The sequence below is a fragment of the Oncorhynchus nerka genome, unplaced genomic scaffold (genome assembly GCF_034236695.1).
Source record: "Oncorhynchus nerka isolate Pitt River unplaced genomic scaffold, Oner_Uvic_2.0 unplaced_scaffold_1121, whole genome shotgun sequence".
NCBI classification, from domain to species: Eukaryota; Metazoa; Chordata; class Actinopteri; order Salmoniformes; family Salmonidae; genus Oncorhynchus; species Oncorhynchus nerka.
Genome location: NW_027040202.1, coordinates 79,365 through 151,453, shown reverse-complemented (window position 1 = coordinate 151,453; position 72,089 = coordinate 79,365). Strand labels below are relative to the sequence as shown.

General features: G+C 41.5%; 1 pseudogene; it reads right to left on the bottom strand.

The window, feature by feature from the left end:
* Positions 1-14,165: 14,165 nt before the first annotated feature.
* Positions 14,166-42,917, bottom strand: LOC135570077 (NACHT, LRR and PYD domains-containing protein 12-like; annotated as a pseudogene).
* Between the last annotated feature and the right edge of the window lie 29,172 nt (positions 42,918-72,089).

The following is a 72,089-nucleotide window of genomic DNA, read 5'->3' as shown; positions in this document are numbered from 1 at the left end:
GAATGATTCCAGACACTGCCATCCTCCTCTCCCCGATGGGAAAAGTAGGGAGTGACTGGCACACAGACACAGTGGAGCCAAGAGATAATTGGTTTCCCATTAATCATCTCTTCACATGGTTTAAAATATATGTTTACACACGATGACACCTTGACCTCTCCCCTCTCTGCGGCCCAAGCAACTTTGTCCTGACAGAGAACAGATAACTGCCAATGGCCACCACTATAGTACAACAAAATACATTCTGATGAGAAGTAATTCATAAGCATATCATGAAAAAAAAACATCCTATCTATGTTACCCAACTAATTCTGATTAATCCCCAACAAGAGTAGAGCAGAGAGAGCAGAGCGAGAGATACCAGAGAGAGCAGAGAGAGGGCACAGAGAGAGCAGAGAGAGAGAGCAGAGAGAGGGCAGAGAGAGTAAGGACAGCAGAGCGAGAGAGCAGAGGCAGAGAGCTGAGAGTGCAGAGAGAGTTAGAGAGCAGAGAGATCAGAGAGAGCGAGCAGAAAGAGCAGAGAGAGAGTAGAGAGAGTAGAGAAAGAGCAGAGAGAGCAGAGAAAGAGCAGAGAGCGATACCAGAGAGAGCAGATAGAGCAGGGAAAGCAGAGAGCAGAGAGAGAAAAGCAGAGAGCAGAGAGATACCAGAGAGAGCAGAGAGAGCTTGGAAAGCAGGAAGAGAGAGAGAGAGTAGAGAGAGAAGAGAGAGCAGAGAGAGAGCAGAGAGACAGATACCAGAGAGAGCAGAGAGCAAGGAAAGCAGAGAGCAAAGAGAGCAGAGAGAGATACCAGAGAGAGCAGGGAAAGCATAGAGAGCAGAGAGAGCAGAGATAGAGATGCCAGAGAGAGCAGAGAGAGAGCAGAGAGAGAGCAGAGAGAGAGAGCAGAGCAGTGAGAGCAGAGAGAGCAGAGAGAGAGATACCAGAGAGAGCAGAGAGAGCAGGGAAAGCAGAGAGTAAAGAGATCAGAGAGAGATACCAGATTGAGCAGGGAAAGCAGAGAGAGAGCAGAGAGAGTGATACCAGAGAGAGCAGATAGAGCAGGGAAAGCAGATAGAGAAGAGCAGAGAGCAGAGAGATACCAGAGAGAGCAGAGAGAGCTTGGAAAGCAGGAAGAGAGCAGAGAGAGAGAGTAGAGAGAGAAGAGAGAGCAGAGAGAGAGCAGAGAGACAGATACCAGAGAGAGCAGAGAGCAAGGAAAGCAGAGAGCAAAGAGAGCAGAGAGAGATACCAGAGAGAGCAGGGAAAGCATAGAGAGCAGAGAGAGCAGAGATAGAGATGCCAGAGAGAGCAGAGAGAGAGCAGAGAGAGAGCAGAGAGAGAGAGCAGAGCAGTGAGAGCAGAGAGAGCAGAGAGAGAGATACCAGAGAGAGCAGGGAAAGCAGAGAGTAAAGAGATCAGAGAGAGAGATACCAGATTGAGCAGGGAAAGCAGAGAGAGAGCAGAGAGAGCGATACCAGAGAGAGCAGATAGAGCAGGGAAAGCAGAGAGCAGAGAGAGAAGAGCAGAGAGCAGAGAGATACCAGAGAGAGCAGAGAGAGCTTGGAAAGCAGAAAGAGAGCAGAGAGAGAGAGTAGAGAGAGAAGAGAGAGAAGAGAGAGCAGAGAGACAGATACCAGAGAGAGCAGAGAGCAGGGAAAGCAGAGAGCAAAGAGAGCAGAGAGAGATACCAGAGAGAACAGGGAAAGCATAGAGAGCAGAGAGAGCAGAGATAGAGATGCCAGAGAGAGCAGAGAGAGAGCAGAGAGAGAGAGCAGAGCAGTGAGAGCAGAGAGCAGAGAAAGAGATACCAGAGAGAGCAGGGAAAGCAGAGAGAGAGCAGAGAGAGAGAGCAGAGCAGTGAGAGCAGAGAAAGAGATACCAGAGAGAGCAGGGAAAGCAGAGAGAGAGCAGAGAGAGCAGAAATAGAGATGCCAGAGAGAGCAGGGAAAGCAGAGAGAGTGAGAAAAGCCGAGAGAGCAGAGAAAGCAGAGAGAGAGATACCAGAGAGAGCAGAGAGCAGGGAAAGCAGAGAGAGCAGAGAGAGCGAGAGACAGCAGAGAGAGAGCAGAGACTGCAGAGAGAGAGAGAGAGAAAGAGCAGAGAGAGAGACCGCAGAGAGAGAGAGAGAGCAGAGAGAGCTGAGAGTGCAGAGAGAGAGCAGAGAGCAGAGAGAGCAGAGACAGCAGAGAGAGAGCAGAGACAGCAGAGAGAGAGAGCAGAGACATCAGAGAGAGAGAGCAGAGACATCAGAGAGAGAGAGCAGAGAGAGAGTAGAGAGAGCTGAGTGAAAGCAGAGACAGTAGAGAGCAGAGAGAGAGCAGAGTGAGCGGAGTGAGAGCAGAGACGGTAGAGAGCAGAGAGAGAACAGAGAGCAGAGAGAGCGAGCAGAGATAGTAGAGAGAGAGAAGAAAGCAGAGAGAGGGAGCAGTGAGAGAGAGAGAGCAGCGAGAGAAGAGAGCAGAGAGATACCAGAGAGAGCAGAGAGAGCAGGGAAAGCAGAGAGTAAAGAGATCAGAGACAGATACCAGATTGAGCAGGGAAAGCAGAGAGAGAGCAGAGAGAGCGATACCAGAGAGAGCAGATAGAGCAGGGAAAGCAGAGAGCAGAGAGAGAAGAGCAGAGAGCAGAGAGATACCAGAGAGAGCTTGGAAAGCAGAAAGAGAGCAGAGAGAGAGAGTAGAGAGAGAAGAGAGAGCAGAGAGAGCAGAGAGACAGATACCAGAGAGAGCAGAGAGCAGGGAAAGCAGAGAGCAAAGAGAGCAGAGAGAGATACCAGAGAGAACAGGGAAAGCATAGAGAGCAGAGAGAGCAGAGATAGAGATGCCAGAGAGAGCAGAGAGAGAGCAGAGAGAGAGAGCAGAGCAGTGAGAGCAGAGAGCAGAGAAAGAGATACCAGAGAGAGCAGGGAAAGCAGAGAGAGTGAGAAAAGCAGAGAGAGCAGAGAAAGCAGAGAGAGAGATACGAGAGAGAGTGTGTTGAATCTCCCTCTCTGTTGATGACGTCACAGGGTTCCTCTGGTCTGGAGAGATTCTACCGGGGCCCTGCATCACAACACTATGTTGCTATAGTGACCCTGCATTACACCACTCTGTTGCTATAGTGACCCTGCATTACACCACTCTGTTGCTATAGTAGCCCTGCATTACACCACTCTGTTGCTATAGTGACCCTGCATCACAACACTGTTGCTATAGTGACCCTTCATCTGTAACAACCTTCTTTGGGAGAAAGAGAGGACCAAAGCGCAGCGTGGTAAGTGTTCATGATGAAACTTTAATAGAACAAACTGAACACTGAAATACAGAACAATAAACTGAACACTGAACACTGAAATACAGAACAATAAACTGAACACTGGAATACAGAACAATAAACTGAACACTGAAATACAGAACAATAAACTGAACACTGAAATACAGAACAATAAACTGAACACTGAACACTGAAATACAGAACAATAAACTGAACACTGGAATACAGAACAATAAACTGAACACTGAACACTGAAATACAGAACAATAAACTGAACACTGAACACTGAAATACAGAACAATAAACTGAACACTGAACACTAAAATACAGAACAATAAACTGAACACTGAACTACAAAACAATAAACTGAACGAACGAAAACTGAAACAGTTCCATGTGGAACACAGACACAGTCCTATCTGGTACAGTAAACACACAGACACCTCCTCCTCCAACCACCCACAAAACCCAACAGAAAACAGGCTACCTAAATATGGTTCCAAATCAGAGACAATGACTAACACTGCCTCTGATTGACAACCATATCAGGCCAAATGAAAAACCCAACATAGAAACACAAAACATAGATAACCCACCCAACTCACGCCCTGACCATACTTAAACAAAGAAAAATACAAAATAACTAAGGTCAGAACGTGACATCATCACAATGTCGCTATAGTGATCCTGCATTACAACACTCTGTTGCTATAGTGATCCTGCATTACAACACTCTGTTGCTATAGTGATCCTGCATTACAACACTCTGTTGCTATAGTGATCCTGCATTACAACACTCTGTTGCTATAGTGATCCTGCATTACAACACTCTGTTGCTATAGTGACCCTGCATCACAACACTCTGTTGCTATAGTAACCCTGCATCACAACACTCTGTTGTACTAATTGTACAATTTGTTTAATTCTATTCCACATATTTAATTGTTTTGTATTTCATTTCATATTTGTTTCATGTTTCAACCAGTCGCAGGTTAACATCAACCTGACAGAGGAAACGTAAAATCAATAAACAAACTGTTTTCACAATTAACAGCCTTTTCTTGTTTCAAGTATGTTTTATTATGAAAAGTACAATATATCCTTGTATACTTGTACAACTATGGAGAGAATCGATAACGCGTAAGCCAAATATAATTGTATAATTTGTTTTTCAACATAAAAGACGTACAACAAATGATCACATTGTTATCTTAACGGTGTTATTGTTTAAATTGTTTACATTTAAGAGTTTAAATGTTTAAACCGAGGATCCATCTAAAACAGTATAAAACAAGATGATAAACAGAGGATCCATCTAAAACAGTATAAAACAAGATGATAAACAGAGGATCCATCTAAAACAGTATAAAACAAGATGATAAACAGAGGATCCATCTAAAACAGTATAAAACAAGATGATAAACAGAGGATCCATCTAAAACAGTATAAAACAAGATGATAAACAGAGGATCCATCTAAAACAGTATAAAACCAGTGCAGTATGTTCTGAGAATGTGTCAAAGGAATTTTACAATTCCTACATGTGTTCATTAACCAATTCAATTAAAATCACTCTGTCTGTTGTTAAGAATTTTTAAGATCGTTATTTGCATAAAATAGACAGAGACCAGTCTACCAAAATGAGCCAATAGTATTTATTCTCGAGAGCACTGCTCATAGAACCCTGTACAACAGTATATATATCAAATATGACGTCATAGGTTATAAAATGTATCTCCTCCTCTCGACCAGGACAAAGCAGGTTCAAAAGTTAATTCCAACCCACTAACGCACATACCTGACACACTATACCTGGATTAACTCCTGAAGTCTCACCATAGTTTATTACCACTTAGCAGACAGTTCCAGATACGGAAGACCTGGAGAGGGTCTCGCTGTCTTATGTAATCACCACAGAGTTATAGCTGAGTCGGTTCAAACATAGGTTAATGATCCTCTTTGCTTACTTTAGACCCACACACATTCCTCCTTCCACAAAGGTTATCATTTCCAATTACCCCTTATCCCTGCTACATAACCTCTTTCTTATGAACTAACATTATTATTAATCAGATATTGTAAAACAGGGTAGAGTTGAATTATTATTATATTATTATATGATATGAATGGCCAGAGCCGCTATTCAGCCAGGATCCGCCAGAGCCGCCATTCAGCCAGGATCTGCCAGAGTCGCCAGTCTGCAAGGATCCGCCAGAGCCGCCATTCAGCCAGGATCCGCTAGAGCCGCCATTCAGCCAGGATCCGCCAGAGCCGCCATTCAGCCAGGATCCGCCAGAGCTGCCATTCAGCCAGGATCCGCCAGAGCCGCCATTCAGCCAGGATCCGCCATTCAGCCAGGATCCGCCATTCAGCCAGGATCCGCCATACAGCCAGGATCCGCCAGAGCCGCCATTCAGCCAGGATCCGCCAGAGCCGCCATTCAGCCAGGATCCACCAGAGCCGCCATTCAGCCAGGATCCGCCATTCAGCCAGGAGCCGCCATTCAGCCAGGATCCGCCAGAGCCGCCATTCAGCCAGGATCCGCCAGAGCCGCCATACAGCCAGGATCCGCCATTCAGCCAGGAGCCGCCAGAGCCGCCATTCAGCCAGGATCCGCCATACAGCCAGGATCCACCAGAGCCGCCATTCAGCCAGGATCCGCCAGAGCCGCCATTCAGCCAGGATCCGCCAGAGCCGCCATTCAGCCAGGATCCGCCAGAGCCGCAATTCAGCCAGGATCCGCCAGAGCCGCCATTCAGCCAGGATCCACCAGAGCCTCCATTCAGCCAGGATCCGCCAGAGCTGCCATTCAGCCAGGATCCGCCAGAGCCGCCATACAGCCAGGATCCGCCATTCAGCCAGGAGCCGCCATTCAGCCAGGATCCGCCAGAGCCGCCATTCAGCCAAGATCAGCCAGAGCCGCCATTCAGCCAAGATCCGCCATTCAGCCAGGAGCCGCCATTCAGCCATGATCCGCCAGAGCCGCCATTCAGCCAGGATCAGCCAGAGCCGCCATTCAGCCAGGATCCGCCAGAGCCGCCATTCAGCCAGGATCCGCCATACAGCCAGGATCCGCCAGAGCTGCCATTCAGCCAGGATCCGCCAGAGCCGCCATTCAGCCAGGATCCGCCAGAGCCGCAATTCAGCCAGGATCCGCCAGAGCCGCCATTCAGCCAGGATCCACCAGAGCCGCCATTCAGCCAGGATCCGCCAGAGCTGCCATTCAGCCAGGATCCGCCAGAGCCGCCATTCAGCCAGGATCCGCCATACAGCCAGGATCCGCCAGAGCTGCCATTCAGCCAGGATCCGCCAGAGCCGCCATTCAGCCAGGATCCGCCAGAGCCGCAATTCAGCCAGGATCCGCCAGAGCCGCCATTCAGCCAGGATCCACCAGAGCCGCCATTCAGCCAGGATCCGCCAGAGCTGCCATTCAGCCAGGATCCGCCAGAGCCGCAATACAGCCAGGATCCGCCAGAGCCGCCATTCAGCCAGGATCCGCCCAGTGGGGCCATTTAGCAGGGTCGCCGTGTTTAGGAGGTGGACAATGAGGTGGACAAAGACTGCGATGGAGTGGGGTCCACGTCCAGAGCCACCACCGTGGACAGATGCCCAGACCCTCCCCTATAGGTTTAGCTTGTGCGGTCGGAGTCCGCACCTTGGGGAGGGGGGGGGAGCTGTCACGTTCTGACCATAGTTATTTTGTGCTTTCCTTGTTTTAGTATTGGTCAGGACGTGAGCTGGGTGGGCATTCTATGTTATGGTTCTCAATCAGAGGCAGGTGTTAGTCATTGTCTCTGATTGGGAACCATATTTAGGTAGCCTGTTTTGTGTTGGGTTTTGTGGGTGGTTGTTTCCTGTCTTTGTGTTTGCTGCACCAGATAGGACTGTTTCGGTTTTGCCACGTTTATTGTTTTGCAGTTTGTTCATGTTAAGTGTCTCTTATTAAAGAACCATGAACTTCAACCACGCTGTGTTTTGGTCCGCCTCTCCTTCACAGGAAGAAAGCCGTTACACCCGAACCTTAACCATTCATTATGAGGCCCTAAACGTAATGTTTAAACTCTATCCCAAACCTTAACCATTCATAATGAGGCCCTAACCTTAATGTTTAAACTCTATCCCAAACCTTAACCATTCATAATGAGGCCCTAAACGTAATGTTTAAACTCTATCCCAAACCTTAACCATTCATAATGAGGCCCTAATCTTAATGTTTAAACTCTATCCCAAACCTTAACCCTTCATAATGAGGCCCTAATCTTAATGTTTAAACTCTATCCCAAACCTTAACCATTCATAATGAGGCCCTAAACTTAATGTTTAAACTCTATCCCAAACCTGAACCATGCATAATGAGGCCCAACACATTGTGTTAACACATCCGTGACCAACTACAGTGGGGCAAAAAAGTATTTAGTCAGCCACCAATTGTGCAAGTTCTCCCTCTTAAAAAGATGAGAAAGGCCTGTAATTTTCATCATAGGTACACTTCAACTATGACAGACAAAATGAGAAGAAAAAAATCCAGAAAATCACATTTTTAATTCATTTATTTGCAAATTATGGTGGAAAATAAGTATTTGGTTAATAACAAACGTTTACACAGGAACTCATATCTCTCAGAGAGTCACTATTCCACTGAGACCTAATTGAAACACAAAGCAGAAAATGGAATCAGAGCTGTGTGTGTGTCATTCTTATTGAAAGTCCTGTTAACTCTCTCACAAAAACACACGCTTGCACGCACACACACACACACACCACACACACCCCTCTAGCTCAATCTAGCCATCTCTGGCCACGGTCAGCATCTAGTTAATGAGAAGGGGACTAAAATCAATATACACACCTTGGGAGGAATTCCTGATTACCTGTCTGTCTGTCTGTCTGTCTATGTGTGTGTGTGTGTCCTTTATCTTCCTCAGTGGGGAAAGAGAGAAATGAAGAAGTACATTTAAAGACGAACGTCGTCCTGAATAATTTCTGCTGACTAATCTCTCTCTCTCTCTCTCTCTCTCTGCTCTCCCTCCACAGCAGCTCATATCTCTCAGAGAGTCACTGATGTCACCCAGCCCATCAGGGCTCAAAGGCCCCCAATTACCAAACATAAAGCAAATTCCACACATCTACCCTCCCTCTCTCTCTCTTTCCCTCTGTTCTGAGTCTCTCCATTCCCTCTCTCTCTTTCCCTCTGTTCTGACTCTCTCCCTCCCTCCCTCTCTCTCCTCCCTCTCTCGCTCTTCCCTCTGTTCTGACTCTCGACCCTCCCTCTCTCTCTCTCTCTTTCCCTCTGTTCTGACTCTCTACCCTCCCTCTCTCTCTCCTTCCCTCTGTTCTGACTCTCTACCCTCCCTCTCTCTCTCTCTTTCCATCTGTTCTGACTCTCTACCCTCCCTCTCTCTCTCTTTCCCTCTGTTCTGACTCTCTACCCTCCATCTCTCTCTTTCCCTCTGTTCTGACTCTCTACCCTCGCTCTCTCTCTCTCTTTCCCTCTGATCTGACTCTCTCCCCTCCCTCTCTCTCTCGTTCCCTCTGTTCTGACTCTCTACCCTCCCTCTCTCTCTCTTTCCCTCTGTTCTGACTCTCTACCCTCCCTCTCACTCTCTTTCCCTCTGTTCTGACACTATCCCCTCCCTCTCTCTCTCTCTCTTTCCCTCTGTTCTGACTCTCTACCCTCCCTCTCTCTCTCTCTCTTTCCCTCTGTTCTGACTCTCTCCCATCCCTCTCTCTCTCTTTCCCTCTGTTCTGACACTCTCCCCTCCCTCTCTCTCTCTCTTTCCCTCTGTTTTGACTCTCTCCCCTCCCTCTCTCTCTCGCTTTCCCTCTGTTCTGACTCTCTCTTTCCCTCTGTTCTGACTCTCAACCCTCCCTCTCTCTCTCTCTTTCCCTCTGTTCTGACACTCTACCCTCCCTCTCTCTCTCTCTCTTTCCCTCTGTTCTGACTCTCTCCCCTCCCTCCCTCTCTCTCTCTTTCCCTCTGTTCTGACTCTCTCCCCTCCCTCTCTCTCTTTCCATCTGTTCATACTCTCTACCATCACTCTGTTATGACTCATTACCCTCCCTCTCTCTCTTTCAATCTGTTCTGACTCTCTACCCTCCCTCTGTTCTGACTCTCTACCCTCCCTCTCTCTCTCTTTCCCTCTGTTCTGACTCTCTACCCTCCATCTCTCTCTTCCCTCTGTTCTGACTCTCTCCCCTCCATCTCTCTCTTCCCTCTGTTCTGACTCTCTCCCCTCCACCTCCATCTGACTCTCTTCCTCTCTGTTCTGACTCTCTCCCCTCCATCTCTCTCTTTCCTTCTGTTCTGACTCTCTACCCTCCCTCTGTTCTGACTCTCTACCCTCCCTCTCTCTCTCTTTCCCTCTGTTCTGACTCTCATCTCTCTCTCTCTCTCTTTCCCTCTGTTCTGACTCTCTACCCTCCATCTCTCTCTTCCCTCTGTTCTGACTCTCTACCCTCCATCTCTCTCTTTCCCTCTGTTCTGACTCTCTACCCTCCATCTCTCTCTTCCCTCTGTTCTGACTCTCTCCCCTCCATCTCTCTCTTTCCCTCTGTTCTGACTCTCTACACTCCCTCTCTCTCTCTCTTCCCTCTGTTCTGACTCTCTACCCTCCCTCTCTCTCTCTTTCCCTCTGTTCTGACTCTCTACTCTCCCTCTCTCTATCTTCCCTCTGTTCTGACTCTCTACCCTCCCTCTCTCTCTCTTTCCCTCTGTTCTGACTCTCTACCCTCCATCTCTCTCTTCCCTATGTTCTGACTCTCTCCCCTCCATCTCTCTCTTTCCCTCTGTTCTGACTCTCTACCCTCCATCTCTCTCTTCCCTCTGTTCTGACTCTCTCCCCTCCATCTCTCTCTTTCCCTCTGTTCTGACTCTCTACCCTCCATCTCTCTCTTCCCTCTGTTCTGACTCTCTCCCCTCCATCTCTCTCTTTCCCTCTGTTCTGACTCTCTACTCTCTCTCTCTCTCTCTTTCCCTCTGTTCTGACTCTCTACTCTCCCTCTCTCTCTGTGATATCTACGTTTTTTTAAATAAAAATGTTCACACATAAAGTGAACCGTTTTTGCTTTGTAATTCTGCGTTATTGTGTGTAGATTGATGAGGGGAAAAACACATTTAATTCATTTTAGAATAAGGCTGTAACGTGACAAAATGTGTAAAAAGTCAAGGGGTCTGAATACTTTCTGAATGTTACTGAATACTTTCTGAATGTTACTGTATATCAGTATATTAGTCTCTCTCTCTCTCTCTGCAGTGATGTTGTTTTCATCACTTCTAGTTTAACACTGCCATCAAGTGGTGATTGTCCAAACTGCACCACTGTTAAGAGAGAGAAAGTGAGAGATAGAGAGAGAAGAAAGTGTGGGAGAGAGAGAGAGCAGAGAGTGGGAGAGAGAGAGCAGAGAGAGAGATTAGAGTGTGTGGGAGAGAGAGAGAGCAGAGAGTGTGGGAGAGAGAGCAGAGAGTGTGGGAGAGAGAGAGCAGAGTGTGTGGGAGAGAGAGCAGAGTGTGTGGGAGAGAGAGCAGAGAGAGAGCAGAGTGTGTGGGAGAGAGAGCAGAGTGTGTGGGAGAGAGAGCAGAGAGAGAGCAGAGTGTGTGGGAGAGAGAGCAGAGTGTGTGGGAGAGAGAGAGCAGAGTGTGTGGGAGAGAGAGCAGAGAGAGAGCAGAGTGTGTGGGAGAGAGAGCAGAGAGAGAGCAGAGTGTGTGGGAGAGAGAGAGAGAGAGAGAGCAGAGTGTGTGGGAGAGAGAGCAGAGAGAGCAGAGTGTGTGGGAGAGAGAGCAGAGAGAGCAGAGTGTGTGGGAGAGAGAGCAGAATGTGGGAGAGAGAGAGAGCAGAATGTGGGAGAGAGAGAGAGCAGAGAGAGAGCAGAGTGTGTGGGAGAGAGAGAGCAGAGTGTGAGAGAGAGAGAGAGAGAGAGAGCAGAGAAAAGAGAGAGAGCAGAGAACAGAGAGAGCAGAGAAAAGAGAGCAGGCTGAGCGAGCTGATAGAGCAGAGCGAGGAGAAGAGAGCAGAGAGTGAGATCAGAGAGAGCGAGCAGAAAGAGAGAGAGCAGAGAACAGAGAGAGCAGAGAACAGAGCAGAAAGAGAGAGCAGAGAGAACTATGTTGCTATAGTGACCCTGCATTACAACACTCTGTTGCTATAGTAACCCTGCATCACAACACTCTGTTGCTATAGTGACCCTGCATCACAACACTCTGTTGCTATAGTGACCCTGCATCACAACACTCTGTTGCTATAGTGACCCTGCATTACAACACTCTGTTGCTATAGTGACCCTGCATCACAACACTCTGTTGCTATAGTGACCCTGCATTACAACACTCTGTTGCTATAGTAACCCTGCATTACATCACTCTGTTGTACAATTTGTTTAATTCTATTCCACATATTTAATTGTTTTGTATTTCATTTCATATTTGTTTCATGTTTCAACCAGTCGCAGGTTAACATCAACCTGACAGAGGAAACGTAAAATCAATAAACAAACTGTTTTCACAATTAACAAGCCTTTTCTTGTTTCAAGTATGTTTTATTATGAAAAGTACAATATATCCTTGTATACTTGTACAACTATGGAGCGTATGTCCATATATAATTATACAATTTGTTATTCAACATAAAAGACAACACATGATTACATTGGTATTTTAACAGTGTTGTTGTCAGAGGTCCTCACAACTATAGAAAGACGCGCATGTGTGTGTGTGTGTGTGTGTCCAGAATGTGTGTGTGTGTCCAGAGTGTGTGTGTGTCCAGTGTGTGTGTGTGTGTCCAGAGTGTGTGTGTGTGTCCAGAGTGTGTGTGTGTGTCCAGAGTGTGTGTGTGTGTGCAGTGTGTGTGTGTGTCCAGTGTGTGTGTGTGTCTAGAGTGTGTGTGTGTGTCCAGAGTGTGTGTGTGTCCAGAGTGTGTGTCCAAAGTGTGTGTGTCCAGAGTGTGTGTGTGTGTCCAGAGTGTGTGTGTGTGTGTGTGTCCAGAGTGTGTGTGTGTGTCCAGAGTGTGTGTGTGTCCAGTGTGTGTGTGTGTCCAGAGTGTGTGTGTGTGTGTGTGTGTGTGTGTCGAGTGTGTGTGTGTCCAGAATGTGTGTGTCCAGTGTGTGTGTGTGTCCATAGTGTGTGTGTCCAGTGTGTTGAGTGTGTGTGTGTCCAGAATGTGTGTGTGTCCAGTGTGTGTGTGTGTCCAGTGTGTGTGTGTGTGTGTGTGTCCAGTGTGTGTGTGTGTGTGTCCAGTGTGTGTGTGTGTGTGTGTCCAGAGTGTGTGTGTGTCCAGTGTGTCGAGTGTGTGTGTGTCCAGAATGTGTGTGTGTCCAGTGTGTGTGTGTGTCCAGTGTGTGTGTGTGTCCAGTGTGAGTGTGTGTGTCCAGTGTGTGTGTGTGTGTGTGTCCAGTGTGTGTGTGTGTGTGTCCAGAGTGTGTGTGTGTGTCCAGTGTGTGTGTGTCCAGTGTGTGTGTGTGTCCAGAGTGTGTGTGTGTGTCCAGTGTGTGTGTGTGTGTCCTGTGTGTGTGTGTGTCCTGTGTGTGTGTGTGTCCTGTGTGTGTGTGTGTGTCCTGTGTGTGTGTGTGTGTCCTGTGTGTGTGTGTGTCCAGAGTGTGTGTGTGTGTCCTGTGTATGTGTGTGTCCAGTGTGTGTGTGTGTCCTGTGTGTGTGTGTGTCCTGTGTGTGTGTGTGTCCTGTGTGTGTGTGTGTCCAGAGTGTGTGTGTGTCCAGTGTGTATGTGTGTGTCCTGTGTGTGTGTTTGTCCAGTGTGTGTGTCCAGAGTGTGTGTGTGTCCAGAATGTGTGTGTGTGTGTGTCCAGAATGTGTGTGTGTGTGTGTCCAGAGTGTGTGTGTGTCCAGAGTGTGTGTGTCCAGTGTGTGTGTGTGTCCAGAGTGTGTGTGTGTGTGTAGAATGTGTGTGTCCTGAGTGTGTGTGTACAGTGTGTGTGTGTGTGTCCAGAGTGTGTGTGTCCAGTGTGTGTGTGTGTGTATTTGTCCAGTGTGTGTGAGTGTGTGTGTTTGTCCAGTGTGTGTGTGTCCCCAGTGTGTGTATTTGTCCAGTGTGTGTGTGTGTGTCCAGAGTGTGTGTGTCCCCAGTGTGTGTATTTGTCCAGTGTGTGTTTGTCCAGTGTGTGTGTGTCCTGTGTGTGTGTGTCCTGTGTGTGTGTTTGTGTGTGTGTGTGTATTTGTCCAGTGTGTGTGAGTGTGTGTGTTTGTCCAGTGTGTGTGAGTGTGTGTGTTTGTCCAGTGTGTGTGTGTGTCCAGAGTGTGTGTGTCCCTAGTGTGTGTGTGTGTCCAGTGTGTGTGTGTGTGTCCAGTGTGTGTGTGTGTCCAGAGTGTGTGTGTGTCCTGTGCTTGTGTGTCATGTGTGTGTGTGTGTGTGTGTATTTGTCCAGTGTGTGTGTGTGTGTCCAGAGTATGTGTGTGTCCAGTGTGTGTGTGTGTGTCCAGTGTGTGTGTGTGTGTGTGTCCTGTCTGTGTGTGTGTGTCCTGTCTGTGTGTGTGTGTCCTGTCTGTGTGTGTGTGTCCAGAGTGTGTGTGTGTGTCCAGAGTGTGTGTGTGTGTCCAGAGTGTGTGTGTGTGTCCAGAGTGTGTGTGTGTCCAGAGTGTGTGTGTCCAGAGTGTGTGTGTCCAGTGTGTGTGTGTGTGTTCAGAGTGTGTGTGTGCGTCCAGAGTGTGTGTGTGTGTGTCCAGAGTGTGTGTGTGTGTGTCCAGTGTGTGTGTGTGTGTGTGTGTGTGTGTCCAGTGTGTGTGTGTGTCCAGTGTGTGTGTGTGTGTCCAGTGTGTGTGTGTGTGTCCAGAGTGTGTGTGTGTCCAGTCCAGTGTGTGTGTGTGTGTGTGTGTGTCCAGTGTGTGTGTGTGTCCAGTGTGTGTGTGTGTCCAATGTGTGTGTGTGTCCAGTGTGTGTGTGTGTCCAGTGTGTGTGTGTGTGTGTCCAGTGTGTGTGTGTGACCATTGTGTGTGTGTCCAGAGTGTGTGTGTGTCCAGTGTGTGTGTGTGTCCAGTGTGTGTGTGTGTCCAGTGTGTGTGTGTGTCCTGTGTGTGTGTGTGTCCTGTGTGTGTGTGTCCTGTGTGTGTGTGTCCTGTGTGTGTGTGTGTGTGTGTGTGTCCTGTGTGTGTGTGTCAGGTTATTATTTCAGGGACACTGAGTCGCCAAAATAATAAACCCTAAACCCTGGATAGAGGGGCTCAGTGAATGTGGAGGTGAATGTGATCAGGTGGGTCAGTGTGTCAGAGGAGGCTCTATAGAAGGACAGAGTGCCGGCTGGCCAGTCCAGATACACTCCTACTCTGTGGGAGCTGGAGGAGGGGACGTCTATGGTAGTGGGATTATTATTGTGATGGCAGAGTAACTGTTGTCAGAGCAGAACAGACTCCAGGACTTGTCATTGTGTCCAAGACAACAGTCATCACCCCTTCCTCTCCTGCTGATTCCTTTATATGTCACTCCTATAACAGCCCCCATCTCCCACTCCACTCTACCTCCCAGTAACAGCGCCCAGTCAGACCCTCTCTACACAGCACCTGTCCCCAGTCCTCAAATCTCTCTGGGTGATCAGGATACGGCTGCTCCTCTGTCCTCCATGTCACCTTTCTGTTCTCCTCAGACAGAGAGAGGTGTCTGTTTACTGTGTTTGGGTCCAGTGTGAGATCACAGACATCTGATGGATGAAACCAGACACAATATTAGAAATCATCATCATTCACATTAGAATGTTAACTCACTTTTCACTAATTCATTTAATGTAGATGTTTCTAGGTATCAAAAGGAGAAGTTAAGGTAACTTGAGACTTGTTGAATGATCATATGTTATACTGTATGGTAATATAAAACACACTTATTCACACACACACACACACACACACACACACACACACACACACACACACACACACACACACACACACACACACAAACACAAAGCAACTCTTTGTAAACTTTGGTGTCCCTGATTTCTGCTTCTGTAGAACTACAGCTGATATTTAATATGACCAAGTCAGTAATGATGGTGGTCTTTGACTTTGACTTAACTTGAATTAAGACTTATTCTTAGTCATATTCTTCACAGCAGTCAACACTCACATTTTCTAAGTCCAGGTTTCATTCTGTTCTCTCCACCATGTTCCACACTGTAGCGGTAAGCAGAAGAACAGACAGTCATTGAGGGATACACCTGAACTCTCTCACACACACACACACACACACACACACACACACACACACACACACACACACACAGCATATAACTTGTCCAAGTGGTGGTCAGAATGTTTGTCTTAACCAGCCTGATAAGTCCAACATGTCTGATATGAACATTGACATAAACCCTCTACATACTTGAGTTTCTCCAGTCTGCAGTGTGGATCCTCCAGTCCAGCAGAGAGCAGTCTGACTCCTGAGTCTCCTGGGTGATTGTAGCTCAGGTCCAGCTCTCTCAGGTGTGAGGGGTTTGACCTCAGAGCTGAGACCAGAGAAGCACAGCCTTCCTCTGTGACTAGACAGCCTGACAGCCTGCAAAGAGTCAAATCATATTAAAATCACACTGATATTCTTTGGTGGTGAAAATAGTGGCAGTATATTGTTTTCAACATATTCAGATATATCAGTGTCCTGAAACCTGATATATCTATTCATAAAATAGTGTATCATCATAAAAAATAACAAATGATCAAAGTATTGCCTGCAGATAGAAACATTATAGTACAAATATTATAGTTGACTGACCAGACCAGTTTAAAAATCAGTATCAGTCAGAAGACAGACAGTGAGGTATCAGATTTAGATTGTATTGAGTATACAGTCCACACCATATCTATTTAGACAGTGAGGTATCAGATTTAGATTGTATTGAGTATACAGTCCACACCATATCTATTTAGACAGTGAGGTATCAGATTTAGATTGTATTGAGTATACAGTCCACACCATATCTATTTAGACAGTGAGGTATCAGATTTAGATTGTATTGAGTATACAGTCCACACCATATCTATTTAGACAGTGAGGTATCAGTTTAGATGTGATTTTTAGATTGTATTGAGTATACAGTCCACACCATATCTATTTAGACAGTGAGGTATCAGATTTAGATTGTATTGAGTATACAGTCCACACCATATCTATTTAGACAGTGAGGTATCAGTTTAGATTGTATTGAATCAGATTTAGGAATCATTTAGTTGTATTGAGATACAGTCCACAATATATATTATACTGACCTCAAACACATATGGTGTGGACTATGTGTGTCTGGTAAACACATGTGGATCTGGTGAACAGTTATCACTTGTTGACCAACTACAGGAATACTGACCTCAGAGTCTCCAGTTTACAGTGGGGATTCCCCAGTCCAGCAGAGAGCAGCTTCACTCCTGAATCCTTCAGGTCATTGTTACTCAGATCCAGCTCTCTCAGGTGTGAGGGGTTTGAAATGAGAACTGAGGCCAACACTTTACAGGATGTGTCTGTGAGTTTACAGACAGTGAGTCTGAAACACAGAAGAAATACAATGACAGACAGGTTATATTAAAATATTTCACTTAGCTTTCCTGCTTACACTGTAACCTGTGCACAAATAATGTGTTGGGGTTGACCAGACAGCCTGCACCAATAACAGAGGTACTGTAAATAAATGTGTCTCTATACTCCAGCATTTTGGATTTCAGATCAAATGTTTCATATGAGGTGACAGTATATAATGTCACCTTTTATTTGAGGATATTTTAATACATTTCTGTTTCAACGTTTAGAAAAATTAAATTAATTTAATGTATCTAGTCCCCCCTTTTGAAGAAGTCATAACTATTCTGACACTTAAAGTGATTAGACAAAAGTTTATCTGGTCCCATATTCCTCGAACACAATGAGACATCAAGCCTGTGACGCCTTGACTGAGAAAGATCATGAATGAATCATGAATAATAATGAGTGAGAAAGTTAAAGAGGCTACAACAAAACATGCTAACCTCTCACCATTACCAATAACAGAGGCTACAACAAAACATGCTAACCTCTCACCATTACCAATAACAGAGGCTACAACAAAACATGCTAACCTCTCACCATTACCAATAACAGAGGATACAACAAAACATGCTAACCTCTCACCATTACCAATAATAGAGGCTACAACAAAACATACTAACCTCTCACCATTACCAATAACAGAGGCTACAACAAAACATGCTAACCTCTCACCATTACCAATAACAGAGGCTACAACAAAACATACTAACCTCTCACCATTACCAATAACAGAGGCTACAACAAAACATACTAACCTCTCACCATTACCAATAACAGAGACTACAACAAAACATACTAACCTCTCACCATTACCAATAACAGAGGCTACAACAAAACATGCTAACCTCTCACCATTAACAGAGGCTACAACAAAACATACTAACCTCTCACCATTACCAATAACAGAGACTACAACAAAACATGCTAACCTCTCACCATTACCAATAACAGAGGCTACAACAAAACATACTAACCTCTCACCATTACCAATAACAGAGGCTACAACAAAACATACTAACCTCTCACCATTACCAATAACAGAGGCTATAACAAAACATGCTAACCTCTCACCATTACCAATAACAGAGGTCTGATCTTTGTACCTCAGTAACTTTCTCATTCATCATTATTCTCTATTCATTCATGATTATTCATCATCATAGTAACATCCACATGAATGTAGAAGTGTTCAGAAACATCTTCTATTCTTACTCACAATACAAGTGAAGTGACTCCAAAATGACAGGACATTATTCACCATTCAGTTTCTATTAGGAAAAACATCCAGAACACAACCAAGACAAACTGCTAATTAATTCAACAAGTTAGTAGAATCACAAGCTTGATGTAATCACTGCAGGCATGGAATATGGGACCAAATACTAAACGTATGACTACTTTAATACACTATAAGTGAATATAACCGAATAATTACGACTTTTCAAATGGGAGAACTACATACATAAAGTGCTTTCATATCTGATAATACTGACCTCAGAGTCTCCAGTTTACAGTGGGGATTCCCCAGTCCAGCAGAGAGCAGCTTCACTCCTGAATCCTTCAGGTCATTGTTACTCAGATCCAGCTCTCTCAGGTGTGAGGGGTTTGAACTGAGAGCTGAGGCCAACACTTCACAGGATGTGTCTGTGAGTTTACAGCCAGTGAGTCTGCCAACACAGAAGAAATACAATGACAGACAGGATGTATTAAAATATTTCGCTTAGCTTTCTCTGCTTACACTGTAACCTGTGCACAAATAACGTGTTGGGTTTAGCCTCAGACCAGAGAGGCACAGCCTAGAAATGACACATTTTCCAAGTATTGCTTGTAGATAGAAAGATGCATATTAACAAATATGTGAGTAGACTGACCAGACCAGTTTAAAAATCAGTATCAGTCAGAAGACAGACAGTGAGGTATCAGGTTTAGATTGTATTGAGTATACAGTCCACACCATATCTATTTAGACAGTGAGGTATCAGATTTAGATTGTATTGAGTATACAGTCCACACCATATCTATTTAGACAGTGAGGTATCAGATTTAGATTGTATTGAGTATACAGTCCACACCATATCTATTTAGACAGTGAGGTATCAGATTTAGATTTTATTGAGTAAACAGTCCACACCATATCTATTTTGACAGTGAAGCTAACATTTTAAATGTGTCTCTATACTCCAACATTTTGGATTTGAGATCAAATGTTTCATATGAGGTAACAGTTTATAATGTCACCTTTTATTTGAGGGTATTTTAAGACATATCTGTTTCACTATTAAAAATGAAAACACTTTATGTTTCCAGTCTCCCCATTTGAAGAAGTCTTAAGTATTCTGAACAATTCACTCATAGTGTATTAAAATAGTCAAAAATGTAGTTTTTTGTCGTAAACTCGTTGGTTGCATTTGCAGTTTGTTTTGGTTGTGTTTTTGGTTGTGTTTTGCCCAATAATAAAATGGTGGATGATGAGTGGAGTAACTTTTCTGTCTAAGAGAGTAGATAACATGTTTCTAAACAATAATACATTAATCCTGATGATGTCATGATTAAGAAAAATCATGAAAGAATCATGAATAATAATGAGTGAGAAAGTTACAGAGGCTACAACAAAACATGCTAACCTCTCACCATTACCAATAACAGAGGCTCCAACAAAACATGCTAACCTCTCACCATTACCAATAACAGAGGATACAACAAAACATGCTAACCTCTCACCATTACCAATAACAGAGGCTACAACAAAACATGCTAACCTCTCACCATTACCAATAACAGAGGCTACAACAAAACATGCTAACCTCTCACCATTACCAATAACAGAGACTACAACAAAACATGCTAACCTCTCACCATTACCAATAACAGAGGCTACAACAAAACATACTAACCTCTCACCATTACCAATAACAGAGACTACAACAAAACATGCTAACCTCTCACCATTACCAATAACAGAGACTACAACAAAACATGCTAACCTCTCACCATTACCAATAACAGAGACTACAACAAAACATACTAACCTCTCACCATTACCAATAACAGAGACTACAACAAAACATGCTAACCTCTCACCATTACCAATAACAGAGGCTACAACAAAACATGCTAACCTCAAATAAAAGGTGACATTCTGTACTGTCTCCTAATATGAAACATTATATCTCTTTTTTTTGTTCATAATCATGGTAGCATCCACATGAATGTAGAAGTGTTCAGAAACATCTTCTATTCTTACTGACAATACAAGTGAAGTGACTCCAAAATGACAGGACATTATTCACCATTCAGTTTCTATTAGGAAAAACATCCCAAACACAACCAAGACAAACTGCAAATTAATTCAACAAGTTAGTAGAATCACAAGCTTGATGTAATCACTGCAGGCATGGAATATGGGACCAAATACTAAACGTATGACTACTTTAATACACTATAAGTGAATATAACCGAATAATTACGACTTTTTCAAATGGGAGAACTACATACATAAAGTGCTTTCATATCTGATAATACTGACCTCAGAGTCTCCAGTTTACAGTGGGGATTCCCCAGTCCAGCAGAGAGCAGCTTCACTCCTGAATCCTTCAGGTCATTGTTACTCAGGTCCAGCTCTCTCAGGTGTGAGGGGTTTGACTCCAGAGCTGAGACCAGAGAAGCACAGCCTTCCTCTGTGACTAGACAGCCTGACAGCCTGACAAAGAGATCATCATGACTTCACAAACACACTGTTAATTTAACACCAGTAGTGTAGAAGGACAATGGCAGATGCATTTGGTTTATTTTCCCAAACAACATATAGATTCATCTTCTTTCTCCTAGAATTGTATGGTCATAATGTTCTACTAATGTGAAAATCAATGAATTTATTCAATATGTTTTTCAAAATAATATATTATACATATTATAATAAATATTTTATAATGAATATAATATAATATTATTATAGACATATTATTATACATATTTTTCTCTAAACTGAATATTTCTTCCTGATGATTAGTTCTTAAATGTCATTTTATTTACTCACAGAACAGCTCTGGAGGCTTTGACCACTGGCAGCAGCCTCAGAAGACCTTCCTCTGATCTGGAGTATTTCTTCAGGTCAAACACATCCAGCTCCTTTTCTGAAGTCAGCAACACAAAGACCAGAGCTGACCACTGTGCAGGTGACAGTTTGGCTTCGGAGACACTTCCTGAACTCAGGTAGCTTTGGATCTCCTCCACTAGAGAATGGTCATTCAGTTCATTCAGACAGTGGAACAGATTGATGCTCCTCTCTGGAGAGGGATTTTTCCTGATCTTCTCCTTGATGTACTCGACTGTTTCTTCATGGCTCTGTGAGCTGCTTCTTGTCTTTGTCAGTAGACCTCGTAAGTGCTTCTGATTGGACTCCAGTGAGAGGCCCAGAAGGAAGCGGAGGAAAAGGTCCAGGTTTCCCGTCTCACTTTGTAAGGCTTTATCCACAGCACTCTTGTAGAAAGAAACTTCAGGCTCGTCGTTTGTTTGCGGTTTGTCAATTAGATTCTCATTGTTGTTGATGAATGAGAGAAACACATATACAGCAGCCAGAAACTCCTGAATGCTCAGATGCACGAAGCAGTACACCTTGTCCTGGTACAGCACACATTCCTCTTTAAAGAGCTGTGTGCACAATCCTGAGTACACTGAGGCTTCATTGACATTAATGCCAGCCTCTGTCAGGTCTTCTTCATAGAAAATCAGATTGCCCTTCACAAGCTGTTGAAAAGCCAGTTTTCCCAGTGACAGAATGCTCTCTTTATGCCAGTGTGGATCTGTCTCTTCTTTCCCAAGATACTTTTCATTCTTCTGTTTGGTATGAAACTCCACAAGGTGTGTGTACATCTCAGTCAGAGTCTTGGGCATCTCTTCTCTCTTATTTTCCAGCATGTGTTCAAGGACTGTTGCAGAAATCCAACAGAAGACTGGAATGTGGCACATGATGTGGAGGCTCCTTGATGTCTTTATGTGTGAGATGATTCTGCTGGCCAGGTCCTCATCACTGAATCTGTTCCTGAAGTACTCCTCCTTCTGTGGGTCATTGAACCCTCGTACCTCTGTCACCTGGTCAACACACCATGAAGGGATCTTATTGGCTGCTGCAGGTCGGGTAGTTATCCAGAGGAGAGCAGAGGGAAGCAGATTTCCCCTGATGAGATTTGTCAGCAGAACATCCACTGAGGTTGACTCTGTGACGTCCCAACAGATCTTGTTCTTCTGGAAGTCTAGGGGCAGTCGGCACTCATCCAGACCATCAAAGATGAACAGAACTTTGTACTTGTCGTAGTTTGAGATTCTTGATTGTTTGGTTTCCATTGAGAAGTGATTAAGAAGTTCAATGAAAGTGTGTTTGTCCCCTTTCATCAAATTCAGCTCCCGAAAAGGAAATGAAAATACAAATTGGACATCCTGATTTGCTTTTCCTTCAGCCCAGTCCAGAATGAACTTCTGCACAGAGACTGTTTTTCCAATGCCAGCGACTCCCTTTGTCAGCACAGTTCTGATAAGTTTGTCTTGTCCAGTTAAGGGTTTGAAGATGTCGTTACATTTGATTGGAGTCTCTGGTCTTGCTTGTTTCCTGGTTGTTGTCTCAATCTGTCTCAGCTCATGTTCATTATTGACCTCTCCTGTTCCACCCTCTGTGATGTAGAGCTCTGTGTAGATCTTATTGAGGAGTGTTGGGTTTCCTTGTTTAGCGATCCCCTCAAATACACATTGAAACTTCTTCTTTAGATTAGATTTGAGTTCACGTTGGCAAATCACAGCAAGCTCATCTGAATGAAGAAATAACACAGAGGATATTAATATTACATCTGTTTTAATGTCTACAGTATTGTAGGACTGTTATAAAGTTTTAAATTCTAATAATGTATTCTCTTAACTGACTGTATAAATGTGTAAATGTTTTCATAATGCATTACAGACTGGTGTGACTGATTATATTATTATTGGTATTATTGATGGTATTATTAATGTTCTCTCTCTAAATGAATCACCACAACACATCCCTGCTGCTACTTGATGAGGTCACTAGGTGTTGTGTTAAGGCTGCTACAATATCATGGAGTTACACAGCTACTTTAGCTGTACTTTAGCTACAGCTTTTAAATGTTATAAAACACCATTCAACATGAGGCAGACAGATCTTACATTTCTCCAGTGTGTCAGCAAGCTCCTTCTGGTTCATTTTCCTCAGGATGTGCAGTGTGATCTTCAGAGCCCCCTCTCTGGCACTGCTCTCCTGCTGCTCACCTTCAGCATCCACCACTTCCTTATCCTGCTTCTGACTCTCAAAGCCTTCTGGGAGTTCTGGACTAAGAATCCTCTTCAACATCTTCAGCTCGTTCTTCACAAATGTCATAATTTTATCTTCAAGCATCTGAAAAAAATAAAGTAAATAAGTTAAGCAAGATAATAAATGCTTTCTCATTAACACATTAAAGAATGATTGACAGATCAACTTTACTTGAGGTAAACAAAAACAAATGTACATAACAGGACCACATACACTGAATATGGAGGCCAGGTCTGTTTGGTGACTCTGGGAAGACTGACCACTGAGAATCTCTGACTCTGATCTCTCCTGTTGGTTTCTGTGGACAAAACATGAGATTACATCTCCTCATCCAGGGAGTACACACACACACACACACACAAACACACGCACACACACACACACAACGTTGTGAATGTTTGTTTGTTTTAGGACTTGTTTTAGGACTAAAAGGCAAATGGACAAAATGATTAGCCTATTGATTATGAAAACAACAACAATAAATGGGAAAATGGGAGAGGAGAAATGACTAGAGACAGTGTTGTTTAACTCACTGACCAGGACCCATGAGTTCTTCTTACCTTTGTTCAGTAGAAAAGTCTCCCTCTCTAAACTGTAACGGAGGACCATAGACCAGTCACTCTTCATGGACACACAGCTGGGAACAGGGGAGGCTGGTCTCTCCTGCTTGATTGGACTTCAACACAACAGAGACAAACATTACATATCTCATCTACTCTGAGCTCAGATGGGGAAACATAAGAAGAGTTTCACAAATAGAACTGACTTCCAGACGTTAGTTAATGGCGCGAGCAGTGTGTCATTTTTAATAACGAAATTCATTTAACGACGCGAGCGTTGTAGTCAGTCTGTCAGCCCCGCTAAAAGGCTGGTGTCGTTACTCTGCCTTCTCCGGGGGATGTTGAGGTAAATTTACTAACCGGGAGGGTTTGAATGATGTGATTTATTGGAGGGCTGGAATGATGGGCTGCTCTTGAGGTTATTTACTCACAATATCAATATTAAAAGATCGGTTTTTGGACAAGAGGGTTAAACACTAAAGGTTACCGTTCATCTAGTGAAGAGAGGAGAACCAGACAGAGGTAGCCAGCATCCGTCAACGAGAAGGGAGAAGCCTTGGTCCTTGGATTTAACAGGTGGAAGAAACAACCGGGAGCTTCATCTAGTCCAAAGAAATGCAGACAGCCGGTGATGATGTAGTGGTAGCTATGGTAACCGGATGCTGCTGGTAGAGGGAGAAGCTTACCGATTGTAACTAGCTAGGAAGAAACTAGGATGCTGCATGGTAGAGTAGAAATGCAGACTTACGGTGAGCTGTAGTGGTAGCTATGGTAACTAGGATGCTGCTGGTTGAGTAGCTAGCTAACTTACCGAGCTGTACCGACTAGCTAGGATAACTAGGATGCTGCTGGTTAGTTAGCAGGTCGTTTGTCTGTCCCTCGTCTCGATGATGAATCCGGTGAAACACAAATTGAAACAAGGATACAGAGTGAAAAGGATCTGGCTACACTCATACTGTCCCTGACCGTAAAGAAAAAAGCAAATTGAACAATAAACTTCGGTGTCTCAACACTGTAACAAACTCCGTCGTTATTCCCCAAGATCACCTCAGTCCACTCTGCGCGTAACCAGACAATATCCTTGTCGCCACACCGAACGTGGACGCGGACGGTTCTGTACGGGGACGCGCGCAGTGCAACACAATCAACTAAACCCAGTCTTTACAGTGGGTTACATTAGTAATATGAATTATTTATTATTATGTTTAACAAACATTCTATGTTTTTTTATAACAATATGTTGAGATCTGGGTCCATATCCACAAAGTGTCTCAGAGGAGAAAATTGGTCGTATAAGTGCTGAGAATAAAGACATTTTACACTTATGGGTATAAATTAAAGCTATTTATGAAGTCTCTAGTCCCACCTAGTTGGCAGAAATTTATGACACCTCGTGAGCTGTCCTAAGTAGTTAAGAGTTAACAGCAGGTGTCCTAAGTAGTTAAGAGTTAACAGCAGGTGTCCTAAGTAGTTAAGAGTTAACAGCAGGTGTCCTAAGTAGTTATGAGTTAACAGCAGGTGTCCTAAGTAGTTAAGAGTTAACAGCAGGTGTCCTAAGTAGTTAAGAGTTAACAGCAGGTGTCCTAAGTAGTTAAGAGTTAACAGCAGGTGTCCTAAGTAGTTAAGAGTTAACAGCAGGTGTCTTGATAATACTATAGAATAATGCAGTGAGTCAGTGGTTTCTGCACAACATGTAATTGTTTTGGAGCAGATAAAAATCATGTTTTGATATTTGATATGATCAATACATTAATAATATATGTCTTGTGCTTTTGGCAATGATTTATGTGTAATAATTATGAATAACAAGTGATACCATGTATGCATAGCATTTTGTCTTCATTTTGGCAGATTAACTCAGGCTTATTCCCCAAGATTAACTCAGGTTTTCACCCAGTGGTTAAGGAGTTGGACTTGTGGCCTAAAGGTGGCTGGTTTGTATGTGTAAAATGTGCTATTTGCTAACTGCTAGGGTTGTGTGATGTCATATATTGACGGGCTGGAAGACGCACTCTGTCTTTTCTATTCTGAGGTTGTTTATAAACAATATCAGATATTAAGCAGATTTTTATAATGAATGTATACTAAGGTTGAGGTTTTGACTAGTGATTATTTACCTGGGATTCAATACCTGCTATAGTCACTTTTTTTTCTCTCCCAAAAGCAACACTGCCCTAATAGGAGATATACAGCTAACTAAAGTCATGAGAGATCATTTTAGAAAATCATGGGACATATAGTCTGTGGTTGCTGCTATTTTATGTCAATCATATTGCTGCTTGTAGCCTATAAGTGATGCTTCATGGTCCATCATATTGCTGCTTGTAGCCTATAAGTGATGCTTCGTGGTCATATGCTGCTTGTAGACTATAAGTGATGCTTCGTGGTCATATGCTGCCATCTATTGGACATGTTGCAATTAAAAGTTATTTATTTACAGACATTGGTGGGGCAGCTGAGAAATAAAGTGTATTTTTCTGGTTAATTCCTTAGATCAGTCTCTAACCTGCCCCATCTTTCACACGCCAATTGCTAGACTTTCACATAGAGGTTACTTGGTCACCCAGTTCAAACCACATTTGAAAAATAAAACACGTGGCTTGTTGATCAAGTGTTCTGCCTTGCAATAATAAATATAATAAAATAACAAAACAAAAACAGCAAAATGCTGAGACAGGTTTTGATTAACAAAATAATCAGTGCTATTTAGTACTATAATGGTATTTACTAACATAATATTATTACTAAAACAGTTTCTAAAATAATTTGGGTTACGGTTAATGTCCATTTTTCTAACTCAGTGAAACTGTGCAGCTTTCACTCAATCGGATGTCTACGAACGAACATTTCGATGCATATCAAATTACCCAGCAGCCATTTAGAAACAAGTCATCAAAAAAATGATGTTTCTTAATTTAAAACATTTCTTCTGGCTGTTTACCTTATCTTGAAAAAGAGGACAGGGACATTCGTTTTAGTTAGGTGGTATACGTTTTTCTGAAAATAAATATGGTTAACCATGACCAGAAACGATTTAAGGTTTAGCACTGTGGGTCACCACAACGTGTATCCATGCGAACAGTGATCACACTCACCAAGTAGCTGTAACCCTGTTGATAATAAGTAACCTGACATCAGCGTTCAATCTTAATTCCGGCAGGTGTCATTGATACAATAGTGAAGCCTCCATTGTGACGCAGAACAATGAGCTGGGAATAGAACGTTCAGAAGGTGAGTTGATTCCACGGAGCTCAATAGAACTAATAGGAGCTGGCAGGAAGAAGAATGACCTAAAATAAGACCTGTTTTGTAGCGATTACTATATAACATAACATAATATTGTTGATGGTGCACCGAAAATAATATTCAAAAGTTTGGTCCTTGGACACATAAGGGTTAAACACTAAAGTTTACCGTCCATCAGGTGAAGAGAGGAGGGGTTAAACACTAAAGTTACCGTCCATCTAGTGAAGAGAGGAGGGGTTAAACACTAAAGTTACCGTCCATCTAGTGAAGAGAGGAGGGGTTAAACACTAAAGTTACTGTCCATCTAGTGAAGAGAGGAGGGGTTAAACACTAAAGTTACCGTCCATCTAGTGAAGAGAGGAGGGGTTAAACACTAAAGTTACCGTCCATCTAGTGAAGAGAGGAGGGGTTAAACACTAAAGTTACCGTCCATCTAGTGAAGAGAGGAGGGGTTAAGAACGGAGCAGAAGAGACATGTTTGTTGTTTGCTGTAACTAATGGTCAACGTTGTATTGTATTGTATTGTATTGTAATGTATTGTATTGTATTGTATTGTATTGTATTGTATTGTATTGTATTGTAATGTATTGTATTGTATTGTAATGTAATGTATTGTATTGTATTGTATTGTATGTAATGTATTGTATTGTATTGTATTGTAATGTATGTAATGTATTGTAATGTAATGTAATGTATTGTAATGTATTGTATTGTATTGTATTGTATTGTATTGTATTGTATTGTATTGTATTGTAATGTATTGTATTGTATTGTAATTGTAATGTATTGTATTGTATTGTATTGTATTGTATTGTATTGTATTGTATTGTATTGTATTGTATTGTATTGTATTGTATTGTAATGTATTGTAATGTATTGTATTGTATTGTATTGTATTGTAATGTATGTATTGTAATGCCAGAGTTGACGTGGACCATCGTTCAAACAAAGAGATGCCTCCCTGACCACCAGTGTGTTTGGATATAATGAAGATCAATTCAGTGAAGAAGAACCTCTAGAGTTCTGACCAATATATATTCTATATATACTGTATACTCAGACACTTCCTAACCTCCTATAAAGGGTTCTATATATATTCTATATATACTGTATACTCAGACACTTCCTAACCTCCTATAAAGGGTTCTATATATATTCTATATATACTGTATACTCAGACACTTCCTTACCTCCTATAAAGGGTTCTATATATATTATATATATACTATATACTCAGACACTTCCTAACCTCCTATAAAGGGTTCTATATATATTCTATATATACTGTATACTCAGACACTTCCTAACCTCCTATAAAGGGTTCTATATATATTCTATATATACTGTATACTCAGACACTTTGTCACCTCCTTAGTATTTTGTATATATATTCTATTATACTTATTTGTCAGACACTTTGTCACGCCTTGGTCTTAGTATTTTGTGTTTTCTTTATTTATTTGGTCAGGCCAGGGTGTGACATGGGTTTATTTTGTGGTGTGTTTTTGTATTGGGGTTTTAGTAGGTATCGGGATTGTGGCTGAGTAGGGTTGTCTAGGAAAGTCTATGGTTGCCTGAGGAGGTTCTTAATCAGAGGCAGGTGATTATCGTTGTCTCTGATTGGGAACCATATTTAGGCAGCCATATTCTTTGAGTGTTTTGTGGGTCATTGTTCCTGTCTTTGTGTTTGCATCAGATAGGGCTGTTTCGGTTTTCACATTTCATTATTTTCTATTTTCTTCATGTATAGTTTTTTCCTTCATTAAAATATCATGAATCATCATCACGCTGCATTTTGGTCCGACTCTCCTTCACCACAAGAGAACCGTTACACACTTCCTAACCTCCTATAAAGGGTTCTATATATATTCTATATATACTGTATACTCTGACACTTCCTAACCTCCTATAAAGGGTTCTATATATATTATATATATACTGTATACTCTGACACTTCCTAACCTCCTATAAAGGGTTCTATATATATTATATATATATTGTATACTCAGACAGGCTAACCTCCTATAAAGGGTTCTATATATATTCTATATATACTGTATACTCAGACACTTCCTAATCTCCTATAAAGGGTTCTATATATATTCTATATATACTGTATACTCAGACACTTCCTAACCTCCTATAAAGGGTTCTATATATATTCTATATATACTGTATACTCAGACACTTCCTAACCTCCTATAAAGGGTTCTATATATATTCTATATATACTGTATACTCAGACACTTCCTAACCTCCTATAAAGGGTTCTATATAGAACTTCAGTGGTTCTGTATATTGTAGGAAGATAGAACCCTTTCTGGTTTCAACAGGAGTGAAGAGTGTGTTGATATAACGGATATATTGTCAGAATTCAGCTTGTAACAACGATCAGAATAAACACTATAAAGTTTTGCTGCCAACATATTAGATAATAATTAAGAGGCTCAATGATTGTGTCATGCTAACATTTTATAGAGGTGTGTGTGTGTGTGTGTGTGTGTGTGTGTGTGTGTGTGTGTGTGTGTGTGTGTGTGTATATGTGTATGTATGTGTGTGTGTGTGTGTGTGTGTGTGTGTGCTGGTGAGACAACCACATATCACAGTCTAATATACAGGATACAAACATTCCATTCCAGCTATATAGCGTTTTGAAAAACAAAAATTCATACACAAAAATCCATGAATTAAAATCTTAGAACAACAATATTTTACAGACAAGGTTCCCCTGAGCAATACTGTCTGATAAATAACAAATGTGAAAAAATGGTGGAAACACGTTTTAGAAACAAACAACATTGTAATCTCACCTCTTAGCTTTGGTGTCATGTTCCCCAGAGAGTCTCGTTTTAGAGAACTGACCCAACTAAACAGAGATCCAGCATGTTGGTTGTGGTTAACACAGTGACAACTAAACAGAGATCCAGCATGTTGGTTGTGGTTAACACAGTGTCAACTAAACAGAGATCCAACATGTTGGTTGTGGTTAACACAGTGACAACTAAACAGAGATCCAACATGTTGGTTGTGGTTAACACAGTGACAACTAACCAGAGATCCAACATGTTGGTTCTGGTTAACACAATGACAACTAAACAGAGATCCAACATGTTGGTTGTGGTTAACACAGTGACAACTAAACAGAGATCCAACATCTGGTTTGAATGACAACTAAACAGACCAACATCTATGTTTGAATGTCACACCCAGACTATACAGACTATCTATGTTTGAAAGAGTACATCAGACCATACGACACCCAGACTATACTCTATGTTTGAAAGAGTACATCAGACCATACGACACCCAGACTATACTCTATGTTTGAAAGAGAACATCAGACCATATGACACCCAGGCTATACTCTTCCATGGAGGGGCTCAGCCCTGTTATGTTAGTGATAAGGTCCTTCCATGGAGGGGCTCAGCCCTGTTATGTTTGTGATAAGGTCCTTCCATGGAGGCCCTGTTATGTTAGTGATAAGGTCCTTCCATGGAGGGGCTCAGCCCTGTTATGTTAGTGATAGGGTCCTTCCATGGAGGGGCTCAGCCCTGTTATGTTAGTGATAGGGTCATTCCATGGAGGCCCTGTTATGTTTGTGATAAGGTCCTTCCATGGAGGGGCTCAGCCCTGTTATGTTTGTGATAAGGTCCTTCCATGGAGGGGCTCAGCCCTGTTATGTTAGTGATAGGGTCCTTCCATGGAGGGGCTCAGCCCTGTTATGTTTGTGATAGGGTCCTTCCATGGAGGGGCTCAGCCCTGTTATGTTTGTGATAAGGTCCTTCCATGGAGGGGCTCAGCCCTGTTATGTTAGTGATAGGGTCCTTCCATGGAGGGGCTCAGCCCTGTTATGTTTGTGATAGGGTCCTTCCATGGAGGGGCTCAGCCCTGTTATGTTTGTGATAAGGTCCTTCCATGGAGGGGCTCAGCCCTGTTATGTTAGTGATAGGGTCCTTCCATGGAGGGGCTCAGCCCTGTTATGTTAGTGATAAGGTCCTTCCATGGAGGGACTCAGCCCTGTTATGTTAGTGATAAGGTCCTTCCATGGAGGGGCTCAGCCCTGTTATGTTAGTGATAAGGTCCTTCCATGGAGGGGCTCAGCCCTGTTATGTTAGTGATAAGGTCCTTCCATGGAGGGGCTCAGCCCTGTTATGTTAGTGATAAGGTCCTTCCATGGAGGGGCTCAGCCCTGTTATGTTAGTGATAAGGTCCTTTCCATGGAGGGGCTCAGCCCTGTTATGTTAGTGATGGGGTCCTTCCATGGAGGGCCTGTTATGTTAGTGATAAGGTCCTTCCATGGAGGGGCTCAGCCCTGTTATGTTAGTGATAAGGTCTTTCCATGGAGGGGCTCAGCCCTGTTATGTTAGTGATGGGGTCCTTCCATGGAGGGCCTGTTATGTTAGTGATAAGGTCCTTCCATGGAGGGGCTCAGCCCTGTTATGTTTGTGATAAGGTCCTTCCATGGAGGGGCTCAGCCCTGTTATGTTAGTGATAGGGTCCTTCCATGGAGGGGCTCAGCCCTGTTATGTTTGTGATAGGGTCCTTCCATGGAGGGGCTCAGCCCTGTTATGTTTGTGATAAGGTCCTTCCATGGAGGGGCTCAGCCCTGTTATGTTAGTGATAGGGTCCTTCCATGGAGGGGCTCAGCCCTGTTATGTTTGTGATAGGGTCCTTCCATGGAGGGGCTCAGCCCTGTTATGTTTGTGATAAGGTCCTTCCATGGAGGGGCTCAGCCCTGTTATGTTAGTGATAGGGTCCTTCCATGGAGGGGCTCAGCCCTGTTATGTTAGTGATAAGGTCCTTCCATGGAGGGACTCAGCCCTGTTATGTTAGTGATAAGGTCCTTCCATGGAGGGGCTCAGCCCTGTTATGTTAGTGATAAGGTCCTTCCATGGAGGGGCTCAGCCCTGTTATGTTAGTGATAAGGTCCTTCCATGGAGGGGCTCAGCCCTGTTATGTTAGTGATAAGGTCCTACCATGGAGGGGCTCAGCCCTGTTATGTTAGTGATAAGGTCTTTCCATGGAGGGGCTCAGCCCTGTTATGTTAGTGATGGGGTCCTTCCATGGAGGGCCTGTTATGTTAGTGATAAGGTCCTTCCATGGAGGGGCTCAGCCCTGTTATGTTTGTGATAAGGTCCTTCCATGGAGGGGCTCAGCCCTGTTATGTTTGTGATAAGGTCCTTCCATGGAGGGGCTCAGCCCTGTTATGTTAGTGATAAGGTCCTTCCATGGAGGGGCTCAGCCCTGTTATGTTAGTGATAAGGTCCTTCCATGGAGGGGCTCAGTTTTGCTACTTTGTATTAAATTGTATATTGAATTCACAAGTTATTTTAAGAGTGTTATATTTCTGAGTCGATTCTCCACGACAATACACAGAAGATCTCAGATAAACATAGAATCACATGGTTTATCAGTCTCTCTGTGACCACAGATGAATTCAGAACAAAGTTGACAATGTCTTTGCAATTGACAGAAACAAGCAGCATAAAAGGATGCTTCACAACGGAAACTGCATTAAAATATAAACAGCTATAGTCCAATTTCAATCAAATTGAAAAACATTTTATGTTCAATATATTGACTTATATTTTGCTACTTGTAGACTACTGTCTATAATTTGTCTCAATATATTTCATGATGTGAAGCCTTCCATGAACACAATTATGTGCCAAATCTGGTGTGCATTTTTATTGGATAAACATTAGAATAGGCTGAGTAGATATTTGCAGCAATAGGTGATAGTGTTTCTCGAGGAGCTGATCCATCATCAGTATTGTGCAATAATGATAATGGTGAGGAAATATTTGAATTGAGAAACTGATCCGAGAGCAGTGTTCCCTTTCTTTCCATCATATCAGTATCGATACATGCTCAACCAGACGTGAAACCTTGTCGTGCTGCTGATCCCTTTCTACTGGTCTGCCTGAGGCAATGGAACCCTGACCTGTTCACCGGACATGCTATCTTGTCCCGAACATGCTGTTTTGTCTCTCTCTCTTTCTCTCTCTCTCTCTCTCTCACTCTCTCTTACACTCTCTCTCTCTCTCTCTCTCTCTCACTCTCTCTCTCTCTCTCTCTCTCCCTCACTCTCTCTCTCTCTCTCACTCTCTCTCACTCTCTCTTACACTCTCTCTCTCATTCTCTCTCACACTCTTGCACTCTCTCACTCTCTCTCTCACGCTCTCTCACTTTCTCTCTCTCACACTCTCTCACTCACACCTGCTGTCTCGACCTCTGAATTCTCGGCTATGAAAAGCAACCTGACATTTACTCCTGAGTTGCTGACCTGTTGACCGTCTATAACCACTGTGATTATAATTTGTCCCTGCTGGTCATCTATGAACATCTTGAAGAACGATCTGGCCTTAATGGCCATGTACTCTCATTATCTCCCCCCAGCACAGGCAGAAGAGGACTGGCCACCCCTCAGAGCCTGTTTCTTCTGGTCTACCCAGTACAGCCAGTAGAGGACTGGTCACCCCTCAGAGCCTGGTTCCACTCTACCCAGTACAGCCAGAAGAGGACTGGCCACCCTCAGAGCCTGGTTCCTCTCTACTCTGTACAGCCAGAAGAGGACTGGCCACCCCTCGTAGCCTGGTTCCTCTCTACCCAGCACAGCCAGAAGAGGACTAGCCACCCCTCAGAGCCTGGTTCCTCTCTACTCAGTACAGCCAGAAGAGGACTGGCCACCCCTCATAGCCTGGTTCCTCTCTACCCAGTACAGCCAGAAGAGGACTGGCCACCCCTAGGAGCCTGGTTCCTTTCAAGGTTTCTTCCTAGGTTCCTGCCTTTCTAGGGAGTTTTTCCTAGCCGTGCTTCAACATCTGAACACACAGTGAGGGAGGGAATGTTGTGTTTGTTTAATATTGTTTTAGGGCTATGGAAATGGACAAAAGGATTAGCCTATGGATTATGAAAACAACAACAATAAATGGGAAAATGGGAGAAGAGAAATGACTAGAGACAGTGTTGTTTAACTCACTGACCAGGACCCATGAGTTCTTCTTACCTTTGTTCAGTAGAAAAGTCTCCCTTTCTAAAGTATAGAGGTTGACTCATAGACCCGTCACTCTTCATGGACACACAGCTGGGAACAGGGGAGGCTGGTCTCTCCTGCTTGATTGGTCTTCAACACAACAGAGACAAACATTACATCTCTCATCTACTCTGAGCTCAGATGGGGAAACAGAAGAAGAGTTTCATTCCAAAACACTATATATCACTTTTTAGAAAAGTTTGTAAATTAGCTTTTATTTCTGAAAGACAATTTGAAAGAGATTGGTGTGTTTTTTCACTATCTAATCATAGCATGGGGTTGTTCAATGACAGACAAGTATTTGATTAAAATATATCACTTCATGGTTTCATTTCAGAGAAACAATCACGTTTTTTTTTGCAAAATGCTATATATCTGCTTCACTCTCAGAGGAATCAGTAGTACTGCTGGTTTTATACAGTAATAATATATATCTGCCTCACTCTCAGAGAAATCAGTAGTAATAATATATATCTGCTAGGTTTTATTTTACAGAGAAATCAGTAATAATATATATCTGCCTCACTCTCAGAGAAATCATAGTACAGGTTTTAACAGTAATAATATATATCTGTCTGCAGAGAAATCAGTAGTACTGCTAGGTTTTACACAGTAATAATATATATCTGCCTCACTCTCAGAGAAATCAGTAGTACTGCTAGGTTTTATACCAGTACTGAGTCAATGTGCAGGGTACCAGGTAGTTGAGGTAATAATGAGACTATAAGGAGTACCAGTACTGAGTCAATGTGCAGGGTACCAGGTAGTTGAGGTAATAATGAGACTATAAGGAGAACCAGTACTGAGTCAATGTGCAGGGTACCAGGTAGTTGAGGTAATAATGAGACTATAAGGAGTACCAGTACTGAGTCAATGTGCAGGGTACCAGGTAGTTGAGGTAATAAAGAGGCTATAAGGAGTACCAGTACTGAGTCAATGAGCAGGGTACCAGGTAGTTGAGGTAGTTGAGGTAATATGTACATGTAGGTCGGGGTAAAAGTGAGTAGGCAATCAGGATAGAGATTACATCTCCTCATCCAGGGAGTACACACACACACACACAGGGGTTGAATGTTGTGTTTGTTTAATATTGTTTTAGGACTATGAAAATGGACAAAAGGATGAGCCTATGGATTATGAAAACAACAACAATAAATGGGAAAATGGGAGGAGAAATGACTAGAGACAGTGTTGTTTAACTCACTGACCAGGACCCATGAGTTCTTCTTACCTTTGTTCAGTAGAAAAGTCTCCCTCTCTAAAGTTTATAAGTCTAAACTAAATGAAAAATTCTGCTTTGAACGTTGATTAACTTGTAACCAGAGTATTTCTGTATTTTCAATTTGGCGCTCTGCAATTTGGCACTAGCCTCCCACCTCCCATAAGAAGTTAAAGAGCTTGGTGGGTTTTTCATTCTCTAATCAAGGCATGGGATTGTTCAATGACAAACATGCATTTCTTTAAAATCACTTGATGGTTTCATTTCAGAGGGACAAATAATAATGTTTTTCCCACAAAATGCTATTCATCTGCCTCACTCTCAAATGTGACCAACCGGCTGAATGTTGTCTTATGTGGCAAAACTTGAAATTGTGTTTTTAATTGGATAAAAGTACAGACTCAGTGTTAGAAAACTAAATATCATACACTACAGTTGAGGAACAATGGGAAAGTAATTATGTTTTGAAAGATGATAAACTTTGAGAAAATGTCCTTTGAATGTTTTGGTACCTACTGGAGAGCTCTTCTCTGTCTACAGGGCTGCTACTTTGGCAGATAATGTCACCCATCTAAATAAATAATTTTTAATACATTTAACTCTTTAACTCTATTTAACTGTATGGTGTTTATGGTTTATGTCAGTTTCAATGTTTGTTACACTATAAATGGTTATTTAATGGTTGTAAGTGGTCAAATGAACCAGAACATTTTGTATTTTACAATTCTACTAATTATTCTAATTCTTCTACTAATTCTACTACTTTAGTAAGGAATTACACATTTTTCAGTAGTATTGCAGTTTCTAAAAAGTTCAGCATAATTCCACAAATGACATTAGTTGTCTAATTCCAGTAGATGGCAGCATAAGAACACAAATCACCACGATAGTTTTCTCCCTGGATACACCACCATTTGGCTCTATATTTTCAATAAATATTTAGCAATTAAAAGTTATTAATTCACATACAGATATTGGTGAGGCAGCTGAGAAATAAAGTGTATTTTTCGAATTCCTTAGATCAGTCTCTAACCTGCCCTACCTATCCCATTCCAGTTGCTAGACTTTCACATAGAGGTTTCCAGGTCACCCAGTTCAAACCACATTTGAAAAATAAAACACGTGGCTTGTTGATCAAGTGTTCAGCCTTGCAATAATAAATATAATAAAATAACAAAACAAAAACAGCAAAATGCTGAGACAGGTTTTGATTAACAAAATAATCAGTGCTATTTAGTACTATAATGGTATTTACTAACATAATATTATTACTAAAACAGTTTCTAAAATAATTAGGGTTAAGGTTAATGCTAAAATAGGTAATACGTAGGGATAGATGCTGATGTAAAAAGGGGTTTAAAATGCATTTGATTGATTGTTAGGTTCAGGGTTTTTAAGGTAAAAACAGTATGGGTTTATAGGTCTCTTGCTCCTCCCTGTGGCCTTCTGTGGGTACTACATAACTCATTCACGACACCTGATAGGCTCATAATCTGAGGTAGCAACTGCGTCAGATCTACAAATCAATGAGCTAGACCTGTCCATTTGTCTTCTAACTCAGTGAAACTGCGCAGCATTCATTCAATCCGATGCCTACGAACGAACATTTTGATGCGTTTCAATTTACCCAGCAGCCATTTAGAAACATCAAGTCATCAAAACAAAGTGTTGTTTCTGAATTTAAAACACAAAAATGTCTTCTGGCTGTTTAAATCGGCCACGTCTTGAAAAAGAGAACAGGGACATGCGTTTTAGTTAGGTGTTTTAGTTTTCTTTTTCTGAAAACAAATATGGTTAACCATGACCAGAAAATGTTTTCCTGCAGTACCTCCACAGACCCCGGATTGAGAACCCTATATTAGTTAAAAATCTGAGAACAGTAATATTAAAGGTACCCATAACAACCATTTCTGACTAAAAAACAAATGTGAACATTTTGGAAACATTTTATGTTATCAAAAATTGTCATCTCACCTCTTAGCTTTGGTGTCATGTTCCCCAGAGAGACTCATTTTAGAGGCAGGGCCCCCCTCCTCTCTCTCCCCAGAGAGACTCATTTTAGAGGCAGGGCCCCCCTCCTTTCTCTCCCCAGAGAGACTCATTTTAGAGCACTGACCCCTAAACAGAGATCCAAAATGTTGTTTGTGGTTAACACAGTAATTATTTAATGTTAATTGTTATCATTTATTAATTATCTCTTATAAAACATTTACTAACAGACACAGAAACAATCAGATGATTTAATGCAATCACATGAAAACGTAGTTGTGACATTTCATCTCCATGGTAACTGTCTGTAATAATAATAAGTCACTGTTTGTTAAGGTAGTTATAGACAGTACAGCAACAATAATAATAATAAGTCACAGTTTGTTAAGGTAGTTATAGACAGTACAGCAACAACAATAATAATAATAATAAGTCACTGTTTGTTAAGGTAGTTATAGACAGTACAGCAACAATAATAATAATAATAATAATAATAAGTCACTGTTTGTTAAGGTAGTTATAGACAGTACAGCAACAATAATAATAATAATAATAATAATAATAATAATAATAATAATAATAATAATAATAATAATAATAAGTCACTGTTTGTTAAGGTAGTTATAGACAGTACAGCAACAATAATAATAATAATAATAAGTCACTGTTTGTTAAGGTAGTTATAGACAGTACAGCAACAACAATAATAATAATAATAATAAGTCACTGTTTGTTAAGGTAGTTATAGACAGTACAGCAACAATAATAATAATAATAATAATAATAATAATAATAAGTCACTGTTTGTTAAGGTAGTTATAGACAGTACAGCAACAATAATAATAATAATAAGTCACTGTTTGTTAAGGTAGTTATAGACAGTACAGCAATAATAATAATAAGTCACTGTTTGTTAAGGTAGTTATAGACAGTACAGCAACAATAATAATAATAATAATAATAATAATAATAATAATAATAAGTCACTGTTTGTTAAGGTAGTTATAGACAGTACAGCAACACAAGGCCATGTCTCACACTTATTTGGATTAATCAAAAGTGGCTTTTTATTGTCTTTCAATCTGTTATTTTCTAAACGTATCTGAGAATGTAGACAGAAGGGCTAAAACGGACATTATTGATCTGAGGGGGGAAATCATTGATTTCAGTTTCAACTGTTCTGCCTTATTATTATTCAACCATACTGGTCATTTATGAACATTTGAACATCTTGGCCATGTTCTGTTATAATCTCCACCCGGCACAGCCAGAAGAGGACTGGCCACCCCACATAGCCTGGTTCCTCTCTAGGTTTTTTCCTAGGTTTTGGCCTTTCTAGGGAGTTTTTCCTAGCCACCGTGCTTCTTCACCTGCATTGCTTGCTGTTTGAGGTTTTATGCTGGGTTTCTGTACAGCACTTTGAGATATCAGCTGATGTACGAAGGGCTATATAAATACATTTGATTTGATTTGATTGATCCATTCAGAAAGGTTTTTTGCAACAAGTGAGAGATTTTATATTATGTAAAGTAGGCTAGGTTATAATGTATAGTAGAGGGTTGTTAGTGATATGTAGATGTTATATTATGTAAAGTAGACTAGGTTATAATGTATAGTAGTGGGGTTGTTAGTGATATGTAGATGTTATATTATGTAAAGTAGACTAGGTTATAATGTATAGTAGTGGGGTTGTTAGTGATATGTAGATGTTATATTATGTAAAGTAGACTAGGTTATAATGTATAGTAGTGGGGTTGTTAGTGATATGTAGATTTTATATTATGTAAAGTAGACTAGGTTATAATGTATAGTAGTGGGGTTGTTAGTGATATGTAGATTTTATATTATGTAAAGTAGACTAGGTTATAATGTATAGTAGTGGGGTTGTTAGTGATATGTAGATTTTATATTATGTAAAGTAGACTAGGTTATAATGTATACTAGCAGTTTGTTAGTGATATGCAGATGAAAGTCTATACCTCAGATATAGCATACATGTCATCGATGACCAGCCTAAACCTGTTCAGATCAGTTCACATAATGTTATAGTCCTACCAGTAGCAGGACAGAGAATCTACACTGTATATGCAAACATATGTGGACACCCCTTCAAATTAGTGGATTCTATTTCAGCCACACCAGTTGCTGACAGGTGTATAAAGTCGGACAGCCAGCCATGCAATCTCCATAAACAAACATTGGCAGTAGAATGACCTAACTGAAGATCTCAGTGCCTTTCAACGTGGCACCGTCATAGGATGCCACCTTTCCAACATGTCAGTTTGTCAAATATCTGCCCTGCTAGAGCTGCCCCGGTCAACTGTAAGTGCTATTATTGTGAAGTGGAAACGCCTCGGAGCAACAACGGCTCAACAGTGAAGTGGTAGGCCACTCAAGCTCAGAGGACTGGCTCGCCAAGTGTGGAAGCACATAAAAATGATCTGTCCTCGGTTGCAACACTCACTACCGAGTTCCAAACTGCAATGTCAGCAAAATAACTGTTCATCGGGAGCTTCATGAAATGGATTTCCATGGCCAAGCAGCCGCACACAAGATCACCTTGCGCAATGCCAAGCATCGGCTTGAGTGGTGTAGAGCTCGCTGCCATTGGACTCTGGAGCAGTGGAATCTGGGTTTGGTGGATGCCAGGAAAACGCTTCCTGTCCGAATGCATTGTGCCAACTGTAAAGTTTGGTGGCGGAGGAAAAATAGTCTTGGGCAGTTTGGGGAAGGCCCTTTCCAGTTTCAGCATGACAATATCCCCGTGCACAAAGCGAGGTCCATACAGTAATGGCTTGTCGAGATCGGTGTGGAAGAACTTGACTGGCCTGCACAGAGCCCTGACCTCAACTCCATTGAACACCTTTGGGATGAATTGGAATGCCGACTGCGAGCCAGGCCCAATCACCCAACATCAGTGCCCGACCTCCCTAATGCTCTTGTGGCTGAACGGAAGCAAGTCCCCGCAGCAATGTTCCAACATCTAGTGGAAAGTCTTCCCAGAAGAGTGGAGGCTGTTATAGCAGCAAAGGGGGGACCAACTCCATAGGAATGCCTATGATTTTGGAATGAGATGTTCGACTAGCAAGTGTCCACATACTTTTGGTCATGTAGTGTATATCACCTAATCTAATCTAAATCAAATCAAATGTTATTGGTCACAATGTCAGAGCGGCATAGACTAAAATACAGTAGAATAGTATAGAATACAGTATATACATATGATATGAGTAATACATAGACTAAGATACAGTAGAATAGAATAGAGTATATACATATGAGATGAGTAATACATAGACTAAGATACAGTAGAATAGTATACAGTATATACATATGAGATGAGTAATGCATAGACTAAGATACAGTAGAATAGAATAGAGTATATACATATGAGATGAGTAATGCATAGACTAAGATACAGTAGAATAGTATAGAATACAGTATATACATATGAGATTAGTAATGAATAGACTAAGATACAGTAGAATAGATTACAGTATATACATATGAGATGAGTAATGCATAGACTAAGATACAGTAGAATAGATTACAGTATATACATATGAGATGAGTAATGCATAGACTAAGATACAGTAGAATAGAATTTCCTTCAAATCAACACATTTATCTGTCTTCTAATGCAGTGGTGTAAAGTACTTCAGTAAAATACTTTAAAGTACTACTTCAGTAGTTTTTTGGGGGAATCTGTACTTTACTATTTATATTTTTGAACAACTTTTACTTTTACTTTCACTTCACTACATTCATAAATAGAATGATGTACTTTTTACTCCGTATATTTTCCCTGACAGCCAAAGGTACTCATTACATTTTGAATGCTTAGCAGGACAGAAAATTGTCCAATTTGCACAATTATCAACAGAACATCGCTGGTCATCCCTAATGCCTCTGATCTGGAGGACTCACTAAACACAAATGCTTTGTTTTTAAATGGTGTCTGAGTGTTGGAGTGTGACCCTGGCTATCCATAAATTAAAATAACAAGAACATTGTGCAGTCTGGTTTTCTTAATATAAGGAGTTTTCAATTATTACAACTTTACTTTTACTTTTGATATTTAATTATATTTAAAACCAAATACTTCTAGACTTTTCCTGAAGTAGTATTTTACTGGGTGACTTTCACTTTTACTTGAGTCATTTTCTATTAAGGAATCTTTACTTTTACTCCAGTTTGAGAACTGAGTTCTGTTTCCACCACTGTTCTAACGTTCCATATGAGACACAGTTTCAACAGACATTCTGGAACTGAGTTCTGTTTCCACCACTGTTCTAACGTTCCATATGAGACACAGTTTCAACAGACATTCTGGAACTGAGTTCTGTTTCCACCACTGTTCTAACGTTCCATGTGAGACACAGTTTCAACAGACATTCTGGAACTGAGTTCTGTTTCCACCACTGTTCTAACGTTCCATATGAGACACAGTTTCAACAGACATTCTGGAACTGAGTTCTGTTTCCACCACTGTTCTAACGTTCCATATGAGACACAGTTTCAACAGACATTCTGGAACTGAGTTCTGTTTCCACCACTGTTCTAACGTTCCATATGAGACACAGTTTCAACAGACATTCTGGAACTGCGTCAGCTACAAAATTACTTTCCATTTCATATCAGGAAATAAATTAACGGTCACTGGGGGAATTAGTTGTGCATTGCCCGGCTCCCCGGGGGAGCAGAGTTTAAGCATTTTAGACCATTCCATTGGTCCATAAATTATATGTCCACTCAACTGTAGCACCGGGCCATGCAAAACGATACTCCCACTGTCGCGCAGGGCACTGAGACACTGAGTTCTAAACCCAGACGCGTTTCTTCAAGACATCTCTCTTACATTATTTTTGATAAACATTAATTTACTCGAAACCAAGTTTAGCTGTGTTTTTTTCTCCAAGATGTGAGTTACTGTAGGACTTTAATAATTGTAAGCAGTCCTACAAACCCAAAGGGTTTTCATTTGAGAATGTTCATTTGTATGCCTCGAATATTAAATTATTTTAAAATATGTGATGATTAGTTGAATCAGGAGTGTAAGTGCTGGTAAGAACAAAAGGATTCAGAAACCCTGAGATAAACATAAAATCATATAATTGAAAAGCTCTTCCACCATCTTTACCAGACGTTTTACTGATAACATGTCGGCCTACTGATTAGTTTACACTTTGAAATCTGCTGTCTGTCAGCAACTCAGCTCAAGTAGCAGTTCTACTAAATAGTAATATCTCATTCCAGGTATTAATTATCTTATTCTGTCCATTAGAATAGATTATTGTTCAGAAATACTTACTTTATTTTTCAATAATCTCCATATAGTCTTTTCTGCTCTGTCGTCTCAAAATGGATCCTGAACAAAAGAACAACTTTACTTTCAGTTTCAGCTCAGCCGCCTCCCCACCCTGATAATAAAGTGTTGTATTGGTATCTTCCACTAGATGGCAGTAAACACCTGCTGTAACTAGACTTTACAACTATGTGTTCTGTTTCATAAAGGCAGTGTCCCAGAAGAGGAGCGTTGCTCTAGGATCAGCTCCTCCTGTCCATCTAATCTGATTCATTATGATCTAGGATCAGGTCCACCTCTCCATCTAATCTGATTCATTACTATCTAGGATCAGCTCCCCCTCTCCATCTAATCTGATTCATTATGATCTAGGATCAGGTCTCCCCCTCTCCATGTAATCTGATTCATTGTGATCTAGGATCAGGTCCCCCTCTCCATGTAATCTGATTCATTATGATGTAGGATCAGGTCCCCCCTCTCCATGTAATCTGATTAATTATGATCTAGGATCAGGTCCCCCCTCTCCATGTAATCTGATTCATTATGATCTAGGATCAGGTCTCCCTCTCCATGTAATCTGATTCATTATGATCTAGGATCAGGTCCCCCCTCTCCATGTAATCTGATTCATTATGATCTAGGATCAGCTCCCCCTGTCCATCTAATCTGATTCATTATGATCTAGGATCAGGTCCACCTCTCCATCTAATCTGATTCATTATGATCTAGGATCAGGTCCCCCTCTCCATGTAATCTGATTAATTATGATCTAGGATCAGGTCCCCCCTCTCCATTTAATCTGATTAATTATGATCTAGGATCAGGTCCCCCCTCTCCATGTAATCTGATTCATTATGATCTAGGATCAGGTCTCCCTCTCCATGTAATCTGATTCATTATGATCTAGGATCAGGTCCCCCCTCTCCATGTAATCTGATTCATTATGATCTAGGATCAGGTCCCCCTCTCCATGTAATCTGATTCATTATCATCTAGGATCAGATCCCTCCTCTCCATGTAATCTGATTCATTATGATCTAGGATCAGGTCCTCCTCTCCATCTAATCTGGTTCATTATGATCTAGGATCAGGTCCCCCTCTCCATCTAATCTGATTCATTATGATCTAGGATCAGGTCCTCCCTCTCCATGTAATCTGATTCATTATGATCTAGGATCAGGTCCCCCTCTCCATGTAATCTGATTCATTATGATCTAGGATCAGGTCCCCCTCTCCATGTAATCTGATTCATTATGATCTAGGATCAGGTCCCCCCTCTCCATGTAATCTGATTCATTATGATCTAGGATCAGGTCCCCCACTACTGGATCAGAGCGTCTGCTAAATGACTCACTACTGGATCAGAGGGTCTGCTAAATGACTCACTACTGGATCAGAGCGTCTGCTAAATGACTCACTACTGGATCAGAGCGTCTGCTAAATGACTCACTACTGGATCAGAGCGTCTGCTAAATGACTCACTACTGGATCGGACCGTCTACTAAATGACTCATTACTGGATCGGAGCGTCTGCTAAATGACTCACTACTGGATCAGAGTGTCTGCTAAATGACTCACTACTGGATCAGAGCGTCTGCTAAATGACTCACTGCTGGATCAAACCGTCTGCTAAATGACTACAATGTAAATGTAAATGATGCAGCCACCACTATGCTTCAACATATGGAGAATGGCAGTCAGTAAGGGGTTGTATTGGATTTGGCCCAAACAGCCACCACTATGCTTCAACATATGGAGAATGGCAGTCAGTAAGGGGTTGTATTGGATTTGCCCCAAACAGCGACCACTATGCTTCAACATATGGAGACTGGCAGTCAGTAAGGGGTTGTATTGGATTTGCCCCAAACATAACACTTTGTATTCAGGACAAAAAGTTCTGGATAAGAGCGTCTGCTAAATGACTTAAATGTAAATGTAGTATTGAGGAGTAACTATACTGTTGTTGATCCATCCTCAGTGTTCTCCTATCACAGCCATTAAACTCTGTCAGTTAGGTTAGTATTGAGGAGTAACTATAATGTTGTTGATCCATCCTCAGTGTTCTCCTATCACAGCCATTAAACTCTGTCAGTTAGGTTAGTATTGAGGAGTAACTATAATGTTGTTGATCCATCCTCAGTGTTCTCCTATCACAGCCATTAAACTCTGTCAGTGAGGTTAGTATTGAGGAGTAACTATAATGTTGTTGATCCATCCTCAGTGTTCTCCTATCACAGCCATTAAACTCTGTCAGTGAGGTTAGTATTGAGGAGTGACTATACTGTTGTTGATCCATCCTCAGGTTTCTCCAATCACAGCCATTAAACTCTGTAACTGTTTTTAAGTCACCATTGGCCTCATGCTGAAATCAATGAGAGGTTTCCTTCCTCTCTGGCAACTAAGTTAGGAAGACGCCTGTATCTTTGTAGTGACTGGGTGTATTGATTCACCATCCAAAGTGTAATTAATAACAACTTCACCAGGCTCAAAGGCAAATTCAATGTCTGCTTTTGTTTTTCCCATCTACCAATAAGTGCCCTTCTTTGTGAGGCATGGAGATGGAGATAGGAATTTGGACTTGTGGTTTTACTTAATTCTCCGTACTGGCTAATGATTATAAAACTGATTCTGAACTAATCATTAATTCATACATTGTGCCCCTGACCTGAGAGGATGGAAGTTCAATATGTAGCTAGATGTAGACGGCTAATGTTTAATAGTTAACTAGCGAACGTTGCGAACCAAGCTTTTTAGCCAAGTAGCCGAGGACATAAAATAAAGGTATGTACAGTATGTATTACCTCTCTTATCCTGCCTCATTTGCACATGCTGTATATAGATCTACTGTATGTATTACCTCTCTTATCCTGCCTCATTTGCACATGCTGTATATAGATCTACTGTATTTATTACCTCTCTTATCCTGCCTCATTTACACATGCTGTATATAGATCTACTGTATTTATTACCTCTCTTATCCTGCCTCATTTGCACATGCTGTATATAGATCTACAGTATTTATTACCTCTCTTATCCTGCCTCATTTACACATGCTGTATATAGATCTACAGTATTTATTACCTCTCTTATCCTGCCTCATTTACACATGCTGTATATAGATCTACTGTATTTATTACCTCTCTTATCCTGCCTCATTTACACATGCTGTATATAGATCTACTGTATTTATAACCTCTCTCATCCTGCCTCATTTACACATGCTGTATATAGATCTACTGTATTTATTACCTCTCTCATCCTGCCTCATTTACACATGCTGTATATAGATCTACTGTATTTATAACCTCTCTCATCCTGCCTCATTTACACATGCTGTATATAGATCTACTGTATTTATTACCTCTCTCATCCTGCCTCATTTACACATGCTGTATATAGATCTACAGTATTTATTACCTCTCTTATCCTGCCTCATTTACACATGCTGTATATAGATCTACTGTATTTATTACCTCTCTTATCCTGCCTCATTTACACATGCTGTATATAGATCTACTGTATTTATAACCTCTCTCATCCTGCCTCATTTACACATGCTGTATATAGATCTACTGTATTTATTACCTCTCTTATCCTGCCTCATTTACACATGCTGTATATAGATCTACTGTATTTATTACCTCTGTTGGTTTATTCTCATCCTGCCTCATTTACACATGCTGTATATAGATCTACTGTATTATTGCTTGTATGTTGCCTTCCATGTTAACTCTGTGTTGTTGTCTGTGATCTAACTGCTTTTTATCTTGGCCTCTAAATGAAACTGTTCTCAACTAGCCTACCTGGTTAAATAAAGGTGTTCTCAACTAGCCTACCTGGTTAAATAAAGGTGTTCTCAACTAGCCTACCTGGTTAAATAAAGGTGTAAAAAATATAACAAATGAAACAGTATGACAGGGTGATAGACCGTTTTGTTCTTCTGGAATTTCGTTGCTGAAGAGAATCTCTTCTGTCACTCTGTTTTGGTCCATGCAGGTGACTGTGACAGGGTGCCATCTCTTCTCTCACTCTGTTTTGGTTCATGCAGGTGACTGTGACAGGGTGCCATCTCTTCTCTCACTCTGTTTTGTTCATGCAGGTGGCTGTGACAGGGTGCTATCTCTTCTCTCACTCTGTTTTGGTTCATGCAGGTGACTGTGACAGGGTGCTATCTCTTCTGTCACTCTGTTTTGGTTCATGCAGGTGACTGTGACAGGGTGCCATCTCTTCTCTCACTCTGTTTTGGTTCATGCAGGTGACAGGGTGCCATCTCTTCTCTCACTGTGTTTTGGTTCATGCAGGTGACTGTGACAGGGTGCTATCTCTTCTCTCAACTGTTTTGGTTCATGCAGGTGACTGTGACAGGGTGCTATCTCTTCTCTCACTCTGTTTTGGTTCATGCAGGTGACTGTGACAGGGTGCTATCTCTTCTGTCACTCTGTTTTGGTTCATGCAGGTGAAAGGATGCTATCTCTTCTCTCACTCTGTTTTGGTTCAAGGTGACAGGGTGCCATCTCTTCTCTCACTGTGTTTTGGTTCATGCAGGTGACTGTGACAGGGTGCTATCTCTTCTCTCACTCTGTTTTGGTTCATGCAGGTGACTGTGACAGGGTGCTATCTCTTTGTTCTCACACTCTGTTTTGGTTCATGCAGGTGACTGTGACAGGGTGCTATCTCTTCTGTCACTCTGTTTTGGTTCATGCAGGTGACTGTGACAGGATGCTATCTCTTCTCTCACTCTGTTTTGGTTCATGCAGGTGACTGTGACAGGGTGCTATCTCTTCTCTCACTCTGTTTTGGTTCATGCAGGTGACTGTGACAGGGTGCTATCTCTTCTCTCACTCTGTTTTGGTTCATGCAGGTGACTGTGACAGGGTGCTATCTCTTCTCTCACTCTGTTTTGGTTCATGCAGGTGACTGTGACAGGGTGCTATCTCTTCTCTCACTCTGTTTTGGTCCATGCAGGTGACTGTGACAGGGTGCTATCTCTTCTCTACTGTGGTGCATTGAGGTCGTTTAAACCTCTCCAGTTAACTAAATGATTCATTTAAGTTTGACTTCAAGTGTCCGTGTGTTGAATTTCAACATCAACAACAAGTAGAGAAATCTGCTGAACACACACACACACGCATGCACACACACACACACACACACACACACACACACACACACACACACACACACACACACACACACACACACACACACACACACACACACACACATACATCAGAACCATGGACTGCCACATATGTAGCTTACGTTGATGAGACTAAATAGTTGTTGGTATCTTTTAGATGTCTGTTAAATGCAATATGTGTTGTGGACTCCACCGGACAGACTCTCTGATTTAGTGATGAAACAAAGGTGTGGTTGAATTGCATCTGCCACTGTGTCTTCTTATTGTCTGGGCCTTAGGCTTATATATCATGGTTGCAAAGCATATGAACTAGCAGGTTATAGAGCAAACACATGTGTTGTAACATGTCTTCCCCAGTGATATTACCCACTATATTACCCACTATTATCACAACACATGTGTTGTAACATGTCTTCCCCAGTGATATTACCCACTATATTACCCACTATTATCACAACACATGTGGTGTAACATGTCTTCCCCAGTGATATTACCCACTATTATCACAACACATGTGGTGTAACATGTCTTCCCCAGTGATATTACCCACTATTATCACAACACATGTGGTGTACCATGTCTTCCCCAGTGATATTACCCACTATATTACCCACTATTATCACAACACATGTGGTGTACCATGTCTTCCCCAGTGATATTACCCACTATATTACCCACTATTATCACAACACATGTGGTGTAACATGTCTTCCCCAGTGATATTACCCACTATTATCACAACACATGTGTTGTACCACTATTATTATCACAACACATGTGTTGTACCATGTCTCCCCAGTGATATTACCCACTATATTACCCACTATTAGCACAACACATGTGGTGTACCATGTCTTCCCCAGTGATATTACCCACTATATTACCCACTATTATCACAACACTGTCACGCCTTGGTCATTGTATTTTGTGTTTTTGTTATATGTTTGGGTAGGCCAGGGTGTGACATGGGTTTATATGTTGTTTTCATTGGGGTTTGTATTATTTGGGATCGCGGCTGATTAGGGGTGTGGTATTAGGCTTGGCTGCCTGAGGCGATTCTCAATCAGAGTCAGGTGATCCTCGTTGTCTCTGATTGGGAACCGTATTTAGGCAGACTGAGTTTCGCTTTGTATTTCGTGGGTGATTGTTCCTGTCTTTGTGTATTCACCAGATAGGCTGTAATAAGTTTCACGTTCCATTGTTGTGTTCTATTTTGTATAGTTATTTCATGTATCGCTTTTTTCATTAAAGTCATGAGTAACCACCACGCCGCATTTCCCTCTTTTCGACAAACGAAGAACGCCGTTACAAACACATGTGTTGTACCATGTCTTCCCCAGTGATATTACCCACTATTATCACAACACATGTGGTGTACCATGTCTTCCCCAGTGATATTACCCACTATATTACCCACTATTATCGCAACACATGTGTTGTACCATGTCTTCCCCAGTGATATTACCCACTATATTACCCACTATTATCACAACACATGTGGTGTAACATGTCTTCCCCAGTGATATTACCCACTATTATCACAACACATGTGGTGTAACATGTCTTCCCCAGTGATATTACCCACTATTATCACAACACATGTGGTGTAACATGACTTCCCCAGTGATATTACCCACTATTATCACAAACATGTGTTGTACCATGTCTTCCCCAGTGATATTACCCACTATATTACCCACTATTATCACAACACATGTGGTGTAACATGTCTTCCCCAGTGATATTACCCACTATTATCACAACACATGTGGTGTAACATGACTTCCCCAGTGATATTACCCACTATTATCACAACACATGTGTTGTACCATGTCTTCCCCAGTGATATTACCCACTATATTACCCACTATTATCACAACACATGTGTTGTAACATGTCTTCCCCAGTGATATTACCCACTATTATCACAACACATGTGGTGTAACATGTCTTCCCCAGTGATATTACCCACTATTATCACAACACATGTGGTGTAACATGACTTCCCCAGTGATATTACCCACTATATTACCCACTATTATCACAACACATGTGTTGTACCATGTCTTCCCCAGTGATATTACCCACTATATTACCCACTATTATCACAACACATGTGTTGTACCATGTCTTCCCCAGTGATATTACCTACTATATTACCCACTATTATCACAACACATGTGTTGTAACATGTCTTCCCCAGTGATATTACCCACTATATTACCCACTATTATCACAACACATGTGGTGTAACATGTCTTCCCCAGTGATATTACCCACTATTAATACAACACATGTGTTGTACCATGTCTTCCCCAGTGATATTACCCACTATATTACCCACTATTATCACAACACATGTGTTGTAACATGTCTTCCCCAGTGATATTACCCACTATTATCACAACACATGTGGTGTAACATGTCTTCCCCAGTGATATTACCCACTATTATCACAACACATGTGGTGTAACATGTCTTCCCCAGTGATATTACCCAGGCACCACTGCAGCACCACTGCTGATTATTTTGTTACATTAGAAGTGTCCATCCAAAAGGCTCAAGTGTTTCTACAATTCCCTATGGGGAAAATGCAAGGTGGAAAAACTATTGGAACAATTTCCCGGTTTGACCACTAGGTGTTATGGGTATTATAACACCTCCACTGTGGGGCTCTATAAAACTATTGGAACCATTTCCCTGTTTGACCGCTAGGTGTTATGGGTACTACAACATCTCCACTGTGGGGCTCTATGAAACTATTGGAACCATTTCCCTGTTTGACCACTAGGTGTTATGGGTATTATAACACCTCCACTGTGGGGCTCTATAAAACTATTGGAACCATTTCCCTGTTTGACCGCTAGGTGTTATGGGTATTATGACACCTCCACTGTGGGGCTCTATAAAACTTTTGAAACCATTTCCCTGTTTGACCGCTAGGTGTTATGGGTATTATGACACCTCCACTGTGGGGCTCTATAAAACTATTGGAACCATTTCCCTGTTTGACCGCTAGGTGTTATGGGTATTATAACACCTCCACTGTGGGGCTCTATAAAACTATTGGAACCATTTCCCTGTTTGACCGCTAGGTGTTATGGGTATTATGACACCTCCACTGTGGGGCTCTATAGATCAAATGAAACGGGAGAATCTAGAGAATGTAACAATATTAGTTTCATCTCTCTGTGATGTAACAATATTCGCTGTGATGTAACAATATTCGCTGCGATGTAACAATATTCGCTGTGATGTAACAATATTCGCTGTGATGTAACAATATTCACTGTGATGTAACAATATTCACTGTGATGTAACAATATTCACTGTGATGTAACAATATTCGCTGTGATGTAACAATATTCGCTGTGATGTAACAATATTCGCTGTGATGTAACAATATTCGCTGTGATGTAACAATATTCACTGTGATGTAACAATATTCGCTGTGATGTAACAATATTCGCTGTGATGTAACAATATTCGCTGTGATGTTCAGTCCCCAAAATGAAAATAAATACTAAACCATTTCCTAGAATTGAACTAAGACCACTTTCTCTTGGTCACAGATGGACAACATCACTTAGTGTTTCCAGCTGAAGATGTAATGAATCTGCACATATTTGAATGGTGTCTCTGCACCGCTCAGTTGACGTTTAGGAGAAAATATCAGACACTAAAATCTATGAACCTTAGAACAGTAATATTTTACACATGAAGGTACCAAGAAGACTTCATTTCTGATGAAAAAACACACATGTGAAAAAATTATGGATATAAACTCTTCATAAATTCTTAAACAAAATTGTACTCTCACCTCTTAGCTTTGGTGTCATGTTTCCCAGAGAGACTCATTTTAGAGAATTGGCCGCCCTCCTCTCTCTCCCCAGAGAGACTCATTTTCGAGCAATGACCCCTAAACAGAGATCCAACATGTCATTGAACTATAATACATGAAAAAATATACAAATTGTAAAATATCCACAATATATGAATATATGAACAATATGTTTTTTCATTTCATTGCCTACGCCCAGTTAGCTATATGAACAACATGGTATTGAATGTGACTTGACTACGCCCAGTTAGCGCCATTTTGTATGATTGAACTGTCACGTAGCTGTCCCAGGTGAAATGGACTGTTACATCTGAGTGTTTTACTGTCATTCACTACACTAAAATAACACCATACATTTAATTTCTCTTCACACTTTACAATAATCCCTGGGAAGATTCTAACCTTGTAGCCTGAATTCACAACCAGAACATGTCAAGTCATTGAAATATTTTCGGTTCTGCTGAGAGAGTACCTTTCTGATGACAAGTGGCTCTGTATCTTCAACTTTCTACCAACATCCTACATGAATAATCCCTGGTAGGATTCTTACCTTGCAGCCTGAATTCAAAACCAGAACATGTCAAGTCAGTGAGAGTTTCCTTTGTGTTGAGAATGAAACCTTGGGAACCGTTTATTCACCTCCCCAATGTCAGGAAACTTTGTGTAATTTTTGTTACTGATTAATTTAGGACTCCATCATTTCTGTTAAAGTTTAGTGGCTCTGACCCCATGTCAGCATCATCAGAAACCCAGTTTAACCTGTTTACCAGAAAAGCCTTGGGTTTACAATAACATCGCTGTGTAGCTACTGCTTTCCTGCAGTCAGATGACCTAGTGACCTCATGGTGGAATGTTATTCATATTGTATCATTATTACCTAGTGACCTCATGGTGGAATGTTATTCATATTGTATCATTATTACCTAGTGACCTCATGGTGGAATGTTATTCATATTGTATCATTATTACCTAGTGACCTCATGGTGGAATGTTATTCATATTGTACCATTATTACCTAGTGACCTCATGGTGGAATGTTATTCATATTGTATCATTATTACCTAGTGACCTCATGGTGGAATGTTATTCATATTGTACCATTATTACCTAGTGACCTCATGGTGGAATGTTATTCATATTGTATCATTATTACCTAGTGACCTCATGGTGGAATGTTATTCATATTGTACCATTATTACCTAGTGACCTCATGGTAGAATGTTATTCATATTGTATCATTATTACCTAGTGACCTCATGGTGGAATGTTATTCATATTGTATCATTATTACCTAGTGACCTCATGGTGGAATGTTATTCATATTGTATCATTATTACCTAGTGACCTCATGGTGGAATGTTATTCATATTGTACCATTATTACCTAGTGACATCATGGTGGAATGTTATTCATATTGTATCATTATTACCTAGTGACCTCATGGTGGAATGTTATTCATATTGTACCATTATTACCTAGTGACCTCATGGTGGAATGTTATTCATATTGTATCATTATTACCTAGTGACCTCATGGTGTAATGTTATTCATATTGTATCATTATTACCTAGTGACCTCATGGTGGAATGTTATTCATATTGTACCATTATTACCTAGTGACCTCATGGTGGAATGTTATTCATATTGTATCATTATTACCTAGTGACCTCATGGTGGAATGTTATTCATATTGTACCATTATTACCTAGTGACCTCATGGTAGAATGTTATTCATATTGTATCATTATTACCTAGTGACCTCATGGTGGAATGTTATTCATATTGTATCATTATTACCTAGTGACCTCATGGTGGAATGTTATTCATATTGTATCATTATTACCTAGTGACCTCATGGTGGAATGTTATTCATATTGTACCATTATTACCTAGTGACATCATGGTGGAATGTTATTCATATTGTATCATTATTACCTAGTGACCTCATGGTGGAATGTTATTCATATTGTACCATTATTACCTAGTGACCTCATGGTGGAATGTTATTCATATTGTATCATTATTACCTAGTGACCTCATGGTGTAATGTTATTCATATTGTATCATTATTACCTAGTGACCTCATGGTGGAATGTTATTCATATTGTATCATTATTACCTAGTGACATCATGGTGGAATGTTATTCATATTGTATCATTATTACCTAGTGACCTCATGGTGGAATGTTATTCATATTGTATCATTATTACCTAGTGACCTCATGGTGGAATGTTATTCATATTGTATCATTATTACCTAGTGACCTCATGGTGGAATGTTATTCATATTTTTTTAATGATTTCATAATGAATAAACATTAATTGTTTTTTAAGGCCGAAAATCCGGTGTTTCTCTGCCAAATGGTTGTTATATTTCAGTCTTCTGTGATGTATATAAAGTGAATATATTGGGATGCAACTCAACATGTAATATATTTCAACTCCATATCTGACATGGTACAGGTGTCTTCTTTCTTTAAGCCCATAAACATGTGTTTGAGGTGATACCTTTGTTTCAGAGTAGATTTGTTTAAAACTTCCAACAAACACTGTGTGACCCTGATTCAGACCACTGCATTTCAAGGTTAATCATTAAAAACAACACTGTGTGACCCTGATTCAGACCACTGCATTTCAAGGTTAATCATTAATAACAACACCCTATGAACAACTAGCAGTCTCCAGGACCAGTGATTCAAGAATGAGTTGCTGTCCCAAAGTGGCACCCTATTCCCTACATAGTGCACTACTTTAGACCAGAGCTCTATGACACCCTATTCCCTACATAGTGCACTACATTGACCAGAGCTCTATAACACCCTATTCCCTACATAGTGCACTACTTTAGACCAGAGCTCTATGACACCCTATTCCCTACATAGTGCACTACTTTAGACCAGAGCTCTATAACACCCTATTCCCTACATACTGTAGTTCACTACTTTTGACCAGAGCTCTACAACACCCTATTCCCTACATAGTACATTACTTTGACCAGAGCTCTAAAACACCCTATTCCCTACATAGTGCACTACTTTAGACCAGAGCTCTATAACACCCTATTCCCTACATAGTGCACTACTTTGACCAGAGCTCTATAACACCCTATTCCCTACATACTGTCACGGCCGATGCTGAAGAAGACTAAGGTGCAGCGTGGTGAGCGTACATTTGTCGTACAAATGTCACCAACAAAACAACAAATTAAAAACAACCGTGAAGCTTACAGGGCAAAGAGCCACAAACAAAGTTAACTTCCCACACTGAAAGGAGGGAAAAGGGATGCCTAAGTATGGTTCCCAATCAGAGACAACGATAGACAGCTGTCCCTGAACCAAACCCGGCCAAAACATAGAAATAAAGAAATATAGAAAACAAAACATAGAATGCCCACCCCAGTCACACCCTGACCAAACCAAATAGAGACATAAAAATGTATTGTTTTGTGACCATTAATGTAAGAATGACAAACTAACAAAACTGTTTACTTGTCTTCCTCTAGTGGCAGGTTGTGATAATGTCTGTAGTATCTCCCTGTCTCTCTTCGCTCCTCTCTCCGCCTCCACACTCCCCTATCTCTCACAAACATAGACTCTGACCTGTCCAATGAGCCATTCTGGTTAAATAATCTTTCCTCTCTCTCTCTCTCTCTCTCTCTCTCTCTCTCTCTCTCTCTCTTCCCCCTCTCTCTTCCCTCCCTCTCTCCCCCTCTCTCTCTCTCTCTCTCTCTCTTCCCCTCTCTCTTCCTCTCCCTCTCTCCCCCTCTCTCCCCCCTCTCTCTACCCCCCTCTCACTGTGTAGACCTGCCAGGCTGTTAGGTTAATGGACCATGGAAACCTACTGAGAATCTGCCATACAGAGAGAGATACAGATGAACATGATTAAAACTAAAAATACATTAAAACGTGTTGAACTCATTTCCATGTATGTTGTTCTGTTTCTGTTTACAGGACCAGAAATGGGATTCAACTGGGTCAATACAGTCAGAGAATTAACTATATATCCTCAACCTTATTCTATAGTCAATACAGTCACAGAATTAACTATATATCCTCAACCTTATTCTATAGTCAATACAGTCAGAGAATTAACTATATATCCTCAACCTTATTCTATAGTCAATACAGTCAGAGAATTAACTATATATCCTCAACCTTATTCTATAGTCAATACAGTCAGAGAATTAACTATATATCCTCAACCTTATTCTCTAGTCAATACAGTCAGAGAATTAACTATATATCCTCAACCTTATTCTCAACTAGTCAATACAGTCAGAGAATTAACTATATATCCTCAACCTTATTCTATAGTCAATACAGTCAGAGAATTAACTATATATCCTCAACCTTATTCTATAGTCAATACAGTCAGAGAATTAACTATATATCCTCAACCTTATTCTATAGTCAATACAGTCAGAGAATTAACTATATATCCTCAACCTTATTCTATAGTCAATACAGTCAGAGAATTAACTATATATCCTCAACCTTATTCTATAGTCAATACAGTCAGAGAATTAACTATATATCCTCAACCTTATTCTATAGTCAATACAGTCAGAGAATTAACTATATATCCTCAACCTTATTCTATAGTCAATACAGTCAGAGAATTAACTATATATCCTAAACCTTATTCTATAGTCAATACAGTCAGAGAATTAACTATATATCCTAAACCTTATTCTAAGTCAATACAGTCAGAGAATTAACTATATATCCTAACCTTATTCTATAGTCAATACAGTCAGAGAATTAACTATATATCCTAAACCTTATTCTATAGTCAATACAGTCAGAGAATTAACTATATATCCTCAACCTTATTCTATAGTCAATACAGTCAGAGAATTAACTATATATCCTAAACCTTATTCTATAGTCAATACAGTCAGAGAATTAACTATATATCCTAAACCTTATTCTAAGTCAATACAGTCAGAGAATTAACTATATATCCTCAACCTTATTCTAAGTCAATACAGTCAGAGAATTAACTATATATCCTCAACCTTATTCTAAGTCAATACAGTCAGAGAATTAACTATATATCCTCAACCTTATTCTATAGTCAATACAGTCAGAGAATTAACTATATATCCTCAACCTTATTCTATAGTCAATACAGTCAGAGAATTAACTATATATCCTAACCCTTATTCTATAGTCAATACAGTCAGAGAATTAACTATATATCCTAAACCTTATTCTAAGTCAATACAGTCAGAGAATTAACTATATATCCTAAACCTTATTCTAAGTCAATACAGTCAGAGAATTAACTATATATCCTCAACCTTATTCTATAGTCAATACAGTCAGAGAATTAACTATATATCCTCAACCTTATTCTAAGTCAATACAGTCAGAGAATTAACTATATATCCTCAACCTTATTCTAAGTCAATACAGTCAGAGAATTAACTATATATCCTCAACCTTATTCTAAGTCAATACAGTCAGAGAATTAACTATATATCCTAACCCTTATTCTCAAGTCCATCCACATGCTGGCTTCAACTCCAACCCAACACTAACCTAACCCTAACCCAATCCTAACCCAATCCTAACCTAAACCAACCCTAACCCAATCCTAACCCAACCCAACACTAACCTAACCCTAAACCAAACCTAACCCAACACTAACCTAACCCTAACCAACCCTAACCCAACCTAACCCTAACAACCTCCTAACCCAACCCAACACTAACCTAACCCAACCCAACCCTAACCAACCCTAACCCAACTAATCCTAACCCAACCCAACCATAACCTAACCCAACCCAACCCTAACCTAACCCTAACCTAACCTAACCCAACCCAACACTAACCCAACCAACTAACCCTAAACCCAACCTAACACTAATCCTAACCCAACCCAACACCAACCCTAACCCAAACCTAACCCAACCTAACCCAAACCTAACCCAACCCAACCCAACCCAACACTAACCTAACCCTAACCCAACTATATCCTTAACCCTAACCCTAACCCAACCCAACACTAACCTAACCCTAACCCAATCCTAACCCAAACCAACACTAACCTAACCCTAACCCTAAACCAACCCAACCCAACCTAATCCAACCCAACCTAACCTAACCTAACCAACACTAACCTAACCCAACCCAACACTAACCTAACCCTAAACCAACCCTAACTATCCTAACCCAATCCAACACTAACCTAACCCTAACCCAACTATATCCTTAACCCTAACCCAACCCAACCAACACTAACCTAACCCTAACCCTAACCCAACCCAACCCAATCCTAACCCAACCCAACACTAACCTAACCCTAAACCAACCCTAACCCAACACTAACCTAACCCAACCCAACACTAACCTAACCCTAAACTAACCCAACCCAACCCAACACTAACCTAACCCTAAACCAACCCTAACCCAATCCTAACCCAACCCAACACTAACCTAACCCTAACCCTAAACCAACCCTAACCTAATCCTAACCCAACCTAACACTAACCCTAACCCTAAACCAACCCTAACCCAATCCTAACCCAACCCAACACTAACCTAACCCAACCCAACCCTAACCCAACTATATCAACCCTAACCATAAACCTAACCCAACCCAACACTAACCTAACCCAACCCAACCCAACCCTAACCCAATCCTAACCCAACCCAACCTAACCTAACCCTAACCCAACTAATCCTTAACCCTAACCCTAACCCAACACTAACCTAACCCTAACCTAACCCTAACCTAACCCCCTAACCCAACCTAACCTAACCCAACACTAACCTAACCCAACCCAACCTAACCCAACCCTAAACCTAACCCTAACCCAAACCCTTAACCCTAACCCTAACCTAACCCTAACCTAACCTAACCTAACACTAACCCTAACCTAACCCTAACCCAAACCTAACCCAACCCAACACTAACCTAACCCAACCCAACACTAACCTAACCCAACCCAACACTAACCTAACCTCCAACCTAACCTAACCTAACCCAACCTAACACTAACCTAACCCTAACCCAAACCAACCTAAACCAACCCCTAACCCAACCTAACCCAACCCAACACTAACCTAACCCAACCCAACAACCCAACCTAACCCAACAACTAACCTAACCCAACCCAACACTAACCTAACCCAACCCAACACTAACCTAACCTAACCCAACTAATCCTAACCCTAACCCAACCCAACACTAACCCAACCCTAACCCAACCCAACCCAACCCAACCCAACCCAACACTAACCTAACCCTAACCCAACTATATCCTTAACCCTAACCCTAAACCTAACCCAACCCAACCCAACACTAACCTAACCCTAACCCAACACTAACCTAACCCTAACCCTAACCCAACCTAACCTAACCCAACCTAACCCAACCCAACACTAACCTAACCCAACCCAAACCTAACCAAACACTAACCTAACCCTAACCCAACCCTAACCCTAACCTTAACCCTAACCCTAACACTAACCTAACCCTAACACTAACCCTAACCCAACCCTAACCCAATCCTAACCCAACCCAACACTAACCTAACCCAACCCAACACTAACCTAACAACCCAACACTAACCTAACCTAAACTCCAACCTAACCCAATCCTAACCCAACCCAACACTAACCTAACCCTAACCCTAACCAATCCTAAACCAACCTAACCCAACCTAACCCAACCCAACACTAACCTAACCCAACCCAACACTAACCTAACCCAACCCAACACTAACCTAACCCAACACAACCTAACCCAACCCATCCTAACCCAACCCAACACTAACCTAACCCTAACCCAACTATATCCTTAACCTAACCCAACCCAACCCTAACCCAACACTAACCCAACCCAACCCTAACCCAACCCAACACTAACCTAACCCTAACCCAACTATATCCTTAACCCTAACCCCTAAACCTAACCCAACCCAACCCAACACTAACCTAACCCAACCTTAACACTAACCCAAACCTAACCCAACCCAACACTAACCTAACCCAACCCAACACTAACCTAACCCTAACCCAACTATATCCTTAACCCTAACCATAAACCTAACCCAACCCAACACTAACCTAACCCAATCCAACACTAATCTAACCCTAACCTAAACCAACCCTAACCCAATCCTAACCCAACCCAACCCTACTCTAACAACCCTAACCCAAACCCAACTCTATCCTTAACCCTATCCCAACAACTAAACCTAACCAACCATAACCCAACCTCAACTCTAACCCTAACCCAACCCTAACCTTAACCTAACCCAACCCTAATCCTAACCAACTAATCCTTAACCCTAACCCAACCCTAACTCAACCCTAACCCTAATCCAACCCTAACCCAACCTAACCAACACTAACCCAACCCTAACCCAACCCTAACTCAACCTAACCCTAACCCAACCCTAACCCAACCCAACCCAACCCTAACCTAACCCAAACTCAACCTAACCCTAACCCAACCCTAACCCAACCTAACAACCAACCCTAACCCAACCCAACACTAACCTAACCCTAACCCAACTAATCCTTAACCCTAACCCTAAACCTAACCCAACCCAACACTAACCTAACCTAACCCTAACCAACACTAACCTAACCCTAACCCTAACCTAACCCTAACCCAATCCTAACCCAACCCAACACTAACCTAACCCTAACCCAACACCTAACCCAACCTAACTAACCTAACCCAACCTATATCCTAACCCTAACCCAACACTAACCTAACCCAACCAACCCTAACCTAACCCTAACCCAATAAACCCAACCCAACACTAACCTAACCCAACCCTAACCTAACCCAACCCAACCCTAACCTAACCTAACTCCAACCTAACCCAATCGTAACCCAACCCAACACTAACCTAACCTAACCCTAAACCAATCCTAAACCAACCCTAACCCAATCCAACCCAACCCAACACTAACCTAACAACCCAACACTAACCTAACCCTAACCAGTTTGTTAACCTAACCCAACACTAACCTAACCTAACCCAACACTAACCTAACCCAACACAACACTAACCTAACCCTAACCCAACTATATCCTTAACCCTAACCCAACCCAACACTAACCCAACCTAACCCAACCCAACCCTAACCTAACCTGACACTAACCTAACCCAACCCAACTATATCCTTAACCCTAACCCTAAACCTAACCCAACCCAACCCTGGGCCCTAACCCAACCTAACCTCCCAACTACCTGAACAACATAACTCTAACCCAACCCAACACTAACCAACCTAACCCAACTATGCTTAACCCTAACCAGTAAACCTAACAACCCAACACTAACCTAACCCAATCCAACACTAATCTAACCCCCTAACCCTAAACCAACCTAACCAATCCTAACCCAACCCATTTAACAACCCTAACCCAAACCCAACTCTATCCTTAACCCTATCCCAAAACTAAACCTAACCAACCAAACCCAACCTCAACCTAACCCTAACCCAACCCTAACCTTAACACTAACTCAACCCTAATCCTAAACCAACTCAATCCTTAACCCTAACCTGACCCTAACTCAACCCTAACCCTAATCCAACCTTGCTGTCCCCAGTCCAACCTAACCTAACACTAACCAACCAACCCCTAACTGAGTAACACTAACCCTAATCCAACACTAACCCAACCCTAACCAACCTAACATTTACCTAACCCTAATCCAACCCTAACCAGCCCTAACCCAACCCTAACCCTAACCCAACCCTAACCCTAACACCAACCCAACCCTAATAACCTAACCCTAACCCAACTCTATCCTTAACCCTAACCCTAACCCTAGCTTCAACCCAAACCTAACCACAACCCTAACCATATCCTTAACCCTAACCACCCACCCTAACACCAACCTAACCCTAACCTAACCCCAACCCTAACCAGCTAACTCTAACCCTAACAGCACTTTGAAAACCTAACCTGAACACCAACCCAACCCTAACCCAACCCAACCCCAACCCCAAACCCAACCCAACCCCAACTCTAAGCCTCACCCTAACAACTAAACCAACCTAACCCTAACACCAACCCTAATCCAACCCTAACCAAACCCTAACCCAACTATAACCTTAACCCTAACCCTAACCCAACCCAACACTAACCTAACCCTAACCCAATCCTAACCCAACCCAACACCTAATCCAACAACCCAAACCTAACCCAACACTAACCCCAACACTAACCCTAACCCTAACCCTAACCCAACCAACCCTAACCCAACACTAACCCTAACCCAACACTAACCCTAACCAACAACACTAACCTAACCCTAACCCAATCCTAACCCAACCCAACACTAACCTAACCCAACCCAACCCTAACCCAACACTAACCCTAACCCAAAACCTAACCCTAACCCAAACCTAACCCAACCCAACCCAACCCAACACTAACCTAACCTAACCCTAAACCAACCCTAAAACCCTAACCTAACCCAACCCAACAGTAACCTAACCCAACACTATCCTAACCCAACCCAACCTAATAACCTAACCCTAACCCAACTACTATCCTTAACCCTAACCCAACCCAGCACTAACCCAATCCTAACCCAACCCAACCCTAACCTAACCCTAACCCAACCCAACACTAACCTAACCCTAACCCAACTATATCCTTAACCCTAACCCTAAACCTAACCCAACCCAACCTAACCTAACCCAACCTAACTCAATCCTAACCCAACCCAACACTAACCTAACCCAACACTAACCTAACCCTAACCCAACTATATCCTTAACCCTAACCAACCTAACCCAACCCAACCTAACCTAACCCAATAACACTAACCTAACCCTAACCTAAACCAACCCTAACCCAACCTAACCCAACCCTACCTAACCCAACCTAACCCAATCCAACCCTAATCCAACCCTAACCCTAACCCTAACTCAACCCAACCCAACCTAACCAACCTAACCCAACCCAACACTAACCAAACCCTAACTCAACCTAACCCTAATCCAACCCTAACCAGCCCTAACCCAACCCTAACCCTAACCCTAACACCAACCCAACCCTAATCCAACACTAACCCTAACCCAACTATCCTAACCCTAACCCTAACCCTAGCTTCAACCCAACCCTATTCACAACCCTAACCCTAACCCAACCCTAACCCAATCCTAACCCAACCCAACACTAACCTAACCCCCTAACCCAACTAATGCTTAACCCTAACCATAACCCTAACCCAACCCAACCTAACCTAACCCAACCCAACCCTAACCCAATCCTAACCCAACCCAACACTAACCTAACCCTAACCCAACTATATCCTTAACCCTAACCCTAACCCAACACTAACCTAACCCTAACACTAACCCAACCCAACCCTAACCCAACCCAACCCTAACCCAACCCAACAAACCTAACCAACCCAAACCTAACCCAACACTAACCTAACCCTAACCCAACTATATCCTTAACCCTAACCCTAACCCAACACTAACCTAACCCAACACCAACCCTAACCTAACCCTAACCCAACCAACCCAACCCAACACTAACCTAACCCAACCCAACATTCTAACCTTTCAACCCAACACTAACCTAACCAAACTCCAACCTAACCCAACTCCTAACCCAACCCAACCTAACCCTAACCCTAACCCTAAACCAACCTAAACCAATCCTAACCCAACCCTAACCCAACCCAACACTAACCTAACCCAACCCAACACTAACCTAACCCAACCCAACACTAACCCCAACCCAACACTAACCTAACCCTAACCCAACTATATCCTTAACCCTAACCCAACCCAACACTAACCCAACCCAACCCTAACCCAACACTAACCCAACCCAACCCAACTAATCCTTAACCCTAACCCTAACCCAACCAACCCAACACTAACCCAACCTAACCCTAACCCAACACTAACCTAACCCAACACTAACCCTAACCCAACCCAACCCAATCCTAACCCTAACCCAACACTAACCTAACCCAACCCAAACCTAACCCAACACTAACCTAACCCTAACCCAACCCTAATCCTAACCCTAACCCTAACCCAACACTAACCTAACCCTAACACTAACCTAACCCTAACCCAATCCTAACCCAACCCAACAAACCTAACCCAACCCAACACTAACCTAACCCAACCCAACCTAACCTAACCCTAACCTAACCCAAACCTAACCTAACCCAACCCTAACCTAACCCTAACCCTAACCAATCCTAACCCAATCCTAACTCAATCCTAACCCAACCCAACACTAACCTAACCCAACCCAACACTAACCCTAACCCAACACTAACCTAACCAACCTAACCCAATCCTAATCCTAACCCAACCTAACCTAACCCAACACTAACCTAACCCAACCCAACAAACCCCAAACCCAACCCTAACCCCTAACCCAACCCAACCTAACCCAACCCTAACCCTAAACCAACCTAAACCAATCCTAACCCAACCTAACCCAACCCAACAACCAACCCAACCCAACCCTAACCTAACCCAACCCAACAAACCTAACCCTAACCAACCCTATCTACTTAACCCTAACCCAACCCAGTACTAACCCAACCCTAAACCAACCCAACCCTAACCCAACCCTAACCCAACCCAACACTAACCCAACCCTAACCCTAACCCAACTATATCCTTAACCCTAACCCTAAACCTAACCAAACCCATCCCAACACTAACCTAACCCAACCCAACACTAACTCAATCCTAACCCAACCCAACTAACCTAACCCTAACCCAACACTAACCTAACCCTAACCCAACCTAACTATCCTTAACCCTAACCATAAACCTAACCCAACCCAACACTAACCTAACCCAATCCAACACTAATCTAACCCTAACCTAAACCAACCCTAACCCAATCCTAACCCAACCCTACTCTAACCCAACCCTAACCCTAATCCAACCCTAATCCAACCCTAACCCAACCCTAACTCCAACCCTAACCCAACCCTAACTCAACACTAACCCTAATCCAACACTAATCCAACCCTAACTCAACCCTAACCCTAATCCAACCCTAATCCAGCCCTAACCCAACCCTAACCCTAACCTAACACCAACCCAACCTAATCCAACACTAACCCTAACCCAACTCTATCCTTAACCCTAACCCTAACCCTAGCTTCAACCCAACCCTATTCACAACCCTAACCATATCCTTAACCCTAACCACACCCTAACACCAACCTAACCCTAACCCTAACCCAACCCCAACCCTAACCAACCCAACTCTAACCCTAACCAAAACCTAACCTGAACACCAACCCAACCCTAACCCCAACCCTAACCCAACCCCAACCCCAACCCAACCCCAACTCTAAGCATCACCCTAACACTAAACCAACCCTAACCCTAACACCAACCCTAATCCAACACTAACCTTAACCCTAACCCAACTCTATCCTTAATCCTAACCCAAACCTGACCCTAACTCTAACCCAGCACTAACCCTAACCCTAACAGGAGCTTTCAGTGGTTCTACGGTTGGTTTGGCTAGCCTGTTGAGGCTAGGGGGCAGTATTTTGACTTTAGGATGAAAGGAGTGCCCAGAGTAAACGGCCTCCTACTCTTTCCCAGATGGGAATATATGCATATTATTATTACTGGTGGGTAGAAAACACTCTGAAGTTTCTAAATCTGTTTGAATTATGTCTGTGAGTATAACGGAACTCATATGGCAGACAAAAACCTGAGAAGAAATCCAAACAGGAAGTGAGAACTCAATATAGAAAACAGTGCCACATCCACAAGATGTCACCGTCTGTAGATTCTGGTTGTATGATTCTACTATGAAGGGGGGCTCATAATAGCTCTTTTGGTGGGTGGTCTGGTAGAAAGCCTCGGTCTCATTGCGCGTGGTCACGAGAGAGTGTACTTGCGTTTCTGTTGAAGGAATTTAATTCCTCTGTTTTAATTCCCAATCAAAATTAAACACTCTGTCAATTCATAAGGATTTGTAAGACCCTTATTTTATAGGAATGGACAGAGTCCCGGTCTTAAAGTCAAGTAACAGCCTTTATTCAAGAGAGTACTGAGTACATACACATTTTACCACAGGTTATAAACTGAAAATGACATCAGCGTTTTCTAAATGTTCCGTCTCTTCTTGACACTGGTAGAAAGGCTCTATAGATCTCAAGCCTTCCCTCCTCGCCTAGAGCCAAGGTCAGTCAGTCTAGATAAGCATTCTAGACAGTCTCGAGATTCATTTCATTTGTACTAAACTTTTGACTACATTATATAATACTGGGAGCAAGAGAGAAAATTCATACATGTACAGTAACATAATAGTATTCAGAATAGTCAGTCCTGATTGAAATGTATACATAATTAGTCATCATTGATAAAAAAAACCTTAACATATCCACCCTTTGATTAAATATTATACATCCAATCACACATTGTAGTTATATTGTAATATTAAAAAGCCCATTTCTATTTTTATTAGAGATATTTCTTGTCATCAAAACATCACCTAAACATAACCCAACACTTGCATTCGCCATAATTGTTTCTCAGGCCTGCATCAGAATCATAACTCTTCTTATCAGGATTTTTGTTACAATCTTCATAAAAAAACAGTCTATTATTGAAACGGGATACAACCTAGCCTCCCTAAACATCAAAAATGGTCTCTTCAAACATAAATTGCCCGCAACTGAAGGATCCAGATTCATCCACTTGTCCTGTAGACAATCAGCACTCCGCGGGTCAGAACCTGGAATCCCCTGGTACCTCACCATCTATTGTCATCGATTTCTCCAGAGTCCTGGAAATAAGGCCTCATACACAGGGAATTAGACAACAGCCCCATAAAACTAAAACAGTCACACAGGTGAATGTAGCCCATAATACAGTGATCATAATATATTTTTTCCATTTTCCGAACATACTATCGAACCCAATTAGTCAGAGAAGTATCCACCCCAGAGTTTTCTGCCAACCCGTGAGCCAGGGTGGTCAAACCATCTGAGGCTTCGGGCACTGATTCGTCCGGAGCTGTGTTATTTGGGATGTAAGCACAAACATGGTCCCGATAATCACGCATACTTCTCCCTTTTCAGCCAATAACATATCTAATGCAATTATATTCTGCCAAGCCATCAGGCTGGTTGCTTCAGTCTGTTCTGCAAAACCTTTAATAGCATCTCTGGTATAATTGTTAAAGCTCTGTTGATTATCATAAATATAATTAATCCAGTCCACGTTCTTATTGAGAGTAGACCACCCGGAAATACTTAACTCTAATCCTGCTAGGATCTGATTTCTTGCTTTGAACTCATCTAGCACCCCCGTGGAACCCCAATGTTATCAATGTATACTTTGTCATCAAGAGACCCGGATGGAGTAGCTCTTTTTCCCATTTGGCTAAACTTCATGTCTTGGTGTTGAATGAGTGTGAAAGGCATTCCCAAATGTACAAGGGAGCATAATCCTGTCCAATCTGTCGGTAAAACCTCGCCCTGACATCATTTCCCAAGAGTACTGTACCGGGCCAAACGGTAATAATCTCCTCCGGTCACTGTAAATGGAGGAAGTCTTGATTTATTTAACCTGGGGATATAAATAGTGCAAATCAATACAACTGTTATTATCTGGCATTCCTGCTTTCGTGAACAGCTTTACCATACCGGCCTAAACTCCTCTACCCAGAACCATACTAGGGTGTCGACCAAGACCTGGTCATATCCATACCACAACCCTAGATCCTCCTTCATTTTTGTTTAAAGGGTTAGGTGTATCTTTATGCAATACATCCCTCTCTCCTGATTACAATCAAAAACTCTCACCTTCGCTATATTCTACCTTCTTCCATACTGGGTGAGTGGATTCATATAGCCCCCATATAGCCCTCTCTCTCCAAATGAGCTATGACCTGTGTCCACGATCAATATGGGAACCTGCACCGATATATGCCATAATGGCTCAGAGTCCTAGACTGCCATGTAGTTAGAGACTCCATTTTGGTCTACATAAAATTCCATTGAGAGATCCTTCCCAACCTCTACTCTAACTTCCTGTCTACCCAGATCTAGGGATCTCTTATGCTTATTTTGGAACAAAATCCTCATCGTCTAAACCATGGGTCAAATTACCACTCTCCGCATACTCAAGTAGGACGTGCTGTATCAGGAATATGTCACCCATGATAAGACAGCTCAAACGAACAGCTTCCATGTGAAACCCCACCCTCTCCCCGAGAACACATCACTAGCAAGAGCCAGACACACCTTCACTTCTATGAACAAAAACAGGGGTGATAGGACAGGTAGGATTACTTCATTTGAGAGATGGCCTCCGGAATTCTGTTAATTCCAGTTCTCCTCTCGAACACTGTTTATTGTTCGATAGAGGGGTGACTTACCCTCCCGCCGTGTGATATGAATCCGGGTAGCTCTTTCAGCTAGCTGTCACCAGGAGTCCTTGGTATGGTCCCCCCAACAAGCCTCTGGGACTGGATTGAGTGACTTCACCTGTAGTTCACCTGTAATGCATAAAATCCTGGACATACAGGCTTGGTTAACAACTAGTTTCTCATATGTTTTAGCTGATTATATCTTTAATTTATATGCCTATTTGTTAGCTAAAAAAACTTTTTTTTAATTATTAGTTTCTTATCCAATAGGCCACTAACTTACCCACCCCCCTTTTTGATACCTGGCTCTGCCCAGGTAACAACCTTATATACCCTAAATAATGACTTAGGTAGGATTAGTAAATTATCCTTATTTTCTGACATCATGTATGTCCAATTCTCCCTTGGGCATCCATTCATATCAATCCTGTATCAATTCTCTGTCCAGTGTCTTATCTAGTTTAAGAAGTATCTGTGCTATTTATATATGTTCTTAAATATATATATTTACCCATTTCAACAGTAATTCCTTTCTCTCCTATCTCTCAAAATACCACTAAGCGTCTCACTGTTTGACTATCTAAAATCATTGATTTTAGAAAAAACATGTCTATGAGTGGCTTTTCTCTAAAGTCCTTACATTTCCTTAATCAATCTATCTTAATCCTTACAATAATCCTAAATCACCACAGATGTCCTATATTCCTGTCAAATTTAATAATATTTAATATACCTCCTAATGGTTAACCAGAGCCTGAACAAATGCTAACCATATCGAAATCCTTCCTACACTTTACAAGCTCTTTCCTTCAGGGATCCTCAGTATTCTATCTGACAATAACATGAATTTAATATATGTTGCATAGCAATAGCCTAATCCAATCCAAATAAACGCCACAAATCTTATGATGCCCACCTAGCGTATCAGCTGCTAGTTTTTAGCATCTTTCCTGACTATCCTGGCGACTCTCGAATTAACAATTTTCTCTGTTACCCCCCCCAGTCACAACATAATTTCAGTGGCGACCAAAAGTGCTTTGCGAGGGACATCATCAATAAGCGCTCAACCTCGGCAATGAATTGTAAATAATTGTTGTTCGATAAACCAAACCTAATATATCACATCTGTTCAAATCTTGAATTATAATATACAACACCAACCAATATCTCTAAATTCGCTAATTTTATAAAACATTTCGATGGACATAAATCGTAATTGTCTTTTCGTTGTTTTTTTAGAATTCATTTTGATTTAAATAACTGTCTCGTCTTTGACTTAGCATTTTAATTACGACTCTATTCCCAATACGTTATTCACTTGTCTAATTAAAACTCATAATAATCCATATGTGAGTGTACCCCTTTAAAATACCTTGTCTCCGGGAACAGGGAAATCCCCTTTACCCAAACTTTTACTACAACAACGAAACCTAATAATTCTGATAATCCCTTCACATCATTTGTTTTAAATCTCTCGATATTTCATGTAACTCATTCAGTCTACCTTCAAATTGTCGTCCCAAAATATTTTATACACTGCCATACACTCAAACCACCAATGATAACCGTGCACTGTCCCTTTAAGATAAGACATTTTATTTGTTCCCCGCAATGAAAACGGAAAACAGATAATGTTTAGAATACGTTACATTTTGTTCGAATTCACTGGCAAAACAGTGACCAAAAATCAATACTCGGAAAAACAATCACAACTTTTTACAATTAAACTATTCTTACCTATTATATAGTCCAAAGCGTTGCACTATATAGCCCCATTGAGTGTCTAACAATTCCGTTGCTGGCTGTAGCATCTTTTCAGAAAACGACGCCACCTCCTCTGTAAAATATATATTCCCTATTCAGATTGAGTTCAGTTTTCAATTCTAATCATCAGAGTAAAACCAACCAAACTTCTCAACTTTCTATACCCTAACATTTAAACGTACCATGTTTTGTGCTAAATTTCTCTTATGTCAGTCGATACATAAAGCGCTATGACATCCGGATAGCACGAAATTGTATCGTATCTCTCCGTTATTCCCTACATTTAACTTTAGGTGACTTTCTCTTCTATGATACATTTATTTAAATACGACTCCCATCTCAATACATTATTCCACCAGATCAGTTTGGGCAAAATAGTGTATTACATCGAAATTGTCTCGCCATTATTTTTAATGACTTCTTTTTTCAATTCAATCTAAAACACATTTTAACGTTTCAGTTCATATTTTATACAAACACTGGCGACCGTATTTTTTCAGGCAAAACATGCAAATAGGTGAATTACAATCTAAAATCAATTTTAGTCTTTCGGTTTCAAAGCTGAAGTACTGTACCTTAGTGTCCCGCTATTAAAATGATTGTGTTTCCCCGCCAATAATTATATTATTATAATTGTCTGTAGTCGCAAAACTTCGACACCAGGAATTCCCAGAAAATCGTCCTAATTTAAAACCCTTCCTGGCTATATAAGTAATATAAGCTTCCATTCAGGTTCTTTGTCTGATTTTGGACGCCTCCCTTCCATTCTCTTTGTGCTCTTATAACGGTAATCTCCCGCTAGTTTCCGACACTTCTTTTGAAGAATTTCTAAACATCCTTACCGTTACTTAGCTATGGTATTTAACACTTATCTATGCCTTTCTATATTTAATTTTACCTTCTAATGTTTGTGTATTTCTATGAATCTGCAATTTACCGTTACTAAATCACTTCAGTTCCTTTTTTTTTTTCCTTTTCTGTCTGACTATGTGTGTGTCTCTTTTATGGAAATCTTATCAATAGCTTTGACTGTTGAATCAGATATTAGGTCTTACCTTACAACTATAAGCCCAGTGGTTGTAAATCCCGAGTTAATATCTTATTTTCTGGTTGTGTCAGAGGGCTTTTAAAGAACGCTAATAATCGTTATCTCACGCCACTATTTGTCAGGCTTCCCTCGCGCATGGACCCTCTTGTCTATAGATTTTATCCCATTCCTTTAGATTTTGGTTCCCTCTCCTCCTTATTTGGATATTTCAGTAGTATTTGTTGAATCGGAAACGATGATCAATACTCCCACAATTCAAATGACCATTCCAGTTATCTTGTCCACATAGCATTCCCTTCCTGTCTCCCCACGCCTAGTATTTGTACAAGATCACCGTCCTATCCCCCAGCACCTATTTAATATCCCGTCTTAATCTCAGGTGAATATGCCTCTCATGATTAAGTTTAGTTTATTTACGGTAGTGCACATTACCACAGGTTATTTTCGAACCTGCCCAGTGTATATCGGTTATACAAAACCCAGTGTATGTTGGTCATACAAAACCCTGTGGGAATAGCAAAGCTCCCATTATTGATGAATTCAAAAAATTTAAGAACATCAATCAAATAACTCAAATCCCCTCAGAATCGAGAATATAGGCTACTGACCTTGCCGCCGACTGGGAAAAGCATTGTTCGTTGGATCTAGTCACCGTCCCTGTCGGTCTGGGGTGTACACCGGCCTGGTCTTTTCACCCTCAATTCAGAGGCCAGGTCTTAAATAACGGGACCCGGCCCACTCGTGCACGATTTTTCGGCATACGACCTTCAGATGGCAGAGACGGGTATTTTAGATCCGGTTCGAAGGACCAATTGTTGCAGGAATTAAATTCCTCTGTTTTAATACCCAATTAAAATTAAACACTCTGTCAATCCATAAGAATTTGTATGACTCCTATTTGTATAAAATGGACAGAGCCCAGTCTTAAAGTCAATCAGCAGCATTTATTCACGAGAGTACTGTCCATTATACATTTTACCACAGGTTATAAACTGAAAATGACGTCATTAGTTTTAGCCCGTGTCATCTCCGCTCCAGTACAATGGCTGTATGGTTCTCACATCGTCTCCCCCTATTAAGATAATATATGACCGAGCCAAGGCCAGCTTGTGTAGATAAGCCTTCTAGCCAGTCTGGCTATAAGTTCATTCATTTCTACCATGGTACAGACAGTCATTGTTCTAATTCTTAATTATATTTACACACATTATATTCAGTACTAGGATTAAAAAGAATATTCATACATATACAGTAACATAATAGTATTCTGATTAGCACATATACAGTAACATAATAGTATTCTGATTAGTCAGTCCTGATTGAAATGTATACAGAATTAGTCATTATTGATCAAAAAAATCCCCTTAACAACCTGCCATCTACCCACCTGGGGACTGAGGGTTATGAGAGAACCCCCACATCACTAGGTTCTCTTTATTCAACCTGCCATCTACCCACCTGGGGACTGAGGGTTATGAGAGAACCCCCACATCACTAGCTTCTCTTTATTCAACCTGCCA